The sequence below is a fragment of the Watersipora subatra genome, chromosome 8 (genome assembly GCF_963576615.1).
Source record: "Watersipora subatra chromosome 8, tzWatSuba1.1, whole genome shotgun sequence".
Lineage (NCBI taxonomy): Eukaryota > Metazoa > Bryozoa > Gymnolaemata > Cheilostomatida > Watersiporidae > Watersipora > Watersipora subatra.
The window spans coordinates 63,016,192-63,077,139 of NC_088715.1; the positions used below are offsets into that span (position 1 = coordinate 63,016,192).

Consider the following 60,948-nt stretch of genomic DNA (forward strand, 5'->3'; position numbering starts at 1 on the left):
AGTTGCTGTACACAACCAATAATACCACAGTTACTGTACACAACCAATAATACCACAGTTGCTGTACACAACCAATAATACCACAGTTACTGTACACAACCAATAATACCACGGTTACTGTACACAACCAATAATACCACAGTTACTGTACACAACCAATAATACCACAGTTACTGTACACAACCAATAATACCACAGCTACTGTATACAACCAATAATACCACAGTTACTGTACACAACCAATAATACCACAGTTACTGTACACAACCAATAATACCGCAGTTACTGTACACACCCAATAATACCACAGTTACTGTACGCACCCAATAATACCACAGTTACAGTACACACCCAATAATACCACAGTTACTGTGCAGTCATTAAATTAAAAAGTTTAGTTGAGTTTTTTCCTTTTAAAATAACCAAAAAGGTGAGTTTGAGAATGTCTCTGAACAGGCAATTTAGGTGTATTTAACTGTTCGCGCAACGTAAAATCCCTATAATGTAAGGTTCTCGGAGTGGGGTATTCACGTATACTCTATATGTATATCCTGTCAATAGCAACATATTGTATTTTTTCAGGGTGTCAAGCATCTCATGGGAGGCTTATGACGCCACCCTTAGTAAGCATCATACATGGATTGTGCGCAAGGCTTGTAATCTAGCCATGTACTCGCCGCCTTTGCGTAGTGTCCTCCTACTCAGAATTGACTCTGAAGAAGGCGCTGAGGCTAGAATAGGAACCCATCTCACCAACATTGCATCCTCTGCGAGACACAGGTTTATGATATCACCGAAGCACTTTACACTCAATTCAAACTGCATGACTTGCCCTAGACAACAGTTATATCAGCTTTTGGCATCTGCTGTGGTTCTATAACTTTGTCATGTTGTCTGCAGTCTATGCTAGGTTCAGATGACAGATCTGATTATTATATATTTACTCAATAGTTTTTTAATATCATTTTGCAATATCTATGCATTGCTACGCAGGTTGCGCTCATACACAGCTTGATGTTATACATATGTGGCAGTTCATGCTGATGCACACAAATATATCATTCAATCATTTTCAGTAGTTATAGTTATCTCCACTACTCAAGGCGAGATACATGGAGCAGCTCAGCAAAGTTTGAACAAGATGGGGTTTCCACATGTGATATTTGTTGATGGCAGAACTGCATCTTGTTTGATGGTATTGCTTTGGTACCTTCATGAGAACCTTGTTCTGTGATTCAGTATTGTTTGTGATGCAGGTTTCCTATGCTGACTACTTATTTCACGTGCTATAAAACAAGTACATTTTGTTCACTCCTTGTGAGATGATAGTGTAGAGAGATGTCTTAAAATGTAGAGCAGTAAATTGAGAACAAAGTGGGGAAAAGTTTTCCGCATTTGCAAGTATACTGGTCATGTTATAAGCAGTTGTCTCGCCATTGAAGGTTTTTGTGGGCTAAAAGGTCATTTATCCTGAGACTAGGGATGGACATAAAGATGTGAGTTATGACAGAAGTAGACAAGGACATAGCTGTAACAGCAACTACAAAAGGTATGGCAGTGGCATGCTGACAAACTTGGTTACAAATCACCAATACAAAGATTACATTACAAATACTCTTTGTAGTATATTCTGCCGCAATTATGTTACAGAGCGTTAACAAGAAAACTTTTACATTGATGCCTAAGATGCTAAAAACTAGGTCATTGGCTGGTGAGTTGGCATTCAGCCAAATTAAATGTTGCAATAAGACTCCCAAATTCTGTGACCTGTTGGCGAATCAAATGCATTATCTAATTGCCCTTGAGTTGCTGATGAATATGTGCTACACAAACTATCCCTTTCAGAATATATTCAGCCATACATTACACTGTATTGGTGATTATTATAAGTGAAGTAACACACCCTCTCTGTTTGTTGGACTCGCTGCTCACCAATTAGCTTCATGAGTGATTTTATCATAACTTGTTGTCCGCTGCCATATTCTGAGAGATTTCTATTTATTTATTCTATTTATTTCAATTTCTATTTATTCAAGTTTTCTCGCATTTTACCAATCATGCCAGTCAATTTTTTCAGTGTTACGTGAAATTATTCTTTTCATCTAGAACTTTGCAAATTTAATTTGCAAAGAGCCATCACAGAGTAAATGTGTCTTGATTTTGTTCAGGCACCATACTCACATAGCGCTGACGTTTGCCTGTCATCAAATATATTATAAGTCGACAGGGATAAAATGCAACCAAGATGGCTCATCTTTTGGGTGATCGTTACTTATCTATGGATATACAATAATATCTGGCTCTTTTCCAGTAAATCTTATTTTCTGGACTTCGTTTCGTGATATTTGTTAGCCAGATAACTACTAGCGACCATATTCAGTTATCTAATAGGAACCATAGCCAGATGTTTACTAGTAGCATAGGCAGATATCCATTAGTAGCCATAATCAGTTATCTACTAGGAGCCATAGCCAGGTATCTCCTAGTATCATAACCAGGTACTTCTTAGTAACCATAACCAGCTATCTACTAGTAACCACGTGTTTATTTATGACTACTAATGTTGATTTCTACCTTCACCCTTTTTTATTTCAGAAACCATCAGCTAGTAGAACATTATTACGGCTACACAGAGCCCTTCTCTACATAATAACAATCTTTGAGAAGTTGTCTACTGCCGGAGCTGATGCCAAGTGTGTTCTCTTACACATCTTCCATCCATCATGTCACTTTAATCTCATCCAGTCTGGTTTAGACATTTCCTATGTAAAACATTTACATGTCTTTGGATTCCTCCTGCCTGTCTGTAGGTAGAGGTTGTAGCGCTATTTTATTGTGTTAGTACATTTATTTATCTGCATTACCTTCATCTATTGTTCATTGCGTACTCCCAGTCAACAAGAGGTATTTAAAACTCAGATGTCTATGCGTATGGTATCCACAACATCCTAACACTTACGTTGACTTTTAACAACAGCCAGTTATTTCTAAAACGCATCAATATCTATAGAAGTTTTCTTGTTCTCTCTATGTTAAGGTAATACTTTCATGGCTGCCATTATTTTAATTATTTGCAAATATCTTGTCATTTCACTTGGCATGTGCTCCTGCATATTGTCTTATAATGCTGAGGAATTTTTAATGCTACGAAAAATCTACCATATATTTAGTTGTTTTGGGGGAAGACTTGTTCTTGTAATTATTAGTTCTGTTCTTTTTAGGTAAATTTGTAGCTGTAAAAAGTTGCCGACTTTTAACGACTATTTACCGCCTATAGGCTACAATAACCACATATTTTGCCATATAGGAAACAAGCTCTGTCAATGCTAATATGATAGACCAGCTATAATGTAAAATAATACTTTCCGAAAAAGTTTACATCGTAGGGATTTTATGTTATACCAACCATAAAATACATTTAAATTGTTGAATTCATTCCAAGAGAGTCCAAAACTTGTTTATTGTGTCCGCCAATCCGTTCGAGTCTGCCTACATATTTGTCTGTTCGTCCTATCATAGGGTTAGCGGTTAAAATTGAAAATTTTTTTTAACGAGATTCCAACTCGTGACATAAGTACATTGTTTTGTAACGATGTGAAAGCCATGCTCTTTTCTTAGTTCACATTCCAGATATTCCGGAAGTTTTTAATCACGGCATTATGAGAGCTCATTCTTTTCTTAGTTTTTATAATTCCATGCCACACACTATGACATCTTCAGCTGCATGTATTTTATAACTATTGATGAGCAATGCATATTTGTGAAATATTGTATTTGCAGTTTTCTAAACACTCTCGGAACACTCTTTACCTTTGCAACTAATGATGTCACAAAAAAGGCTGAATTATTGGAAAAGTATTGAAACCTGACCCTTAGAATTGCAAAACGATCAATAGTATGCTCAAGCTTGAAGTAGATGAATAGATCACTAGGACAAAAGTATTCTTTGTAATGTATTCTCTCAACTTATATTACAGAGCGTGTACAATAGCACTTTTTCATTTATATTACAGAGTGTGTACAATAGCCCTTTTACAATTATGCTCAAGATGCTAAAAAACTAGGTCATCGGCTGGCAAGTTGGCATTCAACCAAATTAACCACTTCTACCAGACTTGCAAAATTCCGTGACTTATTGGCTGTTGTCGAATCAAATGCATTATCTCGCTGCCCTTGAATTGCTCATATGAATATCCATCACAGATTAAACGAGTTTTGATTTTTCATAAGCACCGTATCCACAGAACACTGTCATATGCTTGTCATCAATTACATTGCAAGTTGAAAGGAATAAAAATACAACCAGGATGGCTATTCTTCCAAGTGATAATTACGTTTTTATGGATAGTCAATAATATCTAACTTTTTTCCAGTAAACTTTTCTTTATGAGTTTGTTCTGTGATAGTGGCTAGCCAAATACCTTTTAGTGACCATAGCAAGATATCAACTTGTAACCACTGCCAGAAATCAACTGGTAATCACTGCCAGATATCAACTTGTAACCACTGTCAGATATCAACTTGTTGCAACTGCCAGATATCAACTTGTAACCACTGTCAGATATCAACTTGCAACCACTGTCAGAAATCAACTCACAACCACGGTTAGATATCAACTGGTAACCACTGCCAAATATCAACTTGTAGCAACTGTCAGATATCAACTGGTAACCACTGTCAAATACCAATTTGTAGCAACTGTCAGATATCAACTTGTAGCAACTGTCAGATATCAAATAGTAACTACTGTCAGATATCTACTAGTAACAGTAGTCAGATATCTACTAGCAACCCACAATCAGATTTTCACTGGAAACCCTAGCCAGACATCTACTAGCAGCCATAATTAGATATTTACTAGTAATTATAGACAGATATCTGCTAATAACCATAACCAGATATCTACTAGTAACATACATTAGCTAGGTATCTACTAGCAGCCTCAACCAAATATCTTTTTAGTAAAATAGCCAGATGTTTACTAGTAACTATCTGTTAATAGCCGTAGCCAGATATTTATGTATTAGTCAACATAGTCAAATATTTGCTAGCAACCATTTCAAAATATCTTTGATTGACAGTAAACAGACAGCTACTGGTAACCATTTGCAAGTATTTACTAGAAATAGTAGCATGATACCTATTCTATTAGTAACACATAACAAGTTATCTGCTAGTGACCATAGCCACATATTCACTAGCAGCCATAACCAAATATCTACTAGTAACCATAGCCAAATATTTACTTGTAATCATAGCAAGATATCTGTTATAAAAAGAAGCTAGGTGTCTTCTAGTGGCCATAGCCAGATAATTATGCACTAGTAACATTAGTCAAATATCGATTAGCAACCATACACAGATATCTTCTGTTGGCAGTAAACAGATATCTGCTAGTAAACATATCCAGATATCTGCTGGTTACAGTAGCCAGATATCTACTAGTAGCAATATCTAGATATCTATTAGCAACATACCCACCTTAGTAACTATAGCTACCTACAGTCATTTTAGTGTATTTAGTGGTTATGATCTGCAAAAACGACGAAACATTACTATTTACTACTACATGCAGTAGGTACTGTGGGACATTCTTACCTTCGGGACAGACGTATAACATAAACCTTGAATTTAACTTAAAGGAGTTTAGCTTACGAAATACATCCTCAAAGCTAAGTTTTAGTGTATTCTACTCAGCTAAACTTAAACTTTCTCTTAGGCTACAATTTTATCACCTACACGTATATGTTTTCAGTTTCGTTTTTGCTATAGCTTATAATGACAGTGAACTGAGGTAGAGAGCAAGCGAGCTTCGTATCACTTTCAGGCATTGTGGGAACGACTTCGGCCAAAATCATATCATCATTTTCCTTCTTAGTCGTAACAGTACACTGACTACCAAATTTTATTTTCAAGAAAATATTTTGTTAATATCGCATGGCGGAAAAAAGTCAAAAAAATTTTGTTCCCGTATGGCGAGTACAAAAATACATCCTGTTTCACTTCGCAAGGCAAAAAACCTGTAACAGGAGCATCCAAACTTCTGAATAAATTTAGCGTGTGCAATCGCAAAAAGGATATACAGTATATGGTAAGAGCTAAGGGTGTGATATGAACGGCTTAGCCTTGTGGTTATGTGTGCTCGTTAGTAGACTTCCAATATGAATGTTGTGAGTTCAAAGCCAGAACGAAGGTCATTTTTCTTTGCTAAAACTTCATCGCTATAACCAGACAGACAGATGACAAACATTGAGATTTATATATATATATATAGATTATTATATTAAAATATTATTCATGAACTAAGATAGTATATTTTACAAGATTGATAAAATGGTTAAGAAAAGAGTAACATTGAATATAAATAATGTTTTTGTTTTATCTGAGTTATTTTTCTAGTAGCCTCTTATGATGAGGATTTCTGGAAAAACCGTTTAACAATTTTCCTACTAATAGTTTTTGAGTTATGGCCAACTCTGTGCAGCTTTTTTGCTGAACTTAAGCTAATTTTTGCATGTCATTTTGGGGTTCTAATACCAGGAAGTAAGCTTGAAATAGACATTACGCAAGAAATGATGCCAGTAAAACACAACCAGCCAATGACATGCGACAATGACACAAAGACAAGTATAAAAGTGGGATGCAATTAATGAGAGGTACAAAGAAAAGGAGGGTAGTCAGCGAGACAGAGACAGCCGGCGGAATTCATCTAAGAAGGGAGAAAATTAGATTGTAAGATATTTACCTCTAAACAGCTCAGAGCTTTATGATCATGAAACTACTTGTACTGAACATCGATATGTGGGCTCATTGTTGGCAACAGTACGACACTGTTATACTGTTATACTGTTAAACTACTTGTACTGAACATCGATATGTGGGCTCATCGTTGGCAACAGTACGACACTGTTATACTGTTATACTGTTAAACTACTTGTACTGAACGTCGATATGTGGGCTCATCGTTGGCAACAGTACGACACTGTTATACTGTTATACTGTTAAACTACTTGTACTGAACATCGATATGTGGGCTCATCGTTGGCAACAGTACGACACTGTTATACTGTTATACTGTTAAACTACTTGTACTGAACATCGATATGTGGGCTCATCGTTGGCAACAGTACGACACTGTTATACTGTTATACTGTTATACCGTTAAACTACTTGTACTGAACATCGATATGTGGGCTCATCGTTGGCAACAGTACGACACTGTTATACTGTTATACTGTTAAACTACTTGTACTGAACATCGATATGTGGGCTCATCGTTGGCAGCAGTACGACACTGTTATACTGTTATACCGTTAAACTACTTGTACTGAACATCGATATGTGGGCTCATCGTTGGCAACAGTACGACACTGTTATACTGTTATACTGTTAAACTACTTTTACTGAACATCGATATGTGGGCTCCCCATTGGCAATAGTGCGATACTGTTATACTGTTATACTGTTAAACTACTTGTACTGAACATCGATATGTGGGTCCATCGTTGGCAACAGTACAACACTGTTATACTGTTATACTGTTAAACTATTTGTACTGAACATTGATATGTGAGCTCATCGTTGGCAACAGTACAACACTGTTATACTGTTGTACTGTTAAAGTACTTGTACTGAAAATCGATATGTGAGCTCATCGTTGGCAACAATACGAAACTGTTATGAAGCAATTTTTAAAAAAATTATAGAAGTTTATATTGATTAATTTGTTGCCTCAATTTGCTTTATAGCCACAGTTTGATTTTGTGTTGGGCTGAAGGCCAGAAGTTTTGTAGCTTTATTAGACAAATTTTCATTGTGGGTAGAGCTACCGATGGGGTAGTGTAGGGTGGGTAGGCTACCGATTGTACCCTAGCCAACTTGTTTGATTATAGGTATATATAATACACATTAATAAGATATCCTTAACTCGCTTGTTAGGGTATAGTTCTATTGATTATGTGTATACAGTTGTTTATGTACACAAAGTGCGTTGTTTAACATGTCAAAGTTTTTTATTGTAGACGAGTGTCTTCTCAGCGTTGTATAATAGCACTGTGAAGCTTTTACCAGACCTACCAGGTTTTGGAACAAATAAGATATGGCAAGACAAGTGCAACGAAGGAGTGCTGAACCGATGGGCTATGCGCAAAAGGTGTTTGATTTAGGGAATGTGCAATGCTGCTTTGAGAAAGCGTTCTTGGTAACAGACGAGGTGCATCTGGCAAATTACTGCAATGCTTGGCGTGAGCTGAACAAGTGAGTAGAGTTGTCTTCATTTTGTATTGCCAAACATAGCTAGATATAGACATAACTAGGTATAGACATAGCTAGGTACAGACATAGCTAGGTATAGACATAGCTAGGTATAGACATAACTTGACTTAGACATTGCGAAATACAGACACAGATGGTTATAGACATAGCTAAACATGGACATCGCTAGATATGACCATAGACATAGCTAGACGTAAATATCCACAGACATAAACATGGCTTAACATTGACCTAGTGAGATCTAGATATAGCCCAAATAGACATATCAAGGCATATAGATTGCCATAGTCATAGAAATAGCTAGACATGGACACCTTTGGGCATAGCTAAATATAAACATACCTAAAGACAAAGGTCGAACAGAGACTAATTTAATAAATTCTCTATTCTCATAAACATAAGAGAATGTTGGTTGGAGGCCTTGTGATTCTCCAGTTTGTTGTAATTCTCTCTGACCTTTGTGTTTGTTGCAGTCGCTATGGGTAGTAATTACTTGTAGCTAATGATAGTTGTTATGGGTAGTAGTTACTTGCAGCTAATGATAGTTATTATGGGTAGTAGTCACTTGTAGTTAATGATAGTTATTATGGGTAGTAGTCACTGGTAGCCAATGATAGATTGATAGTTGTTGTGGATAGTAGTCACTTGTAGTTAATGATAGTTGTTATGGGTAGTAGTCACTTGTAGTTAATGATAGTTGTTGTGGATAGTAGTCACTTGTAGCTAATGATAGTTGTTATGGGTAGTAGTCACTTGTAGCCAATGATAGTTGTTATGGGTAGTAGTCACTTGTAGCTAATGATAGTTGTTATGGGTAGTAGTCACTTGTAGCTAATGATAGTTGTTGTGGATAGTAGTCACTTGTAGCTAATGATAGTTGTTATGGGTAGTAGTCACTTGTAGCCAATGATAGTTGTTATGGGTAGTAGTCACTTGTAGTTAATGATAGTTGTTGTGGATAGTAGTCACTTGTAGCCAATGATAGTTGTTATGGGTAGTAGTCACTTGTAGCTAATGATAGTTGTTATGGGTAGTAGTCACTTGTAGCTAATGATAGTTGTTATGGGTAGTAGTCACTTGTAGCTAATGATAGTTGTTGTGGATAGTAGTCACTTGTAGCTAATGATAGTTGTTGTGGGTAGTAGTCACTTGTAGCTAATGATAGTTGTTATGGGTAGTAGTCACTTGTAGCTAATGATAGTTGTTGTGGCTGCAGGACAAAGTAAAACGCTGATGAGAACAGCAACTTTTATCAACAAATTATATGTATTTGAAATGTTATAATCAAGTACATCAAAATGAAAATGGCTGATACATATGTAATTGGCAACTACATGTATAATTTAAAACTCCCTAATTACTCCTACACTACTTCTCAAGAATGTTAGAGTCATGCTCTTTTGTTAGCTTATGTTCCAGGTGTTCCGGAAGTTTCTAACCATGACATTATGGCCGTTCATTCATTTGTTTGTTGTAATAATTGTCATGCCATGCACTTGACATCTGCGGACAGCGTGTACTTTGTGATAATTGATGAACAATGTTTATTTGTGAAATATTGTATTTGCAGGTTTCTGAACACTCTTGGAACACTCTTCACTTTTGCGACTAATGATGTCACAGAAAAGGTCGACATATTGGAAACGTATTTAAAATCAAACCCTGAGAACTACAAAACGGTCAACAGTATGCTCAAGTTTGAAGTGGACAATAAAATCACAAATACAGAGGTACTCTTTGTAATGTATTCTGCCACAGTTATGTTACAGAGCATTTACAGTAGCACTTTTAAACTTATGCTTGAGGTGCTAAAAAACTAGTTCATTGGATGGTGAGTTGGCATTCAGCCAAATTAAATGTTGCCATAAGACTCCCAAAGTTCCGTGACTTATTGGCTATTGGCGAATCAAATGCATTATCTAATTGCCCTTGAGTTGCTGATGAATATGTGCTACAAAAACTATTCCTTTCAGAATATATTCAGCCATACATTACATTGTATTGGTGATTATCATACGTGAAGTCACACACCCTCTCTGTTTGTTGGACTCGCTTCTCACCAATTAGCTTCATGAGTGATTTTATCATAACTTGTTGTCCGCTGCCATATTCTGAGAGATTTCTATTGATTCAAGTTTTTTCGCATTTTACCAATCATGCCAGTCAATTTTTTCAGCGTTATTTGAAATGAACTTTGTCTTCCAAAACTTTGCAAGTTAAATTTGCAACGAGCCATCACAGAGTAAATGTGTCTTGGTTTTATTCAGGCACCATATATATATCTATATATATAAATCTTACAGTTTATCATTTTTCGTTCGGTCTGTCCAGCTATAGCTATTAGTATTTAGCAATGATATATCCGTATCGCAAAAGTCTTGATCTCGGAACCTCTTGTTCACCAGGGGCTAACCTAACCCGTTGAGCTACGCGAGATGCAATGGTTTCATTGGGCGATATGAGCCGCTATCTGGGTTCAAATACACATAGCGACTCTGCGTTACTGTGCAACATCACTAAAGCTTGCTCTCACTTCTCTTATTAGTAAGTTTAGCAATATGAATACTAGCGTACTCAAATTAGCCATTAGCAATGTGCTAGCAGCTACATTACATGTCACTGTTTATAAGCTGGTTTTAATATTTGCAATCGCTGGCTTGTGTATTATAAGTCGACAAGAATAAAATGCAACCAAAATGGCTCTTCTTCAGGGTGATCGTTACTTATCCATGAATAAACAATAATATCTAGCTCTTTACCAGTAAACTTTATTTTCTGAATTTTTCTTGTGACATTTGTTAGCCAGATAACTACTAGAAACTTTAGCCAGATATCTACCAACAACCATAACCGGATATCTACTTGTAACCATAGCCAGATATCCTCTAGTAGCCATAATCAGATATTTACTTGGAACCATAGCCAGGCATCTCCTAGTAACATAGCCAGACATCCATTAGTAGCCATAGCCAAATATCTACTAGTGGCCATAACCAGATGTTTGCTAGTAAAATTAGCCCGATATCTTCTTGTAACATAATCAGATACCTGCTAGTATCCATAACCAGACTGCTTGTTTATGATTACTAGTGTTGATTTCTACCTGCACCTTGAAGCTTTCTATTTCAGAAACCATCAGCGAGTAGAACATTACTACGGCTGCACAGAGCCCTTCTCTACATAATAACAATCTTTGAGAAGTTGTCTTCTGCTGGAGCTGATGCCAAGTGAGTTCCCTTACACATTTTCCATCCATCATGTCATTTTAATCTCATCCAGTCTGGTTTAGACAATTCCTATGTAAAACATTAACATGTGTTTGGATTCCTCCTGCCTGTCTGTAGGTGGCGCTATTTTATTGTATTGGTACATTTATTTATCTGCATTACCTTTATCTATTGTTCATTGCGTACTCCCAGTCAACAAGACGTATTTAAAACTCAGATGTCTATGCGAATGATATCCACAACATCCTAACACTTACGTTGACTTTTAACAACAGCCAGTTATCTCTAGAACGCAACAATATCTATAGAGGTTTTATGTTCTCTCTATGTTAAGGTAATACTTTCATGGCTGCCATTATTTTAATTATTTGCAAATATCTTTTCATTTTACTTGGCATGTGCTCCTGCATATTATCTTATACTGCTGAGGAATTTATATTGTTACAAAAACTACCATATATTTAGTTGTTTTGGGGGAAGACTTGTTCTTGTAGTCATTAATGTTTTTGTATCAAGGGTTTTTAGCTTTTTCACACTCTCAGGTAAGTTTATCGTTTACACGCTTATGGAGATGGTGTGTCAGTTTCATTTGGTTATACTCTACTCTAAAATTATTTGCTACAACTCAATAGCTCATTGAGTGTTTCCATCTTAGCCCATGTGTGTAACTGATCAGCGACTATGGCTAAGTGCGTGTTTACGCGAGTGTGTTGGGGAACATTTTTACTTATTACAGGTTTGTGATTCTGAATATTCCGTTAATAGAAGCATATTGTATTTTTCAGGGTATCAAGCATTTCAAAAGATGCTTATCGTCTCACCCTTGGTAAGCATCATCCAGGGCTTGTGCGCGAAGCTTGTAATTTAGCCATGAACCCACTGCCTTCGCGTAGTGTCCTCCTGCACAGAATTGACTCTGAAGAAGGCGCTGAGGTTAGAGTAGTAACTCATCTCATTAACATTGCATCTTCTGCCAGACGGGTCTATGATATCACTGAAGCACTTTACACTCAATTCAAACTGCATGACTTGCCCTAGATGACAGTTATATCAGCTCCTAGCATCTGCTGTGGTTCTATAACATTGTCATGTTTTCTGCAGTCTGTGCTGGGTTCAGATGACAGATCTGATTATTATATATTTACTCAAGAGTTTTTTAATATCATTTTGCAATATCTATGCATTGCTACGCAGGTTGCGCTCATACACAGCTTGATGTTATACATATGTGGCAGTTCATGCTGATGCACACAAATATATCATTCAATCATTTTCAGTAGTTATAGTTATCTCCACTACTCATGGCATGATACATGGAGCGGCTCAGCAAAGTTTGAACAAGATTGGGTTTTCACATGTGATATTTATTGATGGCAGAACTGTATCTTGTTTGATGGTATTGCTGTGATACCTTCATGAGAACCTTGCTCAGTTATTCAGTATTTTTTGTGATGTAGGTTTCCCATGCTGACTACCTATTTCACGTGCTATAAAACAGGTACATTTTTTTCACTCCTTATGAGATGATCGTGAAGAGAAATAAGTTTCAAAATATAGAGCAGTAAGTTGAGAACAAAGTGGGGAAAGATTTGTTGCAATTGCAAGTATACTGGTCATGTTATAATGAGTTGTCTCGCCATTGAGTGTTTTTCCTGAGCTAAAGTCATTTATCCTGAGACTGTAGGGTTGGACATAAAGATGGGAGTTATGACAGAAATAGACAAGGAGGGAGCTGTAGCAGCAACTACAGGAGGTATGGCAGTGGCATGCTGACAAAATTGGTTACAAATCACCAATAGAATGAATACATTACAAATACTCTCTGTAGTGTATTCTGCCACAATTATGTTACAGAGCATTAACAAGAAAACTTACATTGATGCTCAAGATGCTAAAAACTAGGTCCTTGGCTGGTGAGTTGGCATTCAGCCAAATTAAATGTTGCAGTAAGACTCCCAAATTCTGTGACCTGTTGGTGAATCAAATGCATTATCTAATTGCCCTTGAGTTGCTGATGAATATGTGTTACACAAACTATTTCTTTTAGAATATATTCAGCCATACATTACACTGTATTGGTGATCCCACAACCAAACGAGCGGAGCGAAGTTTGAGAGTTTTTATGATAAATGAATGTGCACACAACTTACGAAAATTATTCATCAACAACGTCGCAAACCCTTGTTTCGAAATCTCATCAACAAATTTAACCATCGTTTTGTAGAGTCGTTAAAGTATAATAACGATACGAAACACAAATAAGCTTATTTAAATATATTACTAAGTCTTTGTAAATTGTCGACAGTAACTCAAAACTTATCCATCTGATCGGATTATACACAAATAGACAGATTAATTTACCCGATAAACGCCACAAAACACTTGAGAAGCTTGGTTTAATAAAAGTTAAGACCGGCCTACGATACACCAATAAAGCCGTGCGACAGATAGTAGAACTATTTAGCAGTGCGAATTTCACGAGAAACCCGTGCTCATTTCACCAGTCTATGGCATTGTTTACTTGTAATCGAATTTATCCGAAGGTTTCTGTAATAAACGTAGACCGTTTGAGGTGTAGACCGATTTACAGGCACGAATATGTGGTACACAGTTTATCAGCCTATGTTTTTTTGTCCAATCACCGAAGGTTTCATTAAATTATTTAAAACGTTAGCCGAAATTCTTTACAACTTATGTACAAGCTAGGGCCGAACTACAATGCCCCTTTATGGCGAGAACAATTTTTGATTATTTGAACTACATGTACAATGCCCTTTATGACGAGAACATTTTTTGATTATTTGATTGATGATATTTTTCTAACGATTCTTATAAGACTATTACAATATTTAATTGTAAGAATAATTATTTGGTTTTATAATATTATTATGAGATTTAGTTATAAGAATAATCATTCGAATTTACAAGATCGAAGTATATAGTGGCCGATGGTGTGCAATATGTCACTGTTATTTTTCTAAAGATTCTGTTGATGATACTGCGGCAGTGCCCAATATCGCAGTACTGCCAAGCGGTTTTTAATATTTGCAAAATTAAGTAATAGGCCTACATTTTCTTATAGATATACATCTATTTCTATGATAACCACCTAAAATCTGTTTAAATAAATATCACAACTTCTTGATATATTGGTTGCTATATGACCAATGATATACAGCCCCCCAGCATGTGTATATTACACAGCAGCTTGCCATTTTAATTCTAATATTGCATTTCTCCTATTGCAAGGGAGAGATATAAACACATAATCTTTTCCTTTCATTATTGCTGTTTGTTGTACATAATAACACCCAGTACATTGCAGCTGCCATTACAGCTACCTTTGCAGTTATCCTATTGCACTGCAGTGCCATTTGACTGCTAATATTGCATTTCTCAACCGTCAGTACCCTTTCTTTTTTCCAATATCACTTTGGTCATGGGCTGTATGACAGGGGAACTTCTAGTTATTATATGTGAGGTCACACACCCTCTTTGTTTTTTGGACTCACTGCACACCAATTAGCTTCATGAGTGATTTTATCATAACTTGTTGTCCGCTGCCATATTCTGAGAGATTTCTAGTGATTCAAGTTTTCTCGCACTTTAGCAATCATACCAGTCAATCTCTTCAGCGTCATGTAAAATGATCTTTTTCTGCAAAAACTTTGCGCATTCAATTTGCAAAGAGCCATCACAGAGTAAATGTGTCTTGATTTTGTTCAGGCACCATATTCACATAGCGCTGACATTTGCTTGTCATCAAATATATTATAAGTCGACAAGAATAAAATGCAACCAAAATGGCTCTTCTTCAGGGTGATCGTTACTTATCCATGAATAAACAATAATATCTAGCTCTTTTCCAGTAAACTTTACTTTCTGGATTTTTCTTGTGACATTTGTTAGCCAGATATCTACTAGTAACAGTAGCCAGATATCTACTGGTAACTATAACCGGATATTTACTGGTAACCATAACCAGATATCTACTGGTAACCATAATCAGTTATCTACTAGGAACCATAGCCAGGTATCTCTTAGTAACATAGCCAGATATCTACTAGTAACCATACCCAGATATCTATTAGTAACATAGCCAGATATCTACTAGTAACAGTAGCCAGATGTTTACTAGTAGCATAGCCAGATATCCATTAGTAGTCATAACCAGATATCTACTAGTAACCTTAGCCAGATAACTATTAGTAATCACATGCTTGTTTAAGATTACTAGTGTTGATTTCTACCAGCACATTAAAGTTTTTTATTTCAGAAACCATCAGCGAGTAGAACATTATTACGGCTACACAGAGCCCTTCTCTACATAATAAAACTCTTTGAGAAGTTGTCTACTGCCGGAGCTGATGCCAAGTGAGTTCTCTTACACATCCTCCATCCATCATGTCTTTTAATCTCTACGTCGTAGAGAATTTATGTTATATAAAACATAAAATACATTTAAATTGCCTAATTCATTCCAAGAGAGTCCAAAACTTGTTTATTGTGTCTGTCGGTTCGTTCGAGTCTGCCTACATGTTTGTCTGTCTGTCCTATCACAGGGTTAGCGGTTAAAATTAAAAATTTCTTTCAATGAGACTTCTACTCGTGACATAAGTACACTGTTTTGCAACAATGTGAGAGCCATGCTCTTTTCTTAGTTCACGTTCCAGATGTTCCAGAAGTTTTTAATCACGGCATTATGAGAGCTCATTCTTTTCTTAGTTGTTATAATTCCATGCCACACACTATGACATCTTCAGCTGCATGTATTTTATAACTATTGATGAGCAATGCATATTTGTGAAATATTGTATTTGCAGTTTTATAAACACTCTCGGAACACTCTTTACCTTTGCAACTAATGATGTCACAAAAAAGGCTGAATTATTGGAAAAGTATTGAAATCTGACCCTGAGAATTACATAACGAGCGACAGAATGCTCAAGTTTGAACTAGACAATAAAATCACAATAGTTCCTGTAGAATAGTTATAGTAATAATAGGGGAAGGTGGGGCTAGTTGAGACAAGGGGCAAGTTGAGACATCCCCATAATTTCTAGTTTGCTTCATATTAGAGAGTTGCCCTTTTTACTCAATAAAAGGCACTTCCTGTTGGTGTCATCTATGTTGGATACAGAGACATTGGATAACTCTACTTCAGGTAAGAATAAATTTTCAAATTTTGAGTAATTTTTCTAAATATTTCCATTGACAGATATTTTTGAATTCTGAGAAAGTAGTTTGAATCACAAAGATGAAACTTGGCCACATTTTAGTTCTGGATGTTCACCATAAATCATCAAATTTATAGATTTAAATGAAAAAGAATTTTTAAATTGGAGCAATTTAGTCATTAAAAGAAGTGAGGGGGCTAGTTGAGACAGCGTCGGTGGGGCAAGTTGAGACACTGTCTCAACTTGCCCCTAATGCAATACCATGTATAATTTACTTGCTAGTGTAGTGCACCATTTGTCTGCAATCATGTTCCATGAAGTATTATCTCTTTACTGTAATGTAAATGTTATGTAGGCGAGCCTACGTGTAGATGTCCAACGTGTTCATTGCAGATCAGCAGAAAACATGGTGAGAAGCTACAAGATGAAGACTGACAGAGGTAACAAAAATTCGAATGAGAAGCTTCAGTACGCTATTCACTTAATGACTGCAGACAATTTTAGCTTGAGAGAGGCAGCAAGAAATGCAGGTGTTAACAAATCTGCTTTGTCTAGATTTTGTTAAAGAAAATATATAGGCTACGTTGCTCCACACCAGGTTTTTGACGCTGCGTCAGAGGCAAGGCTTGTTGAATATTTGATAACGTTTGCACACATGAATCATGGATTGACGATGGAAGAAGCACGGCGCCTTGCATATTCATTTGTATCTGCTAAAAATATCAGTGTCCCACAGACTTGGAATGAAAAGAAAATTGTAGAAAAAGATTGTTTTTTGAAGTTTATAGAATGGAATTCGGCATTATCTCTCAGGAAACCGGAGGCAACTAACCTTGCCAGATCTACAGCACTTAACAAACATACAGTTGGCAAGTTTTTTGAAAATCTCAAAGAAATCCATGGCAAGAACAATTTCACTGCTAACAGTATCTACAAAATGGACAAAACTGGCTTAACTACAGTTCATGTACTGCCAAAGGTTATTGCCCTTAGAGCTATGAAGCAAGTTGGTCAGGTTACTTCTGGAGAAATAGGCATCTTAGTCTCCCTTGTTGCATAAGCGCTGATGGCAATTCAATTCCACATTTATCTGGCAATGCAAAACTGAGCTTAATCTGGAGTCATATATGACCAATTCTCCACCAGGCAGTCTAGGAATAGTTCATGAGAGTGGCTGGATGACAGCTTCAAACTTCAATAAGTGGATAGCACATTCCATCAGCTTCAGCAAACCATTTAAGGAGTCACCAGTGTTGTTAATTTTGGATAACCACCAAAGCCATTTGTCCTACGAAGCAATTGAAATGGCGAAAGAAAACAAAATGGTGCTTCTCATATTTCCACCGCATGTGACCAACCATTAGACGAATCTGTCTATGGACCTTTGAAAAAGTAGGCCTATTGAAACTAAACTAAAGTATATAACTATATTATAGAGCCAATATTTCTTGATGTTATCAGATTCAGTTACGATGCGTTTTAGACACAATGTTGTCTTAATTGTATGTATTACATTTCCGCCCCCAATGGTTGGATGTTGGACAATGCCAGAAAGACAATCAGTCTATACCAAATAGCTGGCCTTGCTGCCAAAGCTCTACACCAATCCCAAACACCTGAAAACATTATCTCTGGATTTAGAGCGACAGGAATCTTTCTTTATGACCCCGATAAATTCACAGATGCTGATTTTATGCCAGCCACTGTCACCGATCGTCCAGCTTCAGTTATGTGTGAGGCTTGCACCCTACATCTGCCAGTAAAAGTGTAGTTTTTCCACTTTACTGCTTACTTCGGATCAGCCGCTGCCAATGTCTAAAGTAACACCAGAAATGATAAGGCCTTACCTCAAGGCAGCATCAAGCGAAGGGCAAAGAGAAAGGAGAAGAGGTGAGACATCGGTGCTGACCAACACACCAATAAAAGAGAGAATCCAACAAGAGAGTTTGGCTAAGGAGAAAACGCATCAAACAGTTACGCTAATAAAAAAGTGACAAAGAGTGGCTGTAAGCAGTTCCGAATCATCAGATGATGAGCCAGTCCCTCTTGATGACTCTTCATCATGTGCTTCTGAAGCTGAGGAAATGCAGGTAGAAAAAAACTTGATAACAGAGGGGGCTTATCTGGTTGCAAGATATCTGAGCAGAAAAGTGAAAAAACACTATGTTGGAAAGATATTAAGCACTTCTATCCCCGAAAATGTGTTTAAAGTCACTTTTCTCAAAAGACTAGGTGTAGGATTCATATGGCCAAAGGAGCAGGACATCGATGTCATTGACATTAGTGTCATTAAGCTCATATTGCGACCACCTCGACCTTGCCCGAGTACTTCTCGTTCTCAAGACAAAGTTTTCTTTGAAGTAGATCTGGACATGGTTAAAAAAAAGACTGTTTATATGTATCACACACAGATATGTGATAGTATGCAACATTGTACTTGCATATTATTTGAGTCTAACATAAATAATATATGGGTTGTAATATTCTAGTGCCAAATATATGGTCAAATTTAATTGTTTTCTTCATGATACTTTATATTGTCTCTACTTGCCCCAGTGTCTGTCTCAACTTACCCCACTCCGGGGCAAGTTGAGACAGCTAGTAGTCCTCCACTAACATGCCCACAGAAATTAAATTTTTTGATCATATACCAAATTGACCAATGAAAAATTTGAGCAACATGTGGCATGTTATTTTGCACATATCTAATAATCTTTATTCACAATGACCTAAAAGTTATTGCAAAAAAACTGATTTTTGTCTCAACTAGCCCCACCTTCCCCTACATATATTTTATAAGACAACAGCACTCTGTTTGCAAAACGCTGTCAAACTATGCTCTTTAAATCTTGGAGTGCAAGCTCCCTACTGCTGCGAAACCTAGTTGACCCACTATTGCTCAATAAGTTTGAGACCCTAAGTATTGCAAAATGATCAATAGTATGCTCAAGTTTGAAGCAGATGAATAGATCACTAGGACAAAAGTATTCTTTGTAATGTATTCTCTCAACTTATATTACAGAGCGTGTACAATAGCACGTTTACATTTATATTACAGAGCGTGTACAATAGCACTTTTACAATTATATTACAGAGCGTGTACAATAGCACTTTTACAATTATGCTCAAGATGCTAAAAAAACTAGGCCATCGGCTGGCAAGTTGGCATTCAACCAAATTAACCACTTCTACCAGACTTGCAAAATTCCGTGACTTATTGGCTGTTGGCCAAATTAAATGTTGCAATAAGACTCCCAAATTCTGTGACCTGTTGGCGAATCAAATGCATTATCTAGTTGCCCTTGAGTTGCTGATGAATATGTGCTACACAAACTATTCCTTTCAGAATATATTCAGCCATACATTACATTGTATTGGTGATTATTATAAGTGAAGTCACACACCCTCTCTGTTTGTTGGACTCGCGCTCACTGATTAGCTTCTTGAGTGATTTTATCATAACTTATTGTCCGCTGCCATATTCTGAGAGATTTCTATTGATTCAAGTTTTCTCGCATTTTAGCAATCATGTCAGTCAATCTTTACAGCATTATGTGAAATGATCTTTTTCTTCCAAAGCTTTGCAAAGAGCCATCACAGAGTAAATGTGTCTTGATTTTGTTCAGGCACCACATTCACATAGCGTTGACATTTGCCTGCCATCAAATATATTATAAGTCGACAGGGATAAAATGCAACCAAGATGGCTCTTCTTCAGGGTGATCGTTACTAATCTATGGATAAACAATAATATCTGGCTCTTTTCCAGTAAAATTTACTTTCTGGATTTTTTTTGTGACATTTGTTAGCCAGATAACTACTAGAAACAGTAGCCAGATACCTACCAGCAACCATAATTAGATATCTACTAGTAACCATAATCAGATATCTACCAGCAACCATAGCAAGATCTCTACAGGTAACCATAGCCAGATATTTTCTAGTGGCCATAATCAGATATTTACTTGGAACCATAGCCAGACATCTCCTAGTAACATAGCCAGACATTCATTAGTAGCCATAGCCAAATATCTACTAGTAGCCTTGACCAGATGTTTGCTAGTAAAAGTAGCCAGATATCTACCAGCAACCATAATTAGATATCTACTAGTAACTATAATCAGATATCTACCAGCAACCATAGCAAGATCTCTACAGGTAACCATAGCCAGATATTTTCTAGTGGCCATAATCAGATATTTACTTGGAACCATAGCCAGACATCTCCTAGTAACATAGCCAGACATCCATTAGTAGCCATAGCCAAATATCTACTAGTGGCCATGACCAGATGTTTGCTAGTAAAAGTAGCCAGATATCTAACAGCAACCATAATTAGATATTTACTAGTAACTATAATCAGATATCTACCAACAACCATAGCAAGATCTCTACAGGTAACCATAGCCAGATACTTTCTAGTAGCCATAATCAGATATTTACTTGGAACCATAGCCAGACATCTCCTAGTAACATAGCCAGACATCCATTAGTAGCCATAGCCAAATATCTACTAGTGGCCATAACCAGATGTTTGCTAGTAAAAATAGCCAGATATCTACTTGTAACATAATCAGATACCTGCTAGTAGCCATAACCAGATTGCTTGTTTATGATTACTAGTGTTGATTTCTACCTGCACCTTGAAGCTTTTTATTTCAGAAACCATCAGTGAGTAGAACATTACTACGGCTGCACAGAGCCCTTCTCTACATAATAACAACCTTTGAGAAGTTGTCTACTGCCGGAGCTGATGCCAAGTGAGTTTTTTTACACATCCTCCATCCATCATGTCTTTTAATCTCATCTAGTCTGGTCAGGACATTTCCTATGTAAAACATTTACATGTCTTTGGATTCCTCATGCCTGTCTGTAGGTAGAGGTTGTAGCAATATTTTATTGTATTGGTACATTTTTTGGTCTATATTACCTTTATCTATTGTTCATTGCGTACTCCCAGTCAACAAGAGATATTTGAAACTCAGATGTCTATGCGAATGATATCCACAACACCCTATCATTTACGTTGGCTTTTAACAACAGCCAGTTATCTCTAGAACGCATCAATATCTGTAGAGGTTTTCTTGTTATCTCTATGTTAAGGTAATACTTTCATGGCTGCCATTATTTTAATTATTTGCAAATATCTTTTCACTTCACTTGGCATGTGCTCCTGCATATTGTCTTATAGTGCCGAGGAATTTTTAATGCTACAAAATACTATCGTATATTTAGTTGTTTTGGGGAAAGCCTTGTTCTTGTAATCATTCTTGTTTTCTGTATCAAGTGTTGTTAGCTTTTTCACACTCTCATGTAGGTTTCTCATCTACACGCTTATGGAAATGGTGTGTCAGTTTCAGTTGGTTATCTTCTGAAATTATTTGCTACAACTCAATAGCCCATTGAGTGTTTCCATCTTAGCCCATGTGTGTAACTGATCAGCGACTATGGCTAAGTGCGTGTTTACGCGAGTGTGTTGGGGAACATTTTTACTTATTACAGGTTTGTGGTTCTGAATATCCTGTTAATAGAAGCATATTGTATTTTTCAGGGTATCAAGCATTTCAGCTGATGCTTATCATCTCACCCTTGGTAAGCATCATCCAGGGCGTGTGCGCGAAGCTTGTAATCTAGCCATGAACCCACTGCCTTTGCGTAGTGTCCTCCTGCACAGAATTGACTCAGAGGAAGGCGCTGAGGCTAGAATAGTAACCCATCTCACCAACATTGCATCCTCTGCCAGACGGGTCTATGATATCACTGAAGCACTTTACACTCAATTCAAACTGCATGACTTGCCCTAGATGACAGTTATATCAGCTCCTAGCATCTGCTGTGGTTCTATAACATTGTCATGTTGTCTACAGTCTATGCTAGGTTCAGATGATAGATCTGATTATTATATATTTACTCAATAGTTTTTTAATATCATTTTGCAATATTTATGCAAGGCTACGCAGTTTGCGCTCATACACAGCTTGATGTTATACATATGTGGCAGCTCATGCTGAGGCACACAAATATATCATTCAATCATTTTCAGTAGTTGAAGTTATCTCCACTACTCAAGGCGAGATACATGGAGCGGCTCAGCAAAGTTTGAACAAGATTGGCTCTTGCTTGATGGTTTCGCTTTGGTACTTTCATGAGAAAGCTTGCTCTGTGATTCAGTATTGTTTGTGATGCAGGTGCATACTCTGACTAGCACCTTTTTGTGTTATAAAACATGTGCATGCGCTCCTCTCACATATATGTAAGATTTGTAAAACTGATTGACCGAGTAACAAAGGCAGGTAAGCTTTTGCTTCGTACCGAGTAGGTTAGAAATTGATTATCTGATGCGCCTATTCCTTCAAACTTCAGCGTTTGAGGCACATAGCAATGGGTTTATGTTAAGGAGTTGTCTTCTGTTTGAATTTAATAGTACGCTTAGAGATTTGGTTCTTAAAATGAGGAAGTGGTGATTCTTTACACTGACGCAAAAAACTGCTCTCAAAAGACATATGAGATACTCGAATAGACCTCAATAGACAAAAGAGCTGCTCTCAATAGACCTGATATATGCTCTTAAATCAATCTCAACTCGCAATTGTAAACAAGGATGAAATGATACAGAAAAACTTTATTCTGAAAACTGTATTTTCAAAGGAGTTTTCAAAATACATAATACAACAAGCAATATATGGAGAGCTTCTAGGAACTGAAAAGCTAGATGGCAGTGTCATATATTCAATAAATAGAAAGTGGTGAACTTGGATATTACATAATGCTACAACCATTCGATTTGTTGTTGTTCCTCGTGACGCATTGCAAACAGCCATAGCACCCACTGACATTGATATAGCCTTCACAGCATTTAGAAAGCCAGGTTTGAGATGTAATATTAACAGTTATCAGTAAAACAAAGCCATACTTTGATCAATTATATATTAAAAATCTGTTCTATTGAAAGTCATACATTTAGATGTGACTATATTTTGACCAGACCAAAGTAACACTCTTCTGTTCTACAATCAATCAAAGAGGCTGCACGATTTATTTGTACATAGACTGTTGCTCCGCCTGAGATCTGCATGACTCTGGTTACGTAGCTTGTCTACAAATATACACATGTATACAATATATATGTATTGTATACAATATAATTATACACATGTATTGTATACAATAACCTTGTAATCTGGTAGGAGTTGCCCTCACATAGAGTTCACTGATATGATTGGTTGCTTCAAGGTAAAGATTTTGGCACATGGTAGGGTTTGCAGTTATTCTTATTAATCTATCTACATGTAAATCTCAGTGTTTGTCTTTTGTTGGTCTGTTTGTTGGTCTTTTTGTTGGTCTTCCCTGTGTCCAGTTTTAGTGATTAAAAACTAGCAATGAAAATCAGCTTTGCTGAAGATTGCATCTCGGTACCTCCGTGTCTAAAGACCAGTTATCGAAACCACTACATTGCAGTCATTCAACTGACCATAGCGATAAATGATTGTGATTACATTGGTTAAAATATTCAAACTTCAAGCACTGAGGTGTTTAATTAGCACAGTTGATCGTTACCTGTAAGCGTAATGTAATGACACGTCATATCTACCATTAGCACTCTCATATGGAGGGTGTGCCAGACACATGTATCTACCACTAATGCTCTCATATGGAGGGTGTGCCAGACACATGTATCTACCACTAATGCTCTCATATAGAGGGTGTGCCAGACACATGTATCTACCACTAATGCTCTCATAAGGAGGGTGTGCCAGACACATGTATCTACCACTAATGCTCTCATATGGAGGGTGTGCCAGACAAATGTATCTACCACAAATGCTCTCATATGGAGGGTGTGCCAGACACATGTATCTACCACTAATGCTCTCATATGGAGGGTGTGCCAGACACATGTATCTACCACTAATGCTCTCATATAGAGGGTGTGCCAGACACACGTATCTACCACTAATGCTCTTATATGGAGGGTGTGCCAGACACATGTATCTACCACTAATGCTCTCATATAGAGGGTGTGACAGACACATGTATCTACCACTAATGCTCTCATATGGAGGGTGTGCCAGACACTTGTATCTACCACTAATGCTTTCATATAGAGGTATGTCAGACACTTTTTATCTACCATTATGTGGTTTTACCATACTCATCAATTGTTTATGTAGCTCTCTGTTTATAGGAGAACATTTCAATAATTTTCATACAATAAAATTTAAAATTTTATTTAAAAAACCTAAAAGAACTTTTAATAAACTTTTATCTAAATAAAATTTTAATAAAATAAAGAATTTCATTAAAACTTCTGAGAGTAGCAACTTGCATTTTTGTAATGATCTCTCAAACAACATTGGGAGGCACAGTTTATGCTGATATTTTGTAGGATCTAGTATTAACATGTATTTGCTTAATTGAAAGAAAAGCGGCTGTTAAGATTCTCTCTTCGTAAAAAATGGAAAAATGCAGCAAATAACAAAAAATTCCCATATCCTTCATTAAACACTTGGTTATCTCTTTTTGGCCATTTTAGCCACAGCTGTTCTCAAAGCAGGTAACTAATATGTAACAAGCCCAGTAATAACTACAAAGCATGTAATTAGGGTTTTTCTGTTTTTTCATTCTATCTTGATAAGCAAAAACCAAAAACAAGCTTTTTGTATCACCCCATCAATGGTACTGTTCTATTAGTCTAACTAGCATAAAAACTTCTTAAAAGTCAAGTTTAAAATATATTCAATCAGAACATTTAGTAAAAAGTTGATTTATTGTTTAGGTATGTTACCTGCTTGGAATAGGTGCGAGATGCTAGCGGTTGCCATCTCATATTTTCACTAGAAGCAATTCTTATTGGCTGTGAGACCGGTGTGTTTTTCATATATATGTGGTGTTTGAAGGAAGGGAAGTTGTTATATTCAGGAGCATCAAGCGTGACGAACATCTGTAAGAAGAAAAGTAGCTAAAAACTGATTTTTGTATGTAAAGATATTCTACTGTTAATGAACATTTACTAGTCTTTGGTTTGTATGCAAACAAACTGATCCATCGTCTAGCTTGGATATAGATTAAAGCGAAACTAGAAAAGGCAGTTTCAGTTCAGGTGATACTATCACCACCATTTGGTTGGTTATAGATTAGAGTGAAACTAGAAAAGGCAGTCAGTTTCAGTTCCCATGGTACAATCACCACCATTTAATTGGATATAGATTAAAGTGAAACTAAAAAAAGCAGTTAGTTTCTTTTCACATAGTACATTCACCACCATTCAATTTTAAAAACTTGGTAAGTTTAATGATCTCTGTTCACCAGATGACAGCAAATGGAAGCATATGAGTTGTTCAGATACAGATAACTGCACGCTAACGAGTAGCAACAGGTGAGCTTTCTGCTAAAGATGCTCTCTTCCTTAGACTTATCTGCAACTTTATTCACAGCTAAATATAAATGTGACAATTGCATCATTGCTCCGAATCAAGCTAATGTGTAAAATTGACAGCTCTGAAAAACCTTTTAACAAAAGTTATTTTCTCTTTATAGTAAAATGAGCAGACAACTTCTTTACAAGTTCTTGTAACGTAATAAGCCAATGTAGATTCTACAATGCTGAGCAAATGACAAACATTATTGCAGATAGTAGGCTAAATTACAGACTGAAATGTTAGTAAGCAGGTAAAGAACAAACAAGTGAGTGAATTACCTGCGAATACAGTAAGTAGTAGCCTCCTATTTCCACTTTGATTATTCCTCTCGAGCTGTCCTGGAGTACTAGCCCATCAGTCATGTGACCCTCTATACTTGTAGAATTTACCCACTTTAAGTCTCCTAGGTAACAACTATAGCTAGTAATAGCGAGCCTCGGGTGAAGGTCATGCATTGCAGGAACTCTTATTCTTCCTCAATATTTGTACAAGAAATAATTTAATAAATACCAAAAACATTAAAACTGCTGAGGTTTTAGTAGGTGGCAGTTTATTAGGTAAAACTTTTCTTTAAAAGAAGGTTTTATGTTTTCAAGCTAATAAAATGGCTAAAATGTTAAGTTAGTGGGAGTTTCAATGTAAACAGATTAGTGTACATGTCAACTCAAGTAGATGGGAAATGAAAGCAACCATAACACCTGCTGAATCAGCAACATCACAACACATCAACAATGAGCATCATTTTTAAAAAGAGTGATTGTTTATTACATGTAAATATTGGCAAAATACCTCACCATTCAAGCTGATGTGAGCAGAAACTCTTTGCGAGATGCCAGGTACGTTTGACGGAATGCTAGAGAGTCTGTCTTTCATGTTCTGCTCAGCTACAAATTAAATAAAAATAAATTAAGAAATTTTTTTTTCTCAAAAACACCTTTTTTATTGTTCATGATAGGTATATATATATACCTATCATGAACCTATATATATATATATATATATATATATATATATATCGTACAGGATGAAAATATTCGTTGGTTGAAAAAATTCGCGATTTCGCGAACAGTCATTTCCGCGAATTATTAAATTCCGTGGATAATTAGTTCTAATTTTAATCACAAGAGAGAATAACTACTGCATCAAATTAAAAACTAGTCGCTAGGCTAGTTTTTAATACAAATACTAAACGTAGTTGAGTTCCAAAACATTTTTAAAATCATTGCCTGGGCTTTGAGCTAACACCATTGCCAATGCATCACATTTATTTACAAAATTATTCAAGGTTGTCACAAGATATGCAGAATGGCGTCATCGCAAAAATAGCCGCTAGGCAGAAGTACTAAACGTAGCCGAGTTCCAAAACTTTTTTAAAATCATCGCCGGGCTTCGAGTTTTATTGCCATTGCATCAAACTTAACAAAATTATTCAAGATTTGTACAAGTTATTCGCATGGCTTCGTCATCGCAAAAATCTCTCCTAGTCTTTTTACATTGAAATCAACTCCATCAATCTCTAATATCGAAGTTGAGGACGATCATGATTCTGATCTGGACATTATGGTATGTATTTGATTTGCAATGCAGATACGTTTTCCCATAATTAACTGCATTAGCTGATTCTTTTGTTTAAAAACTGATCGCTTTCATTAAATACTTCAGCTATTGTTTTTGTACTTCCGTAACACTTATTAATATTTTTTCTTTTTGTGTGTTTACTGCAGATTGAGAATGAAACAACCTACTCCGATTACGAAAACTAGAGACAAGAAGTAATATTCATCAAGGCAGGAATATTGACAGAGAAGCAACCAGTCAACCTAGACCCCCTTCATCAACAACAACTCCTTGATATCGCTGCAGCAAACATGATTAAATTATATATTTTATTTCATGTATAGATATATTATAATTTATTACAAACTTGAGTGTACAATTAAAATATTTCCAATATAAATAAAATTTTACAAACGATGAATGGAGTAAATATAAACAGTTTAGTCTATATGGCAGTTGTCTAGAGCAATAAAATTAAACTGATACTCTTGATAAGTGAATACTAGCGTGTAATGGTGCTCTCTGACTAGTTATTTTGGTAATAGCAGCTCTATATCGCTGTCACTGTCTTAGGTAGATGTTAAAGGCAATTCTCTCGCTACTACATGTACATGGCTGGTAAGGAAGTTATCATCAGAACTCTCCCCGTGGCTTACTATTGCAAAGTTCTGCCGGTTGGCCAAAGATTTGTGCTCGTAAAGGCGTTTTTGTTCCTTTTTTTAAAACAGATATATTCTCCTCGTAAGTAGCTGCGGTCACTTCTACCTCAATTTCCAGACTTCCCTGAATGATTCGTGATCTTCTAAGAATGACATATACCACCCTTGCAGTATTGTGCTTGCGTGTATGATGAAAAATCTCTCTCACACTAAAACAAATAATGAAGCGGTTGGGATGGAAAAAATAAATATTGCGTTTTACCGAAGAACCAAAGTAAAATTCAACTAATTTAGTAAATGGTTTTGAAAAAACTCATTACTTACCACAAATTGTTGGTTCATCGAAGGCCTCCAAATCTATGAATATTCGTAACAACCTCTGAATGCAGCAAAAAATTTATAGCTTAGCTGTCCCGCCTTGGCACGATCCACCCGTAGTTGTAAGCTAAATAGAAAACGAAACACGCAATGCGCGCATGCGTAGGGTTAACTCTATTGCTAGACGCAATAGAGTTAACTCTTCATAGAGAGTAGCAGTTTTCAGCCGCGAATAAATTAATCCGCGAATATGCATGAAATGGCAATTTTCGCGGAATATAACTCCACGAATAAATTCATCCTGTACGGTATATATATATATATATATATATATATACAGTATATATATATATATATATATATATATGGAATCATTATTGTAAATAGAAGTTATGCTCTCATTAAATAATTAAGAGTGTCACTTACTTAGATGTGTGTATAAAACAAACCACTCACCTATTCTCATCTTTTTTGTGGCAGTTTCTTCAGAAAGCTACAATGAACAAAGGTTTATTAGTTACCTTGTTGTAATTGCATCATTGTCTACACAATACACTCACTAGCAGAGTGTTGATCTAGATCAGTTCCAACGAACCAGTCGTAAGTTGATACGATCGTCAGTCGACTTGGTCGGAAGTCGACTTGGTCGGAAGTCGACTTGGTCGGAAGTCGACTTGGTCATAAGTCGACTTGGTCATAAGTCGACTTGGTCATAAGTCGACATGGTCATAAGTCGACTTGGTCATAAGTCAACACGGTCATAAGTCAACACGGTCATAAGTCAACACGGTCATATCTCAGACTGTATACATATGTAAATATGTATCATACTGTATATATTACAGGTGTTTACTCAATTACATAAAAAGACATAAAAGCAAAGCATAATCCAACTCAAATGTTTTATATTGTGAAGTGAAACTAGAACAAAATATAAACTTAAACTATGTCTGTAAAAACTAAAAAAATTGAAACTACTTTTTGGTTGCACATCTTCACTTTTTTGTGTGTAAAGTGTTTCCTGTTTGTGCCTGCATGTTTCTATGACGATATCTACTCTACGAATGAGCGAGACTGAATGTGGTTATAAGTAGAAGGGTGTATAAGTATATAATATATATATATGCAATATTAGAAGTAAAATGGCAAGCTGCTGTGTAATATATATATATAATATATATATAATATGTATAATATATATTATATATATAATATATATATAATATATATAATATATATATTTATATATAATATATATATAATATACATATAATATATATAATATACATATATAATATACATATAATATATATATAATATATATAATATACATATAATATATATATAATATATATAATATATATATAATACATATAATATATAATACATATAATATATATATATAATACATATAATATATATTATATATAATATATGTATATGTATATATATGTATATTACACAGCAGCTTGCCATTTTACTTCTAATATTGCATTTCTCCTATTGCAGGGAGAGATATAAACATAATCTTTTCCTTTCATTATTGCTGTTTGTTGTACATAATAACACCCAGTACATTACAGCTACCATTGCAACTACCATTGCAGTTATCCTATTGCACTGCAGTGCCATTTGACTGCTAATATTGCATTTTTAAACCAGCAGTACCCTTTTTTTCCATTATCACTTTGGTCGTGGGCTGTATGACAGGGGAATTTCTAGTATAATATATTATATATAGGTGTATAAGTGGTGTATAAGTATAAACATGTCATGCAGTCCTATCTTGTATGATTATTGTACATGGCTACTTGTTGCAATGCACAACACTTGTTTGAGCCTGTCAGCAGTCTGGTTTAGAGATAATCCTCGTTTAGAATATGCAGACTGCTAAGACTCTAAGCGAGAATAATACAATTAAGGACTTGGGCGAGGATTAGCGCTCTGTTATAACTAACCAAGAATACCAAGAAATATAATATATCTGTAAGAGTAATCCTACCCTTGAGCCTTGAATAAAGGATTAATTATTCATGACATGACGCACTGCTGTTAGACTGAGTATATATTTACTATTTGCTTATGCTAAATGCCAGTGAATATATGCTATTCTTGTACAGTGGGGTTCATGCTAGTATGAATGGTGCCATGCGAAGACAAAATTGATCTGTGAATAAATACCCTAGAGCTATAACTGGATCAATATAACAATATCTGTCTTTTCAAAACATCAGAATTATTTTTCTTCTTTTAAAATTTTCTGGCGAGTTCGCTTTCGAAGTCATTGCAAAATGGTGTACATGTGAGGCATTCACATTTCAATTGCATACCTATGGGAACTGTTGGGGAATTATGGTAGATTGCCTTGATTAGATATATGAGGGCATGTGGTGGCATGTGGTGACCAAGCAGAGTAGAAACCATTAACATCACTTACAAACTTTTTTCAGCTGGGAAGTAATCACTTTTCAAAAACTTTTATAGATTTTTATAGACATGTTATTGACATGTTATTGACATGTTATTGACATGGGCCAACAATTTTTATTACGATTTGAAAGGTAATTGCTTTAATTGCCACACAATGAAAATGAGAACAATCAACTGTTTTAACAATAATGGTAATATTTTTATATTAATTTTTTTTATAAAATTTGAGATTCAGAAAAATCACGACTTTCCCATGAAAGATGTTTTCCCTCTACTTTTCCTAGAAACAATAGATACAACGGAACCACAGTCATAATCTGAATCATCAGATTCACTGCTACTTTTACTACTGAAGGAGCGCCCAGAGTTCTCTATGCAGCACTCTATGCACAAAGCCGAGACATGCTTTTCACCATCAGCCTTTATCTTCAACAGAAGTACTAAACCAAACAATTATATTTTTCATATTTCCAGTTTTGAAATGAGTACTAACTGGTCAGATGAAATGCAGTTTAGTTCATTTTTTTTTAAATTAAGTCTACTAAGAGTAATAATTATAATTCTTAATACTTATTTTTTAAAATAATAATAAGAAGTCAAGCAATATCACTTTTTTCTAATATACGACGTATCTAATACACCTAATATACGACGTATCTAATACACCTAATATACGACGTATCTAATATACCTAATATACGACGTATCTAATACACCTAATACATGACGTATCTAATACACCTAATACATGATGTATCTAATACACCTAATACATGACGTATCTAATACACCTAATATATGACGTATCTAATACACCTAATACATGACGTATCTAATACACCTAATATATGACGTATCTAATACACCTAATACATGACGTATCTAATACACCTAATATATGACGTATCTAATACACCTAATATATGACGTATCTAATACACCTAATATATGACATATCTAATATACCTAATATACGACGTATCGAGCAGCTTTTAAAGTGGCACCCGTACAAAAAATATGATGCAGCATGTCACCAAAGTGGCATGGCATAGCGAAAGTGTTAAAGCTGTGGTCAAAGGTTTTTTATAAATAGTTTAAGATCTGTATGCTACGATAACCAAATGCTAGCTTTATAACAAACATATTCAGAGTTGGCTGAAATTTTTATTCGATTCAATAACTAGTCATCAATGGAGTAACTATTGTGTCGGCCACGTCTTGTTTAGTCTATCATGGAGAGGATAACTCTAGGTTTATGGTTACTCATAGGAGTAAGTAAAAGGTTGAGACATTCCCATTGAACAGCGGATACTTTGCACAAAAGAATAGCAAATGTCAAGTGCTATCCTGTGTACGCATTCCCACAGGCATTAGCAGTTATTGATACATTGTGAACGAACAGCTACAACTCTCTCGTGAGACGGCTCAACCACTAACAGTTTGTGACATCTGGAGTCCAAATCGATAGAAGGATAACATGACAGGCGAAAGGAATAGTATTGTTAGCTAGATAGGAAGACTTTGTGATTACAAGATAGCTATACTCGAGGCGAGCAAGTAGAAACTGTTGGTCTGTTACCGAGAGACTAACAGAGTTTCTACTCTGTTGGTCTCTCGATAAGAGTTTTAGACCCTCTCAAATCCTGTTTAGTCATTTCTTTAAACTTCCTCGTTCCTCAGATGCGTTTTTCAGATTAACTAGTTCATAGGTTATATCTTTAAAGAGCCACAGAGTCTTTGAACAGCCTTACTCGAATGAATCTATAGAAAAAGACACAATGATTTTATTGTGCCTTTAGAGCATAGATTTCATTAGTTGTGGACTTGACTTCAATGGCTCTTTTAAATCCATTAATTTGTGGGTTAACAAATAAAGTAGCCGCTCCTATAACATATTTAGTCCATTCCAGGAACATTTACATAATCGGAATTTTATGCTATAAGAACATGTGAGTCGCCTTTAGCCATTTAGCCAACTCACCCTTTAGCCATACAAAATGGAAAAACTTGATTCAATTCTTTTAATTGGTGGGCTGTATCATAACTGTAGTATAATTGGTATGTATTGACAACTTTTTTCCTTTCTCTGATCAATTTCACTGGTTTTATAGACGAGCTTTAGACGAGCTTAGACGGTTTTATAGAGACCTTGAATATGGTAATTTTTACAAAAATTTGATGGGGAGCGGCACATCTTCAACATTCATTTACAACGATATGCTTTTTTTTAAACAACAAAGTCTATTCTGCAAAGTAAAACTAATAACAAATATTTTATCTGTCTACAATAAAGCAAAACAACAAAATAATATTACTATAAAAAAGCGGTACTACCTGTTCGTCATATATCTGTATCCAGGGGTCAAGGTTAGAATAAAAGAGAACTTTTGGCGATGCTCCAACTCGTTACATTCAAATTTGTAGACCGATGCTGTAACACCTACACCAATCAATTGCCTTTGTATTTATGAACAATTGCTCAGCTATCCTGTTGTCTGTTTTGCCGACACATGGGACCTATCTTTCACAAGGAACTAGAATGTCGCGAAAGTTGTATATATACAGTAATAGGTATAACGCTATTTGCACGACATTTTCTCTTTCACAAGTGCGGCGAGATAGATTATCGTTCAAATCAAAATTGAGTTGAAATTAAAATTCAAAACAAATTTGAATTGATTTGCCACTTTACGTTATATGAATTTTTTGCGTAATACGAAGCAAAAGCTTCACATTCATTTTTCATGTAATTTGGAATTTACGTTATAGGAGCGCCGAGTGTATATGATGGTTGTATAGATGAGTATACGCAAATGGTGCTTTGACTCCCTATGCTTGCATTAGAAGGGTGCAATGGATGGTATATGACAGACGTTTACCAAAGGATGGAGTAAATGGTAAGAGCTCAGTCTATGAGTACCCATAAACTTGGAGTTATCTTTTACATCCACTTTCAGAGATATGTGACCAATTTGGCAATTAAAGTCCAATAAATAAACTAGCTAAAACCATTTAACATTCATTCAAATTTTTACGAAAATCTCAAGCCATGGTTTTGCTGACACGTCGCCATGGATGCTGTCAGTGAGAACTACTAGTATCTGTTATCGTGTACTATCAGATATCCAATCAAAGTAAAAACTATTTTGTTTCTCCTAAGTATGAATAGGCTGTTATTGGAATTTAAATTTTTCGCATAACACAGACCCTCTACAAGTAGAAATCTAAAAGCAACTTGAGGCAGTGAAAAAGTAACCCAGATAGACACCTACTTTGAAAGTCCCTCTATGAGTTGATTACTACTAGTGAAGGTTTTACTGACATCACAACTATGGGGCTCACAAGAGCTCGTTCATAATCAATAGAAAGACTTCAGAGATTCCACTTCCTGCAGTAGGTAGCGAAACAGGAAACTGCATGCAAGAAGTTAGCTTCACTACAATGTGATTACGCAATATCGAAATGCCAGATTCACAGCTCCAATTATCTCATTTCTGTCGGTATCCTGCGAGATTGGTGTCAGTTGAGAAAAGGGAACCAGAGCTCTAGTGTGTGCTAATGCTAACGCTATTAACATCCCATATTTGTTCAATATGTTGAAGCGTTGCGAAGCACTTGTCATCACATGTCATATTACCTTATGCGATGAAGTTCAATTTAAGCTTTTAAGATATATTTACGCAATCCATCGTTTTTTTGATGTCATTAAGTCATTTGCACATGCACTTGTTCACAAAAAAGTCGCCATATTTGTAGAAAATGATTGTTATTCTTTTATTTAATAGTATTTATTGGTGTGGTTTTGACAATATAATAAAAGAAATTGCAAACAAAAGCATCGTTTTCAAAATTCATTCCAAAAGCTTTATGTTTTAACAATAAAAGTTGTCTATAAAGATGGCCGTCAACGATAAAATGACGTCACAAAAAAATGAAGGATTATCAACAATTTCTTGCTGCAACAATATTTGTGATAAAATGTTAAAAGCCACTAACAGTGTCACTCATTGGCGGAACTTAAATGAAATGCCTCTGACAGTCAGCCAATGTAAAGCATGAATAGAAGCGAGCACAGTCGTTTTCATTTGTTCGAAGAATTATGACAAACTCAATACTACGCAATACTACGCAATACTCAAAGCTGGTTTACAGAAAGCTGAAGATGAGCACTCATTAAGTGCAAAGCAATTTACTTTCACATAATTTGTAAAAAGCATGCAATGCAAACGATTTGTGTGAAAGGCAGGTACAAAGGCTATTTTGCTTATAACTTGTCACTTTAGTTTAGGCTTTTATGAATTGATGTGTATTCAATTGGTTCACCTTAAATTGCTTTTAACTCGAGGTACACTACTAACTCGAGGTACACTACTAACTCGAGGTACACTACTAACTAGAGGTACACTACTAACTCGAGGTACACTACTAACTCGAGGTACAATAATCCAAAATATGCAAAAAGGTTTCAAGGTTTTAATTCATAACAAGTTCTATTCACAGTCATTGAAGATAAAATGAATACTTGCTGACTTTTGATCAGGTGTATAACTGAGTTTCACCCAATCATAGTCATCCATATTTGAGAACATTTAAAACAAACTAGTTTCAGATCAGTTAACCAATAAATGGCTTCGCTGTATTAGCAGCCATGATTTCCTGCGATAAATAATAAATTAATACTATTTGTTTAATTTTTAAAAGTTTCCTGCCATTAATTTCATGGTGTTGTTCATCCAATTTTGTACTTTTTTGTCCAGGCCTTAAACCATACATTGTTTAGTTGGCCATTCGCAGACTCGCAAAAACCTATATTTGAAGAGTTCTAATCTTGTGACCTCTCTCGGAAGGTTTAGAACTTTAGAGTATTCCTCTTCTTCGTCTGTTACAAGAGACTTACTCAAACTTTTGGTGACACCAGAGCGGTCAGCAAACTTGCAACTGGTTTTGCAATTGGTCATAACCAGAGTCATTTGTACAGCCTTGTTGATTTGTAAATGATTGATTGCCCACCTGTCAAAAGGTTTCCCAATGTGCCACATTTTTATGGCAGCAGAAGCTATCTCAAAGCTGATCTCAAATTAAACATGCATTACATGTAATATAACCAGTCATCTGCTGCCTATAAAAACAGCTTTTTATAAACCATTATAGAAGTGGGAATACGACAATATCACTAGACAGCACCTAGCCTTAGTACCTAGCATAGCGCCAGTAACATAGCTTCTTCAGTTCTATAATTAGCGTTAATATCGTGGCTACATAAGCGAGATTTTAAAACAGATGTTTGGCAGTGGGCCTCATGTTAGGATGAATACCAGACAAAGTGCCTTGGACAATTTTCCATCACTCTTTTCCCCAGCAATAGCAATTTTTAGTAATACCAGCGCTTGAAATTTATTGACCAATGAGGTTATACGATACATTCTAACACTCCGGTGACCTTCTCTATTTTAGGCACATGATAATTATTATTATGAATTTACAGTTTTCAATAGGTTTAAAAAAAACTATCTAGCTGAAAATCACATCATTAGCCAATCAAATGCGAGCAATGCCAGTGGTGTTTTGACAAACACCAGCACACAATCCTAGCCTCAGCAAGCCCTGTGCCGAACGTACTGGGGACTGTATTAGCTTCAAACGTTGGTGTGTCTGTAACCATAGTTGTAGCTTCAAGTGTTCACACAGCTAAGAGATGTCAAACCCCTACTCCTTGTGTTAGTCCATGATAAGTCACCTAGATCCATTGTTACCACTTTCTGAACACTATGTAATCTTGCACTATTTCATATCTACTTCCACTTGTGCATGTTGTATGCTATGAACTAGGCAGCTAAAGACTGGAAGTTCAAGGCCAGACAATAATTTATTAATGAATTGATAAACATTGTCTGTTGGATTGTAGCTCCCAAAGTCAAGACTCGCTGATATTTTCAAACTTGCAATGCACATAGCTAAGTGTAATGGCATATACCACTCAAAAGGTCAACTCTGTTTCTCTAATAAGTATAGCCTGTGATGTGACTAATGTGTATAGCCTGTGATGTAACTAATAAGTATAGCCTGTGATGTAACTAATAAGTATAGCCTGTGATGTGACTAATAAGTATAGCCTGTGATGTGACTAATAAGTATAGCCTGTGATGTAACTAATGAGTATAGCCTGTGATGTGACTAATAAGTATAGCCTGTGATGTAACTAATGAGTATAGCCTGTGATGTAACTAATGAGTATAGCCTGTGATGTGACTAATAAGTATAGCCTGTGATGTAACTAATGAGTATAGCCTGTGATGTGACTAATAAGTATAGCCTGTGATGTGACTAATAAGTATAGCCTGTGATGTGACTAATAAGTATAGCCTGTGATGTAACTAATGAGTATAGCCTGTGATGTGACAGATTAGTATATTATGAAGCCTACTTGCATTCCTTACTAGTGCTAGGTGCTGGCCCATAAGCACTTGTCAAATGTGGGACAATGTGGGAGTTTTTATTAACAAAACAGAATGCAGTACAGTAGTAGCTCAATTTGTGCGTCAAAACTTTGGTGCCCGTTTACCAATGGATGGGTGAACTGTCTATCAGCAGTTATGTAGAATTGAACCGAGCACAACATAAACAATCCTAGTGGGCAAATAAATGTTCATGCGGCATTAGCCTACTGACAACACCTCGCCCACTCCTCGTGGCTCTTCCATCTTTTAAATATTAATATAGCGGATTTCATCATAAAGGTTTATCATCTCGACAAACATATAACTTGAGGCATGAAGCGACTGCAAGAAATGTTATGTTTAAAAATACTACTACCCTAACAGTGTAAGGGTCTGTGAGAGATTGTCAAGTACACTAGACCGTCAGAACAATACCTACAATTATTCTGATATGTAGGAAGGGGGTAAATTAGAGCAGTTGTTGGAGCATCAGGCTGTTTAACCAAATGTCGAGAGTTCAAATCCTTTGTGGGGTATTTTTTTCCCAAAATCGTACTGTGATGCTTCAAACATACAGATAGACACAGCTCATGCTAGTACATATTGCCATTCCAAGAAGCTTATAATCGTAGCATTCTAACGGATTCCTGTCATAAGCCTGACTTTTATTTGTTTGTTAGGAACTTGGAAACCAAAGCTGTTACTACCAGGCTACCAAGGCTCGTACTCTATACTCAACTCTCAGAGGACACCTGTTGACACCTGTGAAATAGGACTTCCAAAGATAAGAAGGTGCTATAAATGGAATCTGACAGAGCGAGATCATCTTTGTATTCTGGCAGAGGCTGTTATGGAACAAAAACATTTGGAGGTGTTGGATATAGATTAGAAACCCATCACCATCAGCCACAATGAGTGACTAGCTATTATTAGTAACTTTGGATGAAATATCTGACATAGGTCAACCGTTAACCCTTATGATCTCCTAACAGTTGTTCCACTGAATTTGGGTGTGATATTGATGTGGCAATACAAAGTTCCTGTACGTGACAACTTCCTGATGCTCACTTTGATTTGTTACATAATAATGAAACACAAAAATATTCTACTGGCAGCTTTCAGCGGTGAAGAAGGTGTTGAAGGAGCATAATTGCATAAGTGAAAAATAGTAAACAGCTGACATGGGAGAATAGGTACTGCAATAAGACTGGTTGATAAACAAAAGCTTGGAATAAACCAACTACAATAGTCTGAGAAAGGGGGCCTTATAAACGGCTAATCATTAAATACTTTTATATGAAAAGCGCAATCAATCAGTAATTGGCTTGATGAGGCTATGATTGCGTGTTGTTGTACTGAATGTGGAAACGAAGCCTCGAGCATTTCACATCCACTGTTATCCTATAAACTCCAATGCTGTCTCCGTACGATCTGCCTGGCAGCAAATGTCAAATGTAACAGCTTAATTACACCTCTTATCCTTCCTCGTAGCTTATTAGCCTTAGTCGATACACAGACATCTTCTAACGGGACCGTTGGTCACCCATCGACGGTACATCTTAAAACATAAGCTAGTTAGTTGAGGAGATTAGAGTTCATTGTTGTTTGAATGGGAATCTGAAAGTTGGTTTAGTCCATGCTACCTGCGAGCTTCATGATATGGTATGCATATCATACCTGCTAGCTTCATGATATGGTATGCATATCATACCTGCTAGCTTCATGATATGGTATGCATATCATACCTGCGAGCATATCGTATGGGCATTTCATTTTTTGCTGGCGATTTTTAAGGTAAACAATTTGAAAACCAGCACCATTTTAAGAAATATTGTCAATCGTATAGAAGACCTAGCCCTGTAATGGCGATTTATCTCATGATGATTGTCAGAGTGAGCGATACCGGAACTAAAACAGTGGTGGCCTTCTACTTTTATAATAAGTTCATTCCATGACCAGCTACGGCGTTCATGAAATAAATGTTTTTAATCATCGGGAACGGTAAAGAGTTTCTTTCTAAGGCAAAACACATGAAAAATTATCAACAAAAGTTTACAAGTTCTTTTACATTTTAACTGTTTCACCGCCGTGAGCCGATGTATCGGCTTTCACGGTAATAGAAGTACAGATCGTAAGCCGATGTATCGGCCTATTAATAGTGTTTCACGTTTTTTTATTACAAAGTGTGTGCATTAGTTAGACCAATTAAATTTTGTCTCCCATGAAACAACTTTGTTGTCAATCATGTGAAACCGGTCAAAAATCTTTTGGTTCAGCGATTCCTTTTCTAATTATTTTTGAAACGGGAAACCAGATCGTTATTGTCCTGGCAATAAGAAATTCAATGCATTCGTTCAATGCAAAGGAAGTGTCAGAAATTTCGTGAGAGTGAAATTCACTAAGCAATTTTATACTTATCTTGTAGAAAGTTATGTTATGAGTAAGCTGCCTTTTACAGTAAAGCAATATCTGTATTGATTCTCGAGATATTGCTTAAATACTAGCAGTTTATCGATTTTTTGAAAATTCGTTCAAATTAATTTGGTCAGAATAACGAGTTTAGCCCAGTAGTGAAAAAGGTAATGTCTCAAATCGTCTATTTGGAATATCGAATCATCTGCTGATTTTTAGAAATTTGGACGCTCTGCTACTACCATAGAACAGAAGACCGGGTCAGGAGACGAGATGTCCTGATACGACTATCTTGACGTTTATCTGGCAGCGAACCAGTTTATTGAGTAATAGGAATCCCAACAGTTCATAGTGGCAGCTTTAAAATGATAACAATGCTGCTGGCTACACAAGCAAGGCAATTGTTCAAGGAAAAACATTCCGATGTCAAGCATCTGTCTGTGTAATCATGTAGCAAGTTTTCGTACTAAATAATTAGGGTAAGTAGGAGTTTTCTTGTAGTCAGCTAACACAGAAAAGTATCAAATTTGAGCAAGCAACTCGCAGGATAATTGACAAACATTTGCAAAACTAGATGGCGACTTGAGTCCAGATTAAAACAAGAATTTTCACGAACTCTTTTTTGAAAGGTTCAGCGGTTTTGCCGATTCTCGCTTATTATCCAAAATGTCATCACGTATTGCGGCGAAGATTACGGGCGGGTTTTCAATGTGTCAATCTATGGAAGTGGGCAAGGATATCGCGGGCTAGTCCATCAATGTGGTACACATCTACAGCCGTGATGACAAAGTCAAATACCTCTGTACCATTGGTGAACTTCACATAATGGTGAGATAAAAATGATATCTGTAAAAAATATATATATCTTTAGTATGAGTTTTTTTCTAGCACAATTGAAATCTCAAACAATACCTTACCACCAGAACCATGATGAAATTTGTATTAAAAATATAATTGTACAGAACGAAGTACACAGGATTCTCCAGCTTACCATCATGGCTAGTAGAGTTGTTGAAAAGAGGACTACATATGCAATGTAAAAGATTTGTTTTACTAGTAAAAACGTGACGGCAGCTGCTGCCAGAATGATTAATCATTGGGCTGTCACATAATAAAAAATACATAAATCTGTGGTCTTTGAATGGCAATAATATGGCAAGTCGATTAGTTGCTTCAGACTTATTGTTTTACACCGTGTTTATCTCATATTTGTTGGCCTACCGAACAATCATAACTAAGGTCAATACATCTACCTTTGAGTTCACCAACGCCAGACAGTTACAGCTCAGATTTCGAGAGAGACAGTACGCGTATAAACGAAGTAATAGAATAAACTTGATATACAAGGAACAATTAATTCTGCTTGGACATTCAACCAACTAAAATAATAACTCTCAGGATTAGAAGGCCGCATTAAGGTATCTAAGTTTATAAATTCAATATTGCAATTTTATTGTATTTGTATCTTTTCTGCAACCACGAACCTGGCATTTTACTGCATGTTAAGATTGTTGTTATAATCAATTTTAACTATTTGCATATGCATGCTGCTGACTTACTCTAATACATTACAATATCGTTTACGTTTTCAATTTACCAACTGTACTATGCTATAATTTTTAGTGTCACGGTGTAGCCTACTACATGGTAGAAATACATATTGAACAAAATATACAACCACACACCTTTCTACCAGCTTACATCAGTTAACCTTAAAGCTTGACAATCCGGGAGTTGTTACAGTGACACTTATGGCTAGTGAAACTTATGGCTAAGAACTACAACACACCTCAACCCAGACATGATATCGTCACTTCTTGTCTAGTTAGTCAGATTTTTCATAGTTAGGTAGCATTGTGTTTCACATGTTTTCTATGTATCGCATTCTTTTTTCACCTTTTAAGAGCCAGGTCTATTTTTAATAGACTTGCCCACTCATTGCCATTTAAAGACCTCCTTTAATTAATAGAAGTTACTTTGGTTTTACATGAGGTCACTGCTTCATTAGTAGAGTGACTCTGAGAGCAGCTGTCATCAGATAATTAATTAAAATTACAAGGGGTCATTTCATATGCTGTTTATTTGACACTGTGAGGTGCAATTCGTTTTAATCTTTGGGCGTTACAATTATAATCCACTACAGGGAGTTGTTCTCTATTACCGCTAACAATTACACCACTCAGATTTCATGAGTTGATCACACAAATTGACTTGAAATGGCTGCAAAGGACAGCAGTGAAACAGACATACACCCACAGATAAATGAACCCAATCATAGTGTAGAAGCAAATGAAAGTGGAATTGTTAGTACTCAACAAGAAACTGAAACAGAACACATTGCAGCTAGTGACAAGCATACACAACTAGGTGAATCGAACCACCACACAGAAGCAACTAATAATGCAAGAGCAGACAGTGTAAGTAGTGTTAGAATCTCACAAAGGAATGTAAACAAAGCTAAGGTTGAAAATTTTCAAGCTAAAACTGATGCACAAAGTCAATATCATGAACTAATGCTTCGTGAAATACAAAGCACTGCTGTAAACACAAACTACGATCGCTTGGCACAAGTAAAAATTGAACTTGAAAAGTCCATTGCTGAAATTCACACAAAATACACTAAATTGAACGATGAACTATCTGGAGCACCTAAACCTATTGGCCTTGAGGTTGATAGGCTCACACATGATAACAGAAATTTAGTAGACAAAGTAGAAGAGTTGATGAGCCATCTTAGTGCTAAACTCCGCAATGGAAATGAACCACAGAAAGCATATTCCTTAAATTCTCGGTCAACACGGACTAGCACCAGTGGAACATCCACCAACTCTAGCAGCTAATCAAAGCTACGTCGTAAAGCTCATGAAGCAAGAGCCGCAGAAGAAGCTAAAAGGGCTGAACTACGAATGTTAGCTATACAAGAAGAACTGGAAACAGAACTAGCCGAGCTCAAACTGCAACAAGAGCTACAACTCGCTAAAAAGCAACAAGAGATAAAACGGACGAAACTTCAAGGCGAAATCACAGCCGAGCAAATAAAACGACAAGTGTTAGAACTAGCAGCAACAGAAGAAGAAGTTGGAGCAACGAGTTTGTTGAGATTACCAACACCAAAAGCACCTTCTATGGTTTTAATTAGCCCAGAAACGCAAACAGACGCCCAAGTACATAGAGCAACAAAATCAAGTGAACCTGTTAGGCTAAAGGCTACAAGAGCAAATTTTTACTTGACTACCAGTGACCACGAAGTCCAGCACACTACAGATCAACAACAATCAACCCACTTACCGAGTCTACATAGCCACCTTCAAGAGATGCAGATAGATAATCCTCAAAGACAACCCACTCCAAATTCGGAACACTCATCACTAGCAGGAGCCATTGTGGAGGCAATTAACTACGCTAATGAACACCCAAAACTCAAAGTACCAAAACCCTTCATATACACAGGAAAACTCACAGACTATCCTGATTGGAAAACATCAGTGAATAGATTTATTCTGGACAGAAAGGGCAGACCGGAAGACAAATTAGCTCTTCTACGCACGTATCTCAGTACGGACCATCACAAACTTATCAATGCATACTGCACTGTAGGAAATGAAAATGCACTGAAAGAGGCTTTGGAGGCTCTAGACGAAGAATTTGGAGATGAGTTCCAAGTTGGGAAAGCTTACAAACAAGAGCTCTATCAATGGCCACAAGTGGCTGCTAATGATCCACAAGCTTTGAAAGAGTACTTGGGATTTCTGAAGCAGTGTTCAGCTGCGATGGTCAAAGTGGCGAGCCTAAGGGAGTTAAACACATTGTCAGAACAGCAAAAGATCATCAAGAAGCTACCTGTGCACCTTGGAAGAAAATGGATACATAAAACAACGAAATACCATGAATCACATGGAGAATGGCCAAATCTATCAGATCTCTGCACATTCCTCAAGTATGAAGTAAAGGTTGCATGCAACCCCCTCAATGACACAGATAACAACAAGAAAGGAGAAAGAAGGAATAAAGAAACTGACAAATCCCGTTCAAGAGGAACGTGTCACGCTATAGAGTCCAAGACGTCACCCAACAAGGGCAAACACTGTATAAAGTGCGAGAAGCAAAACCACTTTACATCAGACTGTGGATTTCTAGTTAGAATGTCCGAAGAAGACAAACAGCAGTTTATAGTAAGCAACAATTTGTGCTTCTATTGTTTGAACACAGGGCACGGCTACAGAGAATGCAAAACGCCAATAAAGTGCCAAGTTCCTGGCTGCAAAGAAGGGCATGCTACAGTCAACCACAGCAAGATAAAGAACAACAAAAAAGATAATCAACAGGCACAAAGCAAACCATCTCAACCAAGTCAAACTGTTCAACTAAAGAACGAACAACCAAAACCACAAAAAAACGCTGATGCAACAGAAACTAATGCCACTGAATTGACAGCTCGAAACACTCAAACTAAGGAAGCAGCATGTCACAGTATTCGAAGTGCTGAAGAATCGATGAGTATGTTCATCATGCCCGTCTATGTTGGATACAAAGGGTCATCGAAAGAACTGCTCACTTATGCTCTAGTGGATTCAATGTCAGATCGATCATTTATCAGCGAAAATCTGGTGAATAAACTTAATGTATCCTCATCTGATACAGTAGAGCAATCTATGATGCTACACACAATGACTCAACAAACCGAGGTAACAAACAAGCAAATACAAGGGCTTAAGTTACGTGGCTATAAGAAGCAATACACTGTTAAACTGCCTTCAATGACAACAACTGCTACCGAAATACCTATTAACAAAGGTCATATCCCTACCCAGGAAGCAGCAAATAAATGGAAACATCTTAGACACATTTCAGACGAGCTCCCTCCTCTCATGGACATCGATGTTGGAATCCTTTTGGGAGCAAATGTTAATGCTGCACACACACCACTGGAAGTCATCGTCAACACACCAGAAGAACCTTATGCCAAGAGAACGGTACTAGGCTGGAGCATCACCGGCAACCATCAAGCAAACACAGATCAAACCAGCAAATGCTTTACTCACAGAATTATCACTAAAGAGGTGCAAGATGACAACCTACTAAGAAAAGAAGTCGTGTTTGCATCAGACTCATCTGTGCCCACACCACAGCAGATCCTGAACATTTTGGAATCAGATTTTCAGCCCACTAATGAAACTACAGGATTGTCTATTGATGACAAACTATACTTGTCTATACTTACCAAGGAGACCTACCAAGATGACAAGACTGGACACATAACAATGCCTTTACCATTCAAACAAAAACCAAAAGGCTTAGGACTAAAGACAAAGAGATTGGCTGAACATCGCTTCGACATGCTACTGCAACGTTTTAAGAAAGACAAAGAGTATGAAGCAAAATACAAAGAATTCATGAAATCTATCATAAACAATGGAGACGCAGAGCTGGTGGAAAATCATGAAGACAATGCCTGGTACATACCTCATTTTGGGGTTTTCCATCCCAAAAAGCCAAGTAAAATACGAGTGGTTTTTGACTGTGCAGCCAAGACTGAAGGTAAATCATTAAACGACTATCTACTAACAGGACCCGACATGACAAACAGTCTATTGGGCATTCTCATAAGATTTCGACAAGAAAAGGTAGCCCTTTCATGTGACATTGAGAGAATGTTTCACCAATTCCATGTCAATGAGAACGACAGAAACTATCTAAGATTTTTCTGGCTTACAGACAATGATGAAAAGGTGACATACAGAATGAAAGTGCACTTATTCGGTGCTAAATCGTCACCAGCATGTGCAACTTTTGGACTAAGATATCTGACCGAAACAGATAAAAAACAAAAGTTGGCATAAGAGTTTATCACAAACAACTTTTATGTTGACGATGGGCTGACTTCGACAGCAGATGTAATCACAGCCACTTCCTTGATAAACCAGGCTGTAGACATTTGTAAAACAGGAAACATTCGTCTACACAAGTTTGTGACTACTAGCCCAGAACTTCTCGCGAACATACCAGAGACAGAGAGAAACGACTGCAACAACGTAAGCCTACTCGACTCAGACAACAGTATTCACCGTACATTGGGAATTCAGTGGAATACTTTTTCAGATGAATTCTCTTACCAGCTATCTATGACTACAAAAGATTTAACTAGACGGAGAATTTTATCTACTGTCGCATCAATCTTTGACCCACTTGGCCTGATATCTCCTTTTGTAATCACAGGAAAAATGATTCTACAGCAATGCTGTAGGCGCAACCTAGAGTGGGACGAAAGGCTACCAACTGACCTTACCAACCAATGGATGGCCTGGATCAATAATTTGGAGAAGCTCAAGTCAGTTGAATTCCCAAGATGCTACAAGCCACCGGAATTTGGAAATATAGCTAAAGCAGAACTGCATAGTTTTTCAGATGCTAGCAATGATGCATATGGAGCAGCAATCTATTTGAGACTTATAGACACATGTGGTAAGGTAACCGTAACATTGGTTCATGCCAAGGCTAGAGTGACCCCATCCAACATCACTTCTACGCCACGTCTTGAGTTGCAAGCAGCAGTTCTGTCAACACTTCTCACAGACTTTGTTCGTAAAGAACTGACAACCTACGACATTAGCAAGGTGTATTACTACACAGACTCTAAAGTAGTCTTGGGTTACTTAAACAATGACACGAGACGGTTTCAAGTGTTTGTTGCAAATCGAGCACAAAAAATACGAAACTACACTAAACCAAAAGATTGGTACTATGTACCTACCAAACTCAATCCCGCAGATCATGCATCGCGCGGATTAAGAGCCAACAAATCCGACTGCAGTACATGGAAACAAGGCCCTTCTTTTCTCAGATGCGAGCCAATTGAACTGCCAATGCAACCAGACTACCTAAGCATGCAAGAGCTACAGACAAACACTGATGACGTCAGGAAATCTGCCCATACACTCACATCTATGACAAAGAGTAGACAAGAAAACAAAATTGACATTTTGGAAATTCTAAAGAACATATCTAACTGGAACAGGATGGTACACTTTATCTCCACCCTTGAGCAGTATAAAAGGTTCCCGAGTCACAAACATCTGAGGAAACTAGCAGTTAAGTCGATGTAGAAGCTCAAGTTTATGCAGAAAAAACTATTATACGGCTATTGCAACGCCAACACTATGAAAAAGATCTAGAACGCTCAGGAGCAACCAAGCAACTTCGCAAATTACACCCATTTGTGGACTCTGATGGACTCCTCAGAGTTGGAGGCCGACTAGAGTACGGTCATCATTTAGAATATGGTGAAAAACACCCTATGATTCTACCTAAGGACCCCATAACCATACAACTGGTGAGGCACTACCATGTTCTCACGGGCCACCAGGGACGACGATCAACACTAGCACAACTGCACATCAGAGGATATTGGGTCGTAGGACACTCGATCATATCATCAGTTATCAACTCATGCACAATCTGCAAAAGACTCAGAGCAAACCTTCAAGGACAGCAAATGGCTCCAATCCCTGAGAAGAGAACCGAACCTTCTCCACCATTCACCTACGTAGGGTGTGACGTATTTGGACCATTTCTAGTGAAAGATAGACGCTCTGTCATCAAAAAATATGGAGCTATATTTACATGTATGGCATCGAAAGCTATACACATCGAAATGGTAGATGATATGACTACAGACGCCTTTCTAAATGCTTTAAGATGTCTTATTGCTGTTAGAGGACCTGTGCGTCAGCTACACACAGATAGAGGGACAAATTTTATTGGTGCCGCCAATGAACTTCATGGACAAATACAATCGGGAAAACTCTCAACATTCACAACTGACAACCACATTGAATTTGTAACAAATGTCCCGTATGCCAGCCATATGGGAGGCATCTGGGAACGTCAGATCCGATCAATCAGAGCAGTTATGGATGGATTGCTAAAAGGGCACCACTCTCGGCTAGACTCATCCTCTCTACGTACACTATTCTACGAAATAATGGCCATCATTAACTGCAGGCCTCTGACAATGACAGATGAAGGTGTACCTCTCCACCCAAACATGATCTTAACCCTTAAATCAGCAGTTGTTCTGCCTCCACCAGGTGATTTTGACGCTGAAGATGTCTACAGCCGCAAAAGATGGATTCAAGTTCAGGGTTTAGCAGCAGAGTTCTGGAAACGTTGGAGAGTGGAATATCTTCAAACTCTGCAACCAAGGCAGAAGTGGGAAGGCCAGAAGCCTAACCTCAGAGTTGGTGACATTGTTATAGTGAAAGAGCCTGACACAAACCGCAATCACTGGCCCCTAGGAAAGATTGAAGAAGTTATGCCTAGTGCTGACGGGCTAGTAAGGAAAGTCAAGCTGCAACAGGCAAACAAACAAGCTGACAAACGAAACAAAAAGGATAACGAACAATCTTTCTACGAGCGACCAGCTCACAAGGTAGTTTTAATTTACAGACCAGAACAAGCATAGTGCCAAGTATACTCACATCATACATACTCCATACTACTTACAAAAACATATGTGCGTTAACCACATATACTAACCCATACATCACATATATATACACATATACCCTCATGAACATAATATACATACATATACGCCATGTTAGCAGTATGACGAACAACTCCATAAATTAGCCCTTGGTATTTCATGGTTCAGTTTACTTTTTAAAATAATTACTAAAAGGTTAATTTGCCACATCCCTGTGTCAAATTAAAGGGGGGAGTGTAAAAGATTTGTTTTACTAGTAAAAACGTGACGGCAGCTGCTGCCAGAATGATTAATCATTGGGCTGTCACATAATAAAAAATACATAAATCTGTGGTCTTTGAATGGCAATAATATGGCAAGTCGATTAGTTGCTTCAGACTTAGTGTTTTACACCGTGTTTATCTCATATTTGTTGGCCTACCGAACAATCATAACTAAGGTCAATACATCTACCTTTGAGTTCACCAACGCCAGACAGTTACAGCTCAGATTTCGAGAGAGACAGTACGCGTATAAACGAAGTAATAGAATAAACTTGATATACAAGGAACAATTAATTCTGCTTGGACATTCAACCAACTAAAATAATAACTCTCAGGATTAGAAGGCCGCATTAAGGTATCTAAGTTTATAAATTCAATATTGCAATTTTATTGTATTTGTATCTTTTCTGCAACCACGAACCTGGCATTTTACTGCATGTTAAGATTGTTGTTATAATCAATTTTAACTATTTGCATATGCATGCTGCTGACTTACTCTAATACATTACAATATCGTTTACGTTTTCAATTTACCAACTGTACTATGCTATAATTTTTAGTGTCACGGTGTAGCCTACTACATGGTAGAAATACATATTGAACAAAATATACAACCACACACCTTTCTACCAGCTTACATCAGTTAACCTTAAAGCTTGACAATCCGGGAGTTGTTACATGCAACCTGACTAGAATTTCATTGTTGAAGGTTAACAAGAAAATGTTTAGGCATTTATATTCTTTGCAAAGAGTTATATTTTTTTTTAACTTAGCCGATGACATCCTAAAGCGAGATATTACTAAATTTTTTTTCATAGATTTAGTTTTTTTAAGATGTTGTGTGTCACCAGTGATGGCTTAGAAAATGTTCTAAAACCAGACTTAATTCTCAAAAGTTATCATACCAATCCGATTGCTTCTTAGAGAAGATGCAGCATCTCAATGGGCTGTGTGACTGGATTTGATGTCAGGATGACTTTTACTTGCCCGAGCACCCCTTGCAGGCGTGCATGAGACGATATGATGACAAAATATCGATCAGGGAATGGGGGCACAATAAGAATTCATTCAGTCCTACACATATGTACATGTATATACTTGGAGCTATTTCTTCTGCCAGTTTTAGCCTGTGTGCTTAGTTATATAATTACTTCACCAAAGACTTGAAAGAAGAATGAATAGAACATAGCATTCTTAGCATATATTTAGCATGTTTATTAGAAACAAAATATTCAGTTTTGTTAATCGCAATGTTCACATACTAGGTGCATGCCCGGCGTTGCACAAGTAACAAAATAATCACCTTATAAATTAGAGGAACTTAAGCTAGCAACTTAAGCTGGTCTAGATCTTTACTATAGTACGAGCCATGTCTGAAGCCAACTTAATACTCGTTACGTTACGGCGTAATGGTCTCACACAATCACGATCTGCAAGCGGGTTAGTAACAAATAGTATTTCACCAAGTGTGCATATTTTAGCAGATGTATTGAGTAGGACCACAATTGTTTCATTGTATAGCAGGGTAGCTGCTTGGCTAGTGGATAGAAAGTCTGCCTGAAAAACTCATGGTTTGGAGTTCAAATCCAGTGCAAAGCGGGTTTTTCATTCCTGTAACTTTATGGCAATAACTGGACACACGAACAGATGACAGAAAAATGCTGAAGTTTATATATAGGCTACATCAATTTATGCATATCTCGCACCACAGCTTATATATAGTGCTGTGCAATATGACACCACATGTCAAAACAATATATCGGCCATGTGAGATATATTGGTCAGTATCGAAACTTTGGAGTTATGCTCTCTCGATATAGATTATCGTGGTGTTTCACACAAAAAAACAGAAATACAATGGTGATAATCGTATATAAATTTATAAATATCGTGCAGTGCCGATATTGAGTTACAATAGCAGCGATAACTGATGTTAGTTCTGCCAACTAAACAGATATTTATCATCTTGGCATGATAATCGAAAACGTGGATATATCCAATTACAGAATCGACCTACAAAACGCCCCAAAATGAGATCATCCCACACAAAATCGACACCTATCGTGCAATATCGTTTTATCGTGCAGCACTACTTATCAACGGTCAACGAATTCCACCCGATTCTATATACCCGAATTATAGTGTAAACGACTGTATTTCCCCTAAAACACTGAAACATGCATAATTAGAATCCGAACATCTCGCATACACTCAATCGAGCATCCATCACCTAGCACATCATCCTGATATTTCACCTTGCACACTGTTCATGCCTAGCAAACTGGGTTTTGGTCACCTCTAAGAATTGGTTATAACCTCCACTTGTTTCAGCCATATTTGTCATCTCAACTAGATTATTTAGGGTAACAGCTATGGAATGCATGAAGTCACTAAAACTCTCAAGTGCAGAGACTTATTCCTGAGTCAGAGGTGAAGCTGAACTGATTATAAAAACAGGAGGGCACAGACTCATTGACTTCAGACATTGAACAAACTACTCTATTGACATAGTCAAGTACCAGGAGCAGCATGCAATCAAGCATAGCGCTGATATCATCCATTTTAGCTTAGTGAGGTGTATTTTTTATCCAGTCCTTTATAAGAGAAAAGATTTGGAGCTCACAGATGTCTATTTGAGAGACAATATGCGATAGCATGTTGGCACGTCTAGTAACTGGTTTTTTGGGAGCTGAGCTAGTATTTTTACTGGCAACGATAAAAACACTTCTATGGTAATCAATGATGCTGTGGTTTTTGGGGAGGTGACTCTGCAGAAATGGAATAGTTTGGGAAATGGGAAAGTTCAAGGACAAATGTTAGAGTGGGGTGCAGCGGAGATGTCATACAGAAGACTAATGCAGCTGATGAGGTTGAGAACATGTATTAAAATTATGAGTAATAAGATTTGATATACCATACTTTTCGGACTATTAACCGCACCCCTATAAGCGGCATCTGCTTTATTTAAAAAAAAAGATAATAAACAGTACATAAGGCCGCAGAACACAGGACGGTGCTTTTAAACACGGCAGCAACTTTGCTAGCTAATACGCAAAGTATTATTAATTAATCGACACTTTTTAACCCAGTGCCTAACGGAACAGTGACGTTAGGCACTGTTCCGTTTTTTCCTTCACCGCTAGGGCGCATTAACCGAAGATTTCGGTTAATGCGCCCTAGCGGTGAAAGAAAAAACCCCAGAATAGCCACATCCTTATATAAGCCGCATGGCTCAAAATATCAGAAAAAAGTAGCGGCTAATAGTCTGAAAAGTTTAGTAACTTGTCGTTGAATAAATTGCTATTCTGTATTTAATAAAAACACTTCAATATGGTCTTAGGTCCATAGATTTTTCGTAAGAATGCATCTCTAAATCATGGTGCCTTATGTTTGCCTCAGGTCTACAGAGGCTCAATGAGTAGGCACCTTTAAATAGTGGTTTCTTAAATTAGCCTCAAGTCCATAGAATTTCAGTAGAAGTGCGTCTCTAAATGATGGTATCTAACCGTAGCCTTAGTTCCACGGAGCTTCAGTATAAAGGTTGGTCTATGTCTCTAAATAATGGTGACGAAGTGGCCTCAAGTCTATTGCTCAAAAGACCACTAAGGCTCACGACTTATAGATGTTAGTTACTCTATCACTATGTGTTCGTGACGCGCCTGAAGCGCATCATGCGAATTTGGAGATGGGTGAAGTTGTGTTACCTTGCTAATTTAGTGTTTCTATGGACATTCGCATGATGTGGATTGACTCCGTAGCCTCGTTGAATAAAGGTAAGGAATTGTACGCTATAAGCTAATAACTAGCGACACAGTAAGAAACGCACGAGTTAGCGATGCAAACATGTGAAACTCGATCGAGAAAGGGTGACGGAAGTATTGAAAATGTTTAAAATTGAATAGCTGGTGCAGTATATTAATTCGCATCATTCGCAAGTGCTGTCTCGAATCGCGAAACTCGTTCAGCTCGCGGATTTACGCCGTTTTCCTGATGCGGATAACTTGCGGTTTGGCTCAAATTTGTGAATCCTGCGCGTCGTCGTGGAAACAGTGTATGTGATCTTATCTTACAAGGAAATTACCTGGTGTTGAGGCCATGCTTACATTTCCTTAGTAAATCCCACAAGAGAAGGTTATATTACCTGGTGTTGAGGCCATGCTTACATTTCCTTAGTAAATCCCCACAAGAGAAGGTTATATCAACCGTAACACACAAATTTGTGTTTCATGACTGCACCCCTCTCAAGCATCAGCAAACAGTGTCTAATGTATTTTGTGGGGAACAAAAGCACACTCTACGCTGGCTCATGCAGAAAGGTCTAGAAGCCTTCCCACGATCAGGTACTACCTGAGCTAGCTATGCTGCGCCAATATGAATATAGACTTTGATCACGAATGTCATTAGTAATTCATTATATTCAAGGGCTTTCCATTCTTTCTTTTCCCAGCCGTGAAACGAAAGACAACATATTAGTTTAGCAACAACAGCGCTGCTTCATAGCAACGGTGGCAGCATGCCTCCAGAAGCTATCAATTGACACCTTATTCAGCGATAAATCCTTAGCAGTACGATAACTCTATTCCTTTGATAGTCAGCGCAGGGAACCTAGCAGCTGCCAGACAATAAGTGCCATTGTTCAAATCAATAGACCTATCGATTTTTCTTGCCAACAAATAATATTTGAACAATTTCAATTAATTATTTGCTTTTATATTTGTTCAAATTGAAGAAATAACTGCTTTTTAATAACAAAGTTCATAATTAATTGAGTCAGAGCTGTTGCTAGTACAAAGAAAGAAGGTTTAATGAAAAAGTTGAGTGGCTGGCCACTCCGTAGCATTCAAATACATATTGTAGTCTTTAACTGTGGCATTACTAACATTACGTTTAAATCATTCAGTCTTTGAACGCCAGCTACAAACATAAACATGACCAGTTGTTATTTGATAAGTATAATTCCAAACTATAACTAAAAAACTACTTCTGTTTTAGTTGGAATGCAGAATACATAAATATAAATAACATTCTAACACCATCTCTCATGATTTATTCATAATTATATATATATTATAACATTAATTATTATATTATATATAATATATAATATCGGATGTATGTTGTTAATTATATATATTATAAAATGATTATTTATTATAATTATGTATATAATATATAATTATATATATACTCATTTATTATACAATGCATAACTGTATATATGGTAGAAAATTAAGGTCTACTATAATAAGAGTCATGCTCACTTGTCTGTCTAAACTCCAAAGACATGAATATGTTGAAAAAATAATTGTCTCACACAGGTTTCAAACTCACAACAACATTCACCTCTATATGATGGGGCTCTAATACCTGTGCCAATCTACTACCTTGCAGTATTGAGGAAAAATGGTGGAGATATTTTTCTGTGTTACATCAGTACATTTGACAATCTCTTGAAGCACACTGACCTGTCCATAGTGCTAGTCTATTATAATAGTATAGCAACATTATACAGTATAATATTTATTATAATACCTGTATTATAATACCATAACAATTTAAAAACAAATGGTCAATGATCATGAGTATTAATTTCATAGTTGATTACTTCTGACAATCATAAAAATTTAAACATTGAAAAGGGTCACTATTCTTATGTAACGGACCACAGATGTTTATCTACAGTCTTATAGACAAAAAACAAGTAATTATTAAACGATCAGGTATTTGGATCATAAACCATTGACGCACACTCGATGCCTCAATGAGTCACTCTTACGGCAGCTATTGTGGTAAAAACACAGATTGCGGTGTGTTTTATTCGGTGCGTTTTATTCGGCTACCACATGTAGATATGAGACAGATCAGTAATAAGTACAGGAGTAGTTGGAGCAGATTATGAAGAATATTACGATGGCAACAACTAATCGTTAAGTGTCACAACACAACAGCCCTAAGATTGTGTCTTAGCAGAGCTAGCAAAAACCCTCTTCAGGAATTGAGTGCATGGTAGTTCTCTAACAGCACGCTCTGTGGAGTGTATAATTAATCTTAAATCATCCATAGCGTGCAAAGTCAGTGTAAATATTTTGTAGTTTATGTGGTTAGTAGAGAAATGTGACAGGTCTCTTTTTTGGCAGGCAGCCAACTTCCTTGTCACATAAAACAGGGTTTACTTAGTAGCAAAACCAGCAGCAAGTCACCGATAAATATTCTAATCTCCTGGGTAGGTTCGTTTCTAGCAAAAACTACTGCTGCCTCTCTGTAAGACTGGCAGCTGTTGATCACACAACACAACATGACATCTCAAAAAACAAAACTATTTCAGCCTTAGCACCTTTAATATATGATTAGCTTACCATTTTCATAACCTGTAAAAGTTCCTCCAGCTGCACGCAACAATCTCCAGCACGATTTTTAACCTTCCAAGATTCCAACTTTATCACCATGTCATCACAAGGGAGACAGACTTTGCCTACAATAACAAATGAACACACATTAGCTACAGCTTTTTTCTCATCCGTTAGTAAATCTTTACGATGATAAAGCCTGGTTCCCATATACGTCGCAAAGCACCAGCGACAGCACCGCAGGCTATTAGCATTGAAATGGAGACCTACGCGCCGGGTACCGCCGAGGATCGCCGAGGATCGCCGTTAGTTGCCGGCAGTAACGCAATAGTTTAGCGCTGCTCAAATTTTGCAAAAGGCCGCAGGCAAAACCTTCCCAAAATGCACTGTACGGGCGAAGGTCACCATTACAGAAACAGCATGGCGAGCGAACATTTCATTTGGTTACGCGATTATGTTTAGCGACGCCGCTTATGTGAACAGAAGCCGCCGAGCTTAACGTCGCAAACGTTTTGCTGCGCAAGTTTCCACCGGAGTCTCGCAATCGATATAGGAACCAGGCTTTAGGGCTGTGTCCTTCTGTCTGTCTGAAGCCACAGATGAAGGCTGGAAACATATTGCTTTGTATAGGATTCGAACTCGTAACTGTTAGCATGGTAAACCTGCTTGCCAACAACTGCACTGATCAATCGCGCCCTGGTATGTTAGAATAATTGTGAATATAGTTATTCTCCCTGACCATCTCCCACAGCGCTCTACACCGCCACGTTACCAGTAATTTAATAATAATCTTTGCCAATTTATGGTAACCAGTAATAACTTAAAATGATCTACAATGTTATATAATAATCTACCAAAACCATGATAATCTATAATAATCTACAAAAATCTACAATTATATATGATAAATAAGTTGGTGCATACATTTCTGGTGGCTTATTAGATAACCATAGCTAGTTTCTATCGGTTGCTGTGTGCATTTGTGACAAATATGCAAGTGTTCAACTGTTTCCGACAAAATGGTAAACTATAGTCCATAAAATGCGAATCACCATAGAAAATAATGCCCTGCTTTTAGACCAGGGATAGGAAACTTTTGGCTCGAGAGCCATATGTGGCTCTTTTGATGATTACGTCTGACTCTTTGATAAATTGGTGGAAAAATGAATCCATAATTTTTTTGTCAATTTAATTAACATAATAATACAAATAATGCTAAAATTATAGTAACAATGAACAAAATAAAAATTGTCATTCAATAGAAATATATTTTTATTTGCAACTTGTTGATGCGGTGAGCGCAGCAAAGAGTCTCTAGTGCTTTCTGTACTCCGCTCTGCACGGGCCGCACAAGTCATTTTTAGATCAAAAAGTTAAACACTTCAAACCAGAAGATGGCTACAAGAAAAATTGTTATTTGAACATCGTTGTTTAAAATAAATCCAGTTTTCTTATAGCTTAAAATCGTTCAAACTAAATTTGTTTTCTTCCTTTTCGATTTTATATTTTCAAAATTCAAAATATACATATGGCTCTCCTAGAATTAGATTTTGAAACATGTGGGTTTTTGGCTCTCTCAGTCAAAAAGGTTCGTGACCCCTGACCCCTGTTCTAGACTGTCTTAAGAATAATATAAGAAAATAAATTTGTGAAAAGATAAGCGATGGGTGATAATTGATAAATGCGCAATAAGGGATTATTTTTCTTTGACTTCCTATGATATGGCAGGCTTGCCTCAAAAAGCTAACGAATTCGTTTAATTTCAGACTTGCTCTCATTAGAATACATGTGAGATTGGGTATGACACCAACAATGATGGGCAGTCTAAAATCAATGGCTGGTTAAGTGCACAAGGAACCAATTAAAGACAACTGCTTTTCTGCATAACTCTTGGCCAGTAGATGTTTTACCTTTCCGAGGTGATCTGCATTGAATTACTTTATAATAGGTTATCTGTGCATATCTGGAGGATTTCATAGGGTGAGTTATCTGTGCATATCTGGTGGGTTTCATAGGGTGAGTTATGTGTTATGTATCTACCGACTATCTTTTACGTAATTAAACGTGTTGTGTTAACCATATCTACATCGTAGTTTCCAGACATCGTAACTGGTATGAATTGGCAGCCTACAACAAGCTTTTTGACATCTTAATGCTCAGCAACATAGATTTTTTTATTTTATATTTATGCAAGGCATGTTTTATTTCCTAAGCCTACGTAATTATAGCCGGAAGAACATCAATCATTTTATTTTCTATCACAAGTAATATCAGACGAGTTCTGTTTTATGGGGCTAATCAGGGAATCGCGTGTACGTTTGAGGTGATAAGCTGCTTATTAGTGTTCACTGCTATTTTCTGAAAGCTTCATTTCCCCAAGTTTTAGCGCTTCGGAAAAGCTTTCTTGTAATTGTGGTATACTTTTGCATAACAATATTTCAAGCAGAGGAAGTTTTTTACAGGGTTATTTATTGCTTGCATAAAACCGAGATTTCCTAAAATAATAATTAGAAAGAAGATAGTACATTTAGCTGACTTATAGGCATTAGTGGAAGTTTAAATAAAAATATTTTATGGTATAGTAGGCCTATACTTTGTCAAAAAGCTTTGTTTGTTTTACAGTATTATATTTAAATACGTACAAAATGAATGCCCATCTTTGCACTGGCAATAAAAATGTTTTTGCCCAGAAACATTATTTTTTCTTAACATATACAACAATTACCATATTAAATGTTATATGAAGGTGTTGATTTATTTCTGTGGGCTATAAGTTTATGCAGAAATATTTTATGATGAACTTTGTTTCACGGAATTATGTATACGGATCTCTCACTAGAACTGTGCTGCCCACAGCAAGTAGAAAACCTTGACTTAGCATCAGCTCTCTAACCTTATACGCATGAGACGGACAGCAATTACATACTGACAGCCGGTGGTGTGTAAACATGAGTAGCCTTCGATTGAAATTTATCTTCAACACGTTACTTTGCCTAAAAGGGGTCTATTCTGCCTTGCTTGTTCACTTTTCTAGCAATAAAGAAAATACTGCCAAAATAATTCTTGTGGACTGAGCTTCCAATATAGTAGCATTCAACAAACAGCGCACCAGCTAGGCAATGTTAGTTTTGTGAATCAAGTAATGATCTAAGAAGCGCCAAGGCTACCAGCCTACTTTTTCATTAGTTCGAACTTTTGTCAAATTTATGTGGAGTCCAACCCTCTTTTAGCGTTGCACCTTGATGGACCTGTGACTATTGACAAGCCTGCTAAAGACTGGTAAACACTATATCACAGTATATAGCCAGTAATCACACAATACATCGGTGATCGCCCAATCGTAATAACATTGTTCACACTATCGCAAACCCATCTGCGTTTACATTGGCCGATAATCCATTACAGTCTCATTCGTTAATACATACGTTTCTAATTAAACATGTGATCAGTGAAATAATGAAATACTAATCCAGCGGCAATTATTATCGAGTGAAATATAGATCAAACAATCTGTGACAGCCAATCGGTATACATCGTGTACGAAAGCGGTGTAAATCGTGCAGACTGTCGGAAGCATAGCAACATATCGGGAAAGTCTGACATCTGAATCGTTCACCGACATATCCGCATCGCCTTGGTGATGCCGTCGGTCTATTGCGCGCATAGTCTACGAACAGTTGCCGAGAGGACAACGCCGATATGTGATACAGCGTGTAACAGCCTGTAACACGTAGGCTCAGAAAGGTGGGGTGCAAAGAAGTGAGCTACCACTGTATTTGCTAACGATTCTAAGTTTGCTTTCACTGGTCAAGGATTTTGGTCTTGTCAGCTCGTAGAAATAGTAAAAGAGGATAAAGTTGTATGATAAGAATAGAAACAAATACTTGTTACACTTGAATAGGCAGCGCTGTCGAATGTGTTGCGTACAAAGGACGCTTACATAGTGAGGCAGATTTTTAATACGGGCACCTGCTATAGTTATTGTTTATAATAAATCATAAAATATCTATTGATCTGGAATGTAAGACCAGTAGATTAATTGTATTACCTCTTCTGACATTTCCTTAGCTGATAAAGTAGAAACTGTAGATGGGGATAAAGTAAGTTATAAGTGTGTTGATGAGGCCGTAGAGGCCTTCTAAGAATATAGCTGAGTGACACTAATGTCCTGATTAAAGGTTGTATTGATGTTACTTCCCATCGAGAAATCAGCTTCAGGCAATCATCACCTGATACATAGTTTTGGTAGTAATGTCTATGTTTATGATAGTAATGTCTGTCTATGGTAGCAATGCCTACGTCTATGGTAGCAATGCCTACGTCTATGGTAGCAACGCCTACGTCTATGGTAGCAACGCCTACGTCTATGGTAGCAACGCCTACGTCTATGGTAGCAACGCCTTGGTCTATGGTAGCAACGCGTTGGTGTATGGTAGCAACACCTTGGTCTATAGTAGCAACGCCTTGGTCTATAGTAGCACCGCCTACGTCTATGGTAGTAATACCTATGTCTATGGTAGTAATGCCTACGTCCATGGCAGTATAATCTACGTCTATGGTAGTAATGCCTACGTTCATGACAGTATTGCCTATGTCTATGACAGTAATGAATATGTCTATGGTAGCAATGCCTAGGTTTATTTACTCTAAGAATTATCAACAAGATGTCATAACTTTGCATGAAACCGACCTGGTAAAGTCCGAAGGGCTGCCATAAATGAGGCTACAGATTAACTTTTCTCTGACAAACTATTAGTTATACCTGTTAGCCCATGTCATTCTATTCTACTAGGAATAAGACACTGGTGGTGCAGATTTTTTTTAGATAAATACCCACACTTACCATAACAGGCTAAAGCTTTGTAGCTTTTCCACACTAACCTATCGTAACAGGCTAAAAATCTGATGCTTTTCCTAAAATATTCTGTTCACATATATAAATTTTTTCATATCAAACAATTTTTAGTACAGCTGAAAAACTAAAAACTGTTTTAGTACAGCGGAGATGCGTAAAATATTTTAACATATATACAATAAACTTGTAATATAGAGATGTAAAATGTTCCAGCTGAACACAATGCTGCCCAATATTTCTTCTTTTATCCTACGCTTTGCTGTCAGCACCGAAAACAATTGCTATTTTATTGTAGTGAAAATAATATTTCCTTGGTTCATCTTACCTCGGGTCTCGCGAGCTGTTTGCAGTTCTTCAGCTGCTTCAGAATATTTATGAATAGAATAAAGCGATACGGCTAGGGATATCACACAGATTATTGCCAGTAGAGCGACTACAACTGAAGTCTTATCAAGGTGCCTGAACCTTTGTCTTCTTCTAATACTTTCATTGTCAGAAGTAGAATAGTCCGGTTGCTCGAATGCCTGGCAACTCGAGTTCTGTTGTTTAAACGATTGCCTCTCTTCAGGCAGTATGTTAGGACTTTCCATGACACCTGTTCTTCCTTGTCATTCAGCTTCAGCGCTATCTATGTTACCACTCACGGAGTCTCAACTGCTGCCAAACAAAATATAGCAATGAAAAAGAAGCTCAACCCCGTCTGTGTGCGCAATAATGTCTATACAAACCGTCTTAGCAGTTTCCATTTCCTTTATAAGCACTCAGCTAAGCCAATAGCTAAGAGCTGTTAGTTTAGACTCCGCCTCTAGCTTTATGATAATCTGATGGCTGTTAGGACACAGGGAATAATGTGTAAGATAAGCTGTAATTTCAATTAAATAATAAACGTTACCTACTCTGCATCTATAGAAATTATGTATATCAGGAATACAGTAAATCATGCAGATTCGTTACTGGTCTGTAGTTACTGGTCTGTAGTTAGTGGTCTGTAGTTACTGGTCTTTAGTTAGTGGTCTGTAGTTACTGGTCTGTAGTTACTGGTCTGTAGTTACTGGTCTGTAGTTACTGGTCTGTAGTTAGTGGTCTGT

General features: G+C 36.8%; 2 protein-coding genes across 2 annotated transcripts; one reads left to right on the forward strand and one right to left on the reverse strand.

The window, feature by feature from the left end:
- The first annotated feature begins 8,098 nt into the window (after nucleotides 1-8,098).
- Nucleotides 8,099-12,539, forward strand: LOC137402829 (ceramide-1-phosphate transfer protein-like). Its single transcript, XM_068089338.1, has 4 exons — nucleotides 8,099-8,256; nucleotides 9,845-10,004; nucleotides 11,404-11,501; nucleotides 12,287-12,539. Exons 1-4 carry the CDS (start codon nucleotides 8,099-8,101, stop codon nucleotides 12,537-12,539), a joined length of 669 nt encoding a protein of 222 aa, XP_067945439.1.
- Nucleotides 12,540-23,317: 10,778 nt separating this feature from the next.
- LOC137401790 (uncharacterized) lies at nucleotides 23,318-60,559 on the reverse strand. The gene is made up of 7 exons (XM_068088276.1): nucleotides 60,186-60,559; nucleotides 55,015-55,130; nucleotides 29,088-29,124; nucleotides 26,892-26,981; nucleotides 26,376-26,500; nucleotides 25,464-25,619; nucleotides 23,318-23,774 (listed from the first exon to the last, which is right to left on the reverse strand). The coding sequence occupies exons 1-7, from the start codon at nucleotides 60,448-60,450 to the stop codon at nucleotides 23,649-23,651; spliced, it is 915 nt and encodes a 304-aa protein (XP_067944377.1). The 5' UTR covers nucleotides 60,451-60,559; the 3' UTR covers nucleotides 23,318-23,648.
- Between the last annotated feature and the right edge of the window lie 389 nt (nucleotides 60,560-60,948).

Coding starts and splice junctions, on each gene's coding strand:
- LOC137402829 (XM_068089338.1), top strand. CDS start 8,099: ATGGCAAGACAAGTGCAACGAAGGAGTGCTGAACCGATGGGCTATGCG. Junction 8,257..9,844: donor GCTTGGCGTGAGCTGAACAA/GTGAGTAGAGTT, acceptor TTGTATTTGCAG/GTTTCTGAACACTCTTGGAA. Junction 10,005..11,403: donor ATAAAATCACAAATACAGAG/GTACTCTTTGTA, acceptor TTTCTATTTCAG/AAACCATCAGCGAGTAGAAC.
- LOC137401790 (XM_068088276.1), bottom strand. CDS start 60,450: ATGGAAAGTCCTAACATACTGCCTGAAGAGAGGCAATCGTTTAAACAA. Junction 29,125..55,014: donor TTTTACAGGTTATGAAAATG/GTAAGCTAATCA, acceptor TGTTCATTGTAG/CTTTCTGAAGAAACTGCCAC. Junction 26,982..29,087: donor CACAAAAAAGATGAGAATAG/GTGAGTGGTTTG, acceptor TTTAATTTGTAG/CTGAGCAGAACATGAAAGAC.